Source organism: Furipterus horrens, unplaced genomic scaffold (assembly GCF_987537825.1).
Source record: "Furipterus horrens unplaced genomic scaffold, mFurHor1.1.pri manual_scaffold_4, whole genome shotgun sequence".
NCBI lineage: Eukaryota > Metazoa > Chordata > Mammalia > Chiroptera > Furipteridae > Furipterus > Furipterus horrens.
Genome location: NW_028327174.1, coordinates 23277321 through 23338508, shown reverse-complemented (window position 1 = coordinate 23338508; position 61188 = coordinate 23277321). Strand labels below are relative to the sequence as shown.

General features: G+C 39.7%; 2 protein-coding genes across 4 annotated transcripts; both read left to right on the top strand.

Moving 5' to 3' along the window:
• Positions 1 to 3427: 3427 nt before the first annotated feature.
• On the top strand, positions 3428 to 16572 carry MFAP5 (microfibril associated protein 5). 3 transcript variants are annotated; one of them, XM_090272823.1, is made up of 10 exons: positions 3429 to 3649; positions 4176 to 4235; positions 5245 to 5277; positions 8062 to 8106; positions 10461 to 10493; positions 10929 to 10964; positions 13077 to 13106; positions 13834 to 13921; positions 14440 to 14513; positions 16002 to 16572. In XM_090272823.1, exons 2-10 carry the CDS (start codon positions 4178 to 4180, stop codon positions 16112 to 16114), a joined length of 510 nt encoding a protein of 169 aa, XP_090128949.1. In that variant the 5' UTR covers positions 3429 to 3649; positions 4176 to 4177; the 3' UTR covers positions 16115 to 16572. The 3 variants fall into 3 exon arrangements, with proteins under 3 accessions (XP_090128951.1, XP_090128949.1, XP_090128950.1); XM_090272824.1 differs by having other exon boundaries at positions 3430 to 3649; positions 8065 to 8106; XM_090272825.1 differs by lacking the exon at positions 10929 to 10964 and having other exon boundaries at positions 3428 to 3649.
• Positions 16573 to 29903: 13331 nt separating this feature from the next.
• AICDA (activation induced cytidine deaminase) lies at positions 29904 to 38164 on the top strand. The gene is made up of 5 exons (XM_090275400.1): positions 29904 to 29996; positions 34408 to 34555; positions 36910 to 37180; positions 37528 to 37643; positions 38057 to 38164. The coding sequence occupies exons 1-5, from the start codon at positions 29989 to 29991 to the stop codon at positions 38108 to 38110; spliced, it is 597 nt and encodes a 198-aa protein (XP_090131526.1). The 5' UTR covers positions 29904 to 29988; the 3' UTR covers positions 38111 to 38164.
• The last annotated feature ends 23024 nt before the right edge of the window (positions 38165 to 61188 follow it).

Below are 61188 nucleotides of genomic sequence, written 5' to 3'. Positions count from 1 at the left end.
CTCAATTCAAATGACAAAATTTTGAGTTGTTATATGCTAATCATTATGTCAGCTAGAGGTAAGTAAAATTTATCTGCTCTCAAAGAACTACCAGTGTAATCCAAAATACATATATGCAAAATAATAGAATAAAGCTGATGACATAATTATTAAAAACAAAGAGGTCACTCAACAGAGGGGATGGGTAATTCTTTAAAAGCAAAGGGGACCAGGAAGCAAAGGAAAGAGGCAGCATCTAACTGGGATTTCATGTACATATAAGCATTTAGTTACTAGGGTTGGGGAAAGGATATCACAGAAAGAAAGGAACAGAAAGTATAGTGTACCGAGGCATGAATTACAGTTTGTTATTGCAGGCACGGGGTACTAAAAGCGGGAAGTTCTCCCAGCCACTTTTCTGAGGACATATGTTGGTTGCCTCCTAAATCCTGCGCTGAGTCCATCTTTTAGGTTTGGCTGTCTCTACTTTATTGCTTCATTCCTCTACACACACTGCTCTCTCTTCCCGCCCTTGCCCTCCCTCTCCCCACTTCATATAACCCTCCTCCCTTCCTTTCCTTCCTTTTATGGAAATTTGTGTGTGTGTGTTTAGGCCCTGGGTTTAATTTAGTTGGATTGGACTGTAGTAATAATGTTTCTGTACATCTGCCCAGAGGCCTTCAGCTAATGGATCTATTCTTCACAGGCCAATAAACAGATGAATAAATCCAGTGTGCTGTCTTGCATCTCTGTCTCCCTTCTCTTCCTCTGCACTTTGCCCATCTTCCATTGCTTGGAGCCATTTTTTGAAAACTAAAATTTTCCTGGGTAAGTCAAACATTTGGTTGCCTTCATTAAATCAGTTCTGCACCTGCCAGTCATTTCGATGACGGACTTTTCTGTTGCTGGAGAACGTGTTCTTTACCCATGAGAGATCCAGTCTGAGTGTAATGGGAGTTCTGCCACCCAATGTCAGCAAGTACCTCAGAAAATTATAGGCTCACATCTGTGGGTGACAGTTGCTCATTTTTGACGGCTCATTTTGTTGCTGATTTTGACTTCATGTAATTCAATTCTAAACTGATAATATATGAACAGAGGCTGACCAAATCACCTTGGGCAAAGTAAATCTGAGGTTCTCTAAACATGGAATCCAAGCCTGGGCTCTAAAACAAATGGGAAGCTGCCATAGCTGCCATGAAAGAGAAAAAAATTAACCAAAGTACTTTGAAACAAGCTGCATTCCTGCATGTTGATTAAGCCCAGGAATAGATGGTGGTTTCTGCTCTCCCACCAGTTCTTGCTTTGCTTCCTCTCCTTCCCTTTGCTCCCTGCCTACCTTCGCCCTCTGCCTGGCTGTAAACATTCTATTCCATTTTCACTGCCCCAACTACAGACTTCCTTCCAGCACCCCAGAAGAGCACCCCCTCCCACTGCCTAGGGAGGCTTTCCTGCACCCCAGTCTCTAACCAGGCCAGCACATTGAGGTCATTGCTGTCCCTGCCAAATGATTGGCCTGAGTTCAGTTTCTCCATCTGTCTGAGCCTCATGGAAAACATGATTGTTGCTCTAGGCTCTTTATTATATGTCCTGCTTAGGTCTGCTTTGCATCTGCTTTTTTGTTTTTCCCCCCACCCCCACTCTTTCTTTCCCCGACTCTCCCCAGACTAGAATCACATCTGTTTTCCAGCCTCTGTACTCTCACTGCAGAGCAGATGGAAGAAGAGCAAGTTCTGGGCCAAGCAGATCAGTAAAGAGCTGGGTTTGTACTCAGAGTTGTTCTAGGGATTCCGCAGAATACATGTATCTCAAAAATGGAACACTTCCATCTCCCTCAAAGGAACCAGAGGTGCTATTCCCTTATTTCTCATTATGTAACTTGCTCTCTCCTTTCCTTCCACTGAACAGCTAGTTAGCTTTTGTCTTTCCTCCCTCCCTCCCTTCCTTCCTTCATCACTTACCTTCCTTTCTTCTAGTCTTTAATTTACTAATACTGTTTGCTCTCTGTGTCCATCTGTACTCTCCTCTAAGTGAGCTCATCAGGAAGGTACACTACGTAGACTACAGGGGTTAGCAGATGCCCTGACACACACTTCAAGGGTTCATAAAGTTAATCACTCTAATATTTGAGTTTTTCTTTCTTTTTTTAAATTTTATTTATTGATTGTAGAGAGACAAAGAGGAAGGGCGGGGAGAGAAATGTCAATTTGTTGTTCCACTTATTTGTGTATTCATTGTTGGTTCTTGTATGTGCCCTGACCGGAGAATGAACCCGCAATCTTGGCATACCAGGACGATGCTTTAACCAACTGAGCTACTTGGCCAGGGCCTCATATTTGAGTTTCTATAATTCAAGTTGATTCTCTCCACAGTGGAGATATTTTATGCTATTTTTCAAAAGAGTGTATTTATTTTTAGAGAGAGGGGAAGGAAAAAAGAAAGAGAGAGAGAAACATCGATGTGTTGCCTCACGTAGGTTCCCCAGGGGACCAAATCCACAACCCAGGCATATACCCTGACTGGGAATTGAACTGGCGACCTTTCACTTTACAGAATGATGCTCAATCAACTGAGCCACACCAGTCAGTGCAAAGTAGATGTATTTTAATGGTCTAACCACTGGGGTTTCTATGAGTAAGAGCAAATACCATGTCTTCAAAATTCCTGGATCTGAGAAAGGGTCGTCTACATATTACATGATATGAGAAAAAGTATTGGTGGAAAGTAAGTCAAGCAAAATAAACATAAACTTGGCTCTCAGTTTTCTTTGGGCTTCCAATGGCATTTTGTCCTTAAGATTCCAGAAACCAACATTTTTAGCATAAACTTAAAGCCAAAAGACAGAATACAGCTGGCACCTCCTCTCGCATTCCAAAATGATATAGAAGGTACTGTGTTCCTCAACTTTTTCCAACCCTAAGACAGCCGGCCCTCCTCTTGGACAACACTCATGCAGTGTCTGTTTTTTCTTGGATGTGGGAATAAATGGGATTTCTAGGGGGGAAAAAAAAACAAGAGTCTGAATGTGTGGGTCAAGAAAGAGGCAAAGAAAGAATATAAATACAGGGGTACAAAGAAATTTGTTGGTGTTGAATAGAGAAATGTCCAAAAAGAACAAAGTAAAGAAGAAGGATGCAAAAATGATCCAAACATAGAAGATAGGGATAGAACAGATTCTCGTGATGTACAGTAAAACATTCCTAGGATGAGATAGAAGCAATTAGGTAAGAAGAAACCCTGGAGAAGGGGGGCAGGAGGTGGTGGGGCCAGATTGGGAGAGGGAAAATAGGCTCATGGAAGAAAGGCATGCCCGAGCTTGGGCCAACCCTTCTAAGGAGCAGCAGTATCTCTCACCAATGTGGTCATAACCTTTGGAATGAGGGTGTGAGTGACTGCAAAGTTCCATCCCCCTTCTCATTTCAGCCTCATTGCACTCCTCTAGGCTGGCGCTTGCTCTCTCTCTCTCTCTCTCTCTCTCTCTCTCTCTCTCTCTCTCTCTCTCTCTCTCGCTCTCCCTCATCTCATTGTTTCAGGAGGCCAAATTTGAAGTCCTTCCCAGGGAGTGGCCCTGTTCATCTTATTCTCCAGCCAAAGCAGGAATAGCGTGAGAAGGAGAGAGACACAGTCAGCAGCCAAAGGACTCGGTGGAAAGAGCAGAGGACCATAGACAGTGAGTTGTTCAATTGTATAAAACCCTGAATAAACAGAGAGCGTGTGTATTTGTGTGTGCCCATATGCGTGTGTATGTGTGTATGCACTGAAGGGCTGGAGGGGGGAGCAATGGGGAATGTCATTGAACTTAAATTTGAGCAGGTGACCCAATTATTCGTGAAATTCAAATGAAACAAGATGCCATGATGGGCAGATGATTTATACAAGTGACAGATCTCAAAAGAGAAGATCAGACCCCAGTTGCGAAAGAGACCACAGGGTAGGGGTGAACTTGGACCATTTAGAATAAAAAATTTCTTCTGACTTGGTAGAAAAGAATAATGAGAGAGAGAATAATAAGAGATCAAAGAATAGGATTTAAATTGAGAAATAAATGTTGGGTGAAAGATAAGAGAGAAATGGTTTGAATCATATGGGGGACCAGGAAGACAGAGAGACAGGGGCCACAGAGATCCTTCCCTAGAACTAAAATGCTAATGTGTCCCTGAGCATCACAATCTCTACTCTCCCCACCACCCCCATAGATATGCTGCTCTTGGGACCCAAGGTGCTGCTGTTTCTCACCGCACTCATCATTCCCTCAGGTGAGTCCCTGCCTTTTTTCTTTTCTCCCTAAAATGCTAACTCCTCAGCTATACATGTGTCTGGAGATGTGTGTTACAGAGTGGACTAGAAAGAGGTTGAGGGGAATTGGGAGAGAGATGCTTGCTCTTGAGTTCTAGAATTGCTGTGAAAGAAAGGAATAGATTTTGTGTTAAAGAAAAAAAGGCAGAAATATGGAAAGAAATGACCTCAGGTTTGGGAAAGGGTATCCTGAGAATTACAATAGTAAGGTGAAATGAAGATACAAACAAATACATATCAACCAACAGGGTCATATACATAAATACCCAAATAAACAAATATCAAAGAAAAAAGAAGTTAATAACACAAAAGCATGCATGAACATATAGAGACCATCTGATAATAGACCAAATTTAAATCCTGTAAAAAAACAGTAACATGTAACAAACACTAACACCAGCATACACACATGTATGTCCACATGCACACCAAAAATATGTGCCAAATCTCTACACAAAAGAAAAATGACCTTCACAGATTTCATGAAGCTAGTTAGAAAATTAGTCACAGAAAATGAACCTTGGATTTAAATATAATTCAACTCCATTTGTTTTTCTTATTCTGCCAGACAGAGACTGTGAGCAAGTAATCTTTTTTGCTTTGTCCAGTAGTGTAGCTAGTGGGATGGCTATGGGAATAGAAGGACAGGCCACGTTGGAAAACCTGCTGGCCCTCTCTGTAGAACAGGGCCCCATCCTTCTGGTTGGGAATGAGGGCACGAAAACACGCTGAATCAGGGCATAACAGAGCAGGGGTTTGTTCTCAGGGATTTGTTGTCTTTCTTGAGCTTTTCCACGTTTGTGTGCAGTGCTAATTATCTGAGTAATTTTGTATTGAACCATATAAAAATAAAATACAAAAAGATAAAGTACAACAATTTCCCCATCATCTTCTGGCTTATCTCATAAAAGCTTTTTGGGGTATAGAGCAGAAGTCACTCACATCCCTTTTCTCCTTCCTTTGGTACAGATTGGACACCTCTAGGGGTCAGTGGTCAAGAAGGTAGGTGAACCCTTGGATCTGGGCTTACCAGGGTAGTGTAAATGAATGGTCAGTAATACAACAGAGATACTTGCCAAGGTGTGGACAAGAAGATCGAATTCACTAGTTTTCTCAGTCCTATTATCCTATTCATAAAACCTTCTTATCTTTTTTTTAATCTACTGAAATACATTTCCCAAGACCTCCTCTGTGCCCACCTCTTGCTTCCACTCTCCTCTATACATCTCTAATCTCACTCAAAAACGTGCCCACTAGTCCTAACAGAAAGCATTTGCCTACCCATGTAACAATGGAGAAACTAAAATGCAAAGACAGGATGAGAAGTAATCTTAAAACTGCAGTAAAATTGTGGCACAACTGTACAGAAACCACAAGTTCTTGCTTCCAAAAGACCACTTCCTTCACTTAATCAAGGGAACTCCAATCAACATCTCCACTCTGCCCAGACATTCAACATAATTACAATTTATCTTTTACTTTTCCCGATTCTTCTGAGCACAGTAGTATGTAACCCATTAATGGGTCATAAAATCAAATTAGTGCATCATAACTGGTATTTTTTTTAAAGAATTAGAATAGACTGAAATAAAAATAGAGTACATGTAAGTTTATTGCAAGAGTCAAGTATGATCTTTAAACTTGTTTCAGTTTTATGTATGCACTGGGGCGTGATATAATTTCTTATATCATGTGAGTTCTGTAACAGAAGATTAAAAAAATAGAAATAGAAACTTTTTCTTTGTTGTGAGTGAGTAAGTCTGAATCCCTAAAGTTCTGAACCTTGGCCATCAGATTTCAGTGCCAGCAAAACCCAAAAATCTGAATTCATTTCTCTGAGCTGGGTAAGGTCCAGTCCTATTTTATGATGTCATGATGTTTTTCTCTCAGAAATATTATAAGATGACAGTGTCTCCTTAAGTTTCCTTTTCAGAGAACATAAATTCTAAATAAGTATTTATATAGTGGTAACTCATGGAAAAGATGGGTACACGAGGAATATGGGGAAGGTGGGGAAGCTGAAAGATAGGCAGAAAAGCAGTACTCTGTCCTGAAATCCTGAGACAGCTGGACCCACGTTCAACCCCTTTGCTCTCTCTCCCCTGCTGTTTCTGTGAGTGGCTGGACTGGAATGTGGCTAGAGAGAAAGGGAACCGGGGCCAGACTGGGCTACATCCCGAGAGGCTCCACTCCCCTCTTAGTCTCTGGAATGATTCAGGTCAGTGGTTTTTTAAATATCCTGTGGGATTTAAAGAGACCTGGATTCCTTTTATCAAGAGTTGTTCTGCAAGAAGAAAGTTTATACTGAGCATTAAAGATAAAAATGCTCTACTGTCAAATCTAATAATTTCTCTGCCTGGAATTTCTTTTAAAAAGGATGAGGTAAGCAGTTAGCAAGAGCAATTTCTTCATTATGTTTTATTTTATTTGTGTTTTGCCCCACTACAAAGATCAATAACTCTGACGTGCTTTATTACAATGCTATTCTCACCTAATTTAAATCTGACATTTAGACTTAAGTTAAAAAACTTTTTTTAAAAAAAGTCAAACAAAACTGTGAATTTGCTGACCTCTAGTGGGTAAAATAGATTTTGACTGTAAGCTTTCTTCAATGAAGGATCATTATAGATCGGATATTTGCTATTTAGATGTTAACACTGCTTTGTTATTTTGCTTTTTTTAATTCAGAACAAGTTGTCCCAGGCAGTGCTATTATTTGTAGTTTTAGATACAGTTTTCTTAGTTTAGCCCAAAAGATTCCACCTTAAGCCCTGGACCACTTTTTATTCCTTCTCTTCCTGCCTTTACTTTCCAAGATCAGTTCATTGCAAGGCATTGTCCAGTAACACAGGCATTTCTCCTGCCCTCTCTGTACCTTGCTTCTCACTGGGCATCACAAAATTACCAACGCCACCTTTTATGAAGACTCTTGTATGTAAGCGTATCATCAGACTGATATCCAATTATATCAAAATTATAAATACCAAAATCAGTGTCTTTGGTAAAGAAAATTTTAATTTTGAGTAAGCATTGCAAAAGGTCATCAATCCATTGTACTTATTAATAAGCTCTATGACCTTGGGTAAATTACTTATTCTTCTGGTGCTCAGTTTTATCATCTGTAAAAACAGGGATTTAGTCCTGGCTGGTGTGGCTCAGTAGATTGAGCACTGGCCTGGGAACCAAAAAGTATCCAGTTGGATTCCCAGTCAGGGCACATGCCTGGGTTGTGGGCCAGGTCCTCAGTTGGGGACATATGAGAAGCAACCGGTCAATGTTTTTCTCCCTCTCTTTCTCCCTTCCCTCCCCTCTCTCTAAACACAAATAAAATCTTTAAAACAAACAAACAAACAGGGATTTAAACAGTACCTGGCACATAGTTAACTCAGATTAGCCAAATGTATTATCATCTGTTAGGGCAAGAAAATAATATAAGTTATTCCTGAAGCCTAATGCTTAATCAAAGTCTAACTGAGAAAGGGGTGCCTGTGAAGGATTATCTGATGGGCATGTAGTTTAGTTTATTCAGTCCTCTAGATAACATGGACAAAGGAAAAAAAGATATTCTAGGCCAGGGACTGCATGGGTATATTCATGGAAGTAGGAAAGTACAACGTTTGTTTGAGTTATAGGGGAAAGGGCTTGGTTTGGGAAGCAAACAAAGAAAAACAATTGTGGGATACTTTGTGTTGGCCACTGCACTAGAGAATTTCACTTACTGGGAGTGCAAGAGTGGGAGGGCTGAAGAGAAGGCTCAGAAAATGTTTTCTAATTTTTTTAATTTAGCAGATGTGACTCAAGTGACTCAAGAAACATTCACAGAAGATCCTAGTAAGCTACCCCTTTTTTAAAAGTATATGTTATTGATTATGCTGTTACAGTTGTCCCAGTTTTTTTCCCTTTGTTCCCCTCCGTCCAGTAACCCTCTTCACTTCAGCAATCCCACCCCCCTTAGTTCATGTGCATGGGTCATGCATGTAAGTTCTTTGGATTCACCCTTGCCTACATTATTCTTAACTTCCCCCTGTCTATTTTGTACCTACTAATTATGCTTCTTAGTCCCTGCACCATTTCCCCAGTCTCCCTCTTCCTCCTCCCAGCAGATAACCCTCCAAATGATCCCCACACCTATGATTCTGTTCCTATTCTGGTTGTTTGCTTAGTTTATGTTTTTATTTTTCTTTAGGTTCTGATATTGATACTTGTGAGTCTGTTGTCATTTTAATGTCCATAGTTTTGATCTTCTCTTTTTTCTTAAATAAGTCCCTATAACATGTCGTATAAGAAGGGCTTGGTGATGATAAACTCCTTTAGCTTAACCTTGTCTAGGAAGCACTTTATCTGCTCTTTCATTCTAAATGATAGCTTTGCTGGATAGAGTAATCTTGGTTGTAGGTTCTCACTTTTCATCACTTTGAATACTTCTTGCCAGTTCTGTCTTGCCTGCAAAGTTTCTTTTGAGAAATTGGCTGAGAGTCTTATAGGCACCCCTTTGTGGGTAATTCTCTGCTTTTCTCCTGCTGCTTTTAAGATTCTCTCTTTATCTTTTACCTCTGGCATTTTAATTATGATGTGTCTTGGTGTGGTCCTCTTTGGGTCTAGCTTCTTTGGGACTCTGTGCTTCCTGGACTTGTACATCTATTTCCTCCTCCGAATTTGGGAAGTTTTTCTTCATTATTTTTTCACACAAGTTTTCAATTTCTTGCTCTTTTTCTTCTCCTTCTGGCACCCCTATGATTCAGATGTTGGCACATTTAAAGTTGTCCCAGAGGTTTCTAAGCCTCTACTCATTTTTTTTCAATTCTTGTTTCCTCATTCTCTACTGGTTGACTGTTTATTTCTTCCTTATGTTCCAACTAATTGATTTCAACCCATTTTCTTCTCTTCACCATTGGTTTTGTGTGGATTTTTCTTTGTTTCACTTAGCTTTACTTCTTCCCTTCTGTGTTTGCTATACTCAAGCATATCTGTCAGGGTGTGAGCATCTTTATCACCAGTGATTTGAAGTCTGTGTCTGTTAGGTTGACTATGTCTGTTAGGTTGGCCATCCCCTTATCGCTTAGTTCTCCCACTGGAAACTTGATCTGTTCCTTCTTTTGGGCCACACTTCTCAAGTCTACTCAACTTGATAGGCTCCTGTGTTTACCTCTGTGTCTTAGGTAGAGCTGTTGCACTTGTTATGTTGTAAGAGGTGGAGCCTTAGGTATTTGTCAGTATGGGGCAACCTGTGTCACCATGTTGTGGTACTGTATGTGGGGAAAGGAACTGAGAGGGAACAATGCTGCTTGCTCAGCACTCACTCCTTTTCCAGGCACTTCTCCCTCTGTATGTATGGGACTGGCATCTCTCTAGCTGTTGCCCTGTTTGTGGTTTCTAGAGTGGGTGGGTTTGTGGATGTTCTAGAACTCTGGGGGCTCTCTAAACAAATGGACTCTGCGAGAGACCAGCAGTTTCTTCCACCCCGCTCCCCAACTCCCAGTGGTTTCCAAAGTCAGAAGCAACATGGCTTTATTTTTCCCAGCATTGGAACTGTGAGCTGTGCAGTCTGGGCTGGTGCTGGGAGTGGTCCCCAGGTGTCCCTCCTGACTTTTATAATGTGTGACTGCACTTTCCACTAGCCAGCCACAGCCACTGTCACCACTACCAACACCACCACACCACATCCTCTCCACCCTAGCTCTGCCCCTTCTACCTAGCTGAATGAGTATTTCTTCTTTATATTCTTGTTGGACTTCCATACTGCTTGATTTTCTGGAACTTCTGGTTGTCTCCAGTTTTGAGGTAGTTGCATTCCTTCTTAGTTGTAAAGGGAAACACAGAGTGTCTATCTATGCTTCCATCTTGGCCATAAGTCTAAGCTACCCTTTTAATTTGTTTTCATACTGGGGATAGAAGGATTGATGACGATGTCTGTACAAAGAATAATGAAGACTAGAGAAGCAGTTGGTGGGCACTCTGAACTCATGCAGAGCTCTGTTGTCTATCTTAGATGCCACTGGTGCTATAAATATGTCCAATCTTTTTCTCTCCTCCATTTCCTTCTGTGACAGTCCCTTACATTTACCTCCTCAATTCACATTGTTTCATCTCAAGCTTTCTTGCCTCCTTTCAGGTCATCATCGCTTATCCTGCTTCCCTTTCTTTTTCTACCTGCATTTTTTATTCTCTGTGTTTTGTCCTTGCAGATCTGGTAAATGATCCCTCTACAGATGAAACAGGTAAATTTTACTACAGTTCTTTTTTAAAAATGGCATGATTCTCATTCATATTCACAATATTTATTCCGTACTTGAATTAATCCTATATTTTTATCTCTGAGAAAGGCATAGTGGGATTGTGGGCATATTGCTGAATGACAGCAGGGTAAAAGGAAAGAGGGACCCCTAGCCCTTCGAAAGGAGGAAACAAAGTGAATTAATAGCTAAAATAAGGCATGAATGATAAAAGCTCCCAAAACTTAGTATAATGTCAATAAGACAAATATTCTTCAAAAAATATTCACAATTACTTCATTTCCCTCATTGGACATAATACACAAACCCAGTCATAGCCTTGACCTTGCCCCAATATCTCCATTCTTCCTTTGTTTATTCTGCCTTTCCCCGTTGACAATTTAAAGCCTTCCTCACACCTGCTGTTTTGTACCTTTTCAGTTCTGGCTGATATCGTGCCTTCCACAGATGACCTGGGTGAGTTCAGATCTGGGATCCCAGGGCCACCAGGGCCCATGGGCTTTCCTCAGAGCCCATTATGGAAGGCAGTACAGCTGGTAAAAGGTCCTAAATAGACAGGGTTACAGTTTATGTAGCACTTCCTTCCAACAGTTCAATTTAAATTAATTAAATTTTTTGATGCCCTAACAAGCAAGAACTGTGCTAAGTATTTGATATACAAACCACCAACATGTGATCTTTCAAAGTTTCTAAGAGTGTGTGAGTAAAGGCAAGACAGATAAACAAAGAAATATATGGGGAGATAAAGAAAAACTTTCTATAAGAAGCAATGGTCAAACTGAATTTTGAAAGAAGAACTGGAGCAAGCCAGGCCATCAAGGAGCGGATGTGCATTCAACCAAAGGTAATAGTTGTTCAAACCTCTGAAAGCAGCACGGAGCCTGGCCTATTGGGGAAGCCGAGTTTTTTTAATGCTTTGGGTCAAAACCACAAGGAACAAGTAGCAGGACATGATAAAAGGTGATAGAAACTAGGTTATTTTTAACAAATATTTATTGAAAACCTGCTACTTAGGTGCCAGGGACACAAAGTGAACAAAACTAATTTTCTTCTACTAGATTTTTTTTTTTTTTTTAGTGTAATAGACAAGATAGACAAGTGAACAGATAAAAAAAAATTCCTTGACTATAGTCAGTGTTGGGGGTTAGGAAAGATGTTTCTAGAGGGTAGTTTGACTAAATTGCTCTTAAAAGACAGTTAGAAGTGAATCAAGTGAATAGAAGGGGGAAGAGCAAAGCTTTTCGGTAAAGAAAATAATGTGGGCAAAGACGTGGGTTGGAAATGAAAACCAATCAGAGCAGTTTATGCAAAGAGAGGTTCAAATCAGATTTGTGAATTAGAAAACCAATGAGGATGACGTTGCACTTGTCTCAATAAAAGATGGTGGCCTGAACTATGGTACAGGTAGTGAGAATTGACTGTGAGCCGTAAGAAAGAAGAGACTGTTGAGGTAATGTTCAGTTTTTCATTAAGTAAATGGTGGCTATTGGGTGGATAGTAGTACCATTCACTAAAGAATAATTTGGATTGGTGAAGGGAAAAATAACGAAGTCAGTTTGGGATATGTTGCAATTGAAGGATCCTCGAAAAATCCATGACTTCTTTTATAAGATGGAAGCTGGGTTTATAAGTTTGGAGCTTAGAAGAGAGATCTGGGCTAGAAGTATAAATCTGAGAGTTCTCAGCATATAAACTTGCAACTAAACCATGGGATGGATGAGATCACCTAGCACACTTCCTATAGTATCTTATCAGCAATTCTTCCAATCACATTTTTACAGGTAACTCTCATAGTTAGTCTATTCTCTCAAGATTCATCTTGCTCCTTGATTTGTTCATTCTAAAAACTATGCCTATATTTAACCTTCCCCTGGGTTAGGTTTGGCTATGGCTATGACCCTTGCAATTCTTTACTGAATAAATTTTATCAAAGAACACATGATGGTGTTTCTGATTTACGGAGAATAGAGTTTCTTTTTGAAAAGGAGTTTCTGCAGGACAAAAATCTTTTGTCTTTTAAGCTCCAGGATGAAGCTCTTCTGAGCACATGGCTCTTTGCCTGTGCCCCTACTGAATTTTATTGTCAACAACACAAAGATACTCGCAATACAATAAATTTTTCAACTGTTTAGGAGAGAAAGTCAAAATTATATTTCCCATCCTAACTTCTAAATCTCTTCAATTGTGTGAGTCAAAACAAACCATTATGCCCTGGCTGGTGTGGCTCAGTGGACTGAGCACTGGCCTGTGAACCAAAAGGTCGCTGGTTCAATTCCCAGTCAGGGCACCTGCCTGGGCTGCAGGCCAGGTCCCCAGTTGGAGGGTGCATGAGAGGCAGCCACACACTGATGTTTCTCTCCTTCTCTTTCTCCCTCCCTTCCCCTGTCTCTAAATAAATAAATAAATAAATAAATAAAATCTTTTTAAAAAAATGGGTTTTCTTTTAGAAGTTGCTAAAGGGTTATTAATTCATTTGTCCCACATGGGTCTGAAGTGAGGTAACATGACAGTTACAGAAGTAGTGACTTCTAGAACTAATAATAACCATATAAAATTTCTTCCTTCTAGCCTCACCCAATGATAAAACTAACGCCACAGGTATGATTGTCTTTTACATGTCTTTTTTCTAAGTTTTTCTTTTTCTCCCCAAGCATTCCTTACCTTCTTGTTTTTTGGAGGGTACATCATCTAGTTTACTTACAATTCTTTCTCAAAGAATATTTTTAGTATCTTTTATTCTTCCTTCTCTAACCCCACCCCTGCCTTTTTATATGAGTTCCTGTCCTAAAAGTCACAGTGATAAGATTGGACCACTGTTTCATGATCCTAAAACAGTCCTTTGAACTTTATTAGGTTAGGGCATTAGGAACTGGCTGCAAAGACTCAATATTACTATAGACATCATGGCTAAAATTGCTTTCTCTAATGTACTGCTAATTCTGATGTGCAGTTAGGTTTGAAAACTACTGTAACAGATAAACAGTTACCTATCTTAGAACTCTCGTTCTTCAGAATGGGATTACCAGCATTTTGGTTTGATATTTCACCTGGATAACCCTAGAAGGACTTTTTCCTAGAAGAGCTCTCAGGGATTATTTTAGTCATTTTTACTTACAGGTAGGGAAGCACCTAAATTTCAGTTCAGTAAATTTCCTGTTACTCTGCTTTGGTGAGCAGGAAGGAGGGGCCCCAATTTATGATCCTCTGTAGAGACTCCTTTGCATATATTTCCCACTTTGTCTCTTCTCCTCCATCCCTTTAATCCTTTGTTTGTATTTTTCCTGTGTTATGCCTCTCCCTGTTACTTTGTGCTGGGCTCCTTCAGAGTGCCGGGATGAGAAATTTGCTTGCACAAGACTCTATTCTGTGCATCGGCCAGTCAAGCAATGTGTTCATCAGTTATGCTTTACCAGGTAAGGGACCACAGAATACCCAGAGAGCATCTTCCATGATACTGTTTTCATGTCGGCAACTATTTAATGAGAACCTGCTATGGAATTTCAGTCTTTGGAAGGGCAAAAGATTTTCACATAACCCTCCTGGCTATTCCTCAAGGCACCAGATTGAGGTATACAGAGAACAGGCTGACTAACAAGTCCAGGTGCAAAGGTAAGGGCTGGAGGAAGGATAGTAATGAAGGAAGCACAGGTGTGTTGAACATGTAACCTCATAGAAAAGGGCTGAAATTAAAGATCCAACTCTGAAGGTAGAAAATAGTGGGAAGGAGAAAGTATTCAGCTTGACTCTAGGTGGCATGTGCCAAGTGTTACTAAGAAAGTAATTAATACTATTTTCTGAAATACTTAGGAAATTCAGATAAAGAAGTGTGAGGAATACAGGAATTGAAGAGGCATCCTAGGCCTAGGCTATTTCTCCCTCTCAGTGCTTTTTTCTGTCTCCTTTCTTAACCATGACATTGGGACTATGACAGTTTACGACGCATGTACATCATCAACAATGAGATCTGTTCCCGTCTTGTCTGTAAAGAACATGAAGCTATGAAAGGTAAGACTATGTCATGTCTGTGTTTTTAGTGGAGGAAGGGACAGCTATGAGAGAGGTAAATAAAGCTAATGGATCCAATGCCCATGGCTTTGGAGGAGTTTTAGGCTACCCGCTTAACTTCCACCAGTCCCTGCTCCACCAAGTTACCCCAAATAAGTAATCTAAGTAAAGCAGCATGCTTATACATAAACATAATCCTACAAAAAGTACCCCCAGATCTTTTTCCAATTAGATTCTAACTCCCAATCTCTCCTGGACATAGGTAGAGCTTTCTGAAGCTCTGGCTGCTTTGAAGATCATTTACTGGGGTCCTAGGTAAAAAGGCAAAGTCAGCCATTGCAAGTAATAGACTCTACTTGTCTGCAGCCATGTTTGTAACTCTAAAGAACAAACAAACAAATAAGAAACACATAATTAAATTAGAAATAGACTACACATCTAGAAACTGGCTACATTATAAACAGTCCACTACTTCGAAGCACCTTTTACATTACTCATTGTGAAATTTTCAAGGTAGAAGGTAGAGAGACTTTATAAAAACAAAAGGGTTGAAAGTGTGTGACCATGTATTGTGGGAACAAACATACTTCTCACCTTCCCCATCACCAGCCGCCAAAAGTGGCTGTGGTTGGAGAGAGCACCACAGACAAGCCATTTCTGACTCAGCAGCCCGCCTTGCACTGAGTTGCTGAGTAAGAGCTGTACTTAACTTCGCAGAAGGAAATTTGCTGCTTGTCCCCAATGTCTCTGTGCAAGACACCTGCAAGGGAAGCACCTTGAGATTAAGGATGAGTATTTGGAACTCTAGGCACTTTTAAGTGTCTCCAGGGACTTAGTCAAGGTAGCTATTTGCACATAGTAAACACTTAAATATATATTGAATGATTGGACCTCATTTTTTGGCTATTCAATAAGTCAATGACTAGAAAAAAACGTGAGCTAGATCTATAGAGAAAAGTAACATTGACTGACCACCTGCGCTAGGTACTTTGCATATATATTATTTCATTTTACTACAATCAAACTGTTGAGGCAGGTATTTTAATACTTATTTTACAGAAAAGAATAGTGAAATTCAGAAAAGTTAGGAAACTAGAATTTCTAGTAAGTGGTAAATAAGTATTAAGTGGCAGAGCTGGATTTTTAACTCAGATCTCCAACCTTTTCACTCCACCACACTGCAGTCTTCTCTTCCCTTTAAAATATGAGCCCTGGCTGGTGTGGATCAGTGAATTGAGTGCCAACCTATGAACCAAAAGGTTGCTGGGTCGATTCCTAGTCAGGGTACATGCCTGAGTTGTGGGCCAGGTCCCCAGCTGGGGGCATGCAAGACACAACCAGTAAATGTACCTTTCTCACACCGATGTTCCTCTCCCTCTTTTTCTCCCTCCCTTCCCCTCTCTAAAAATAAATAAATAAAATATTTAAAATCTGAGCCCTTGGTATCTTCCTGCATTCTCATCCCAACACCCTCTGCTTGTCTTCTAGATGAGCTTTGCCGGCAGATGGCTGGTCTGCCCCCAAGGCGACTCCGGCGCTCCAACTACTTCCGACTTCCTCCCTGTGAAAATGTGGATTTGCAGAGACCCAGTGGTCTGTGATCATCAAGGAAGTGGAAAAAAGAAAAAAAAGTGTGGGTGGGAAGAGAATGCTTTAGGAAGAGGGAACTCCTTGTCTAACCATTGTCAGCTAGCCCAATGTTTAGCTTTTGCCCCTACTCCCTGATTTTTCGCCAAGCCTGAAACATTTATCTCATTTCCAGTACTGTACTCACAATGCAAAGTCTCTATTATCACATGGTTTTATTGCTTCCCAATGTCATAGACAAAGTAGATAAATGATGACCACATAGCGTATATACAAACATTCTACATACAATTTCAAGGAAAAATAAGCTTAAGGTTAGTAATATTTACTATTGAATCTGCCTGAGCTAGAACTTAAGGTGGAAGGAATGGTTGCTGTCTATCTTGGCTAGCCTTAGAACTTCATTTACTTTCCGTTTAAGAGTTTCCTAGATTAACTCCCAATTTTTCTATAAAATTATAGTTGTTTTTAACTATTTTGCTGATTGTCATAACATTTGCTTGGCAAGTCCTCTTTATAAAAAAGATCATGGTAATTTTTTGTAGCCCTAGAAAATTCTCCAGAGCCCAGAGTTATATAATCCTACTAACAATATATAAAGTTCCAAAACGTTGTCTTCTGCTAAGCTCAGCGGCTAAGGCTAAAGAAAGAGTAGTATCCCAGGTATAGAACGTGGACTCATGATTCCGTATTCAATTTTTTACGAAGTTGTCTAATCAGCAAGTTGGGCTGGGAAGTAAGTCCTGTTTTCTTACTCATTTATGATAGTATTGGGGTTAGTCCACCTCCACACGTTAATTAGACAACCAATGTCAAACCATATCACTGGTCTGAGTATCTGTGAGTTGTTGCTACTTCTTTCATTCTCACCACTTCCAAAATCCTTAATTATTATGCAAATAAATTCTGGAATAGCCTGATTTGGGGCCTAAGAAGGGCATTCAGACCTGAACTTTAAGAGACAGGCATAAAGTTTACCTAATGGTTTATAAAAACAGTAAAAGAAGCACAGTGTTTACAGTCCACGTTCTTATTCTGGGTCTAGCTGTAACCAGGTAGCCTCAGTAAGTCATGTTTCCTCATTAGGCCCTGGTTTAATTTCCCCATCTTTAACATGAGAAGGTTTAATTTACATTAGTTCTAAGGTTTCTTTTAATTCTATGATTCTCAAGATTGAAATGCATTGTTCTTATTTCTTGAAGCCTAGAGATGTAGTCTAATTCACAATAAGCATGTCTTCTTTACAAGGGGGGAAATATCCTATATTAAATGGACAGCGGTCCACAATATAGAACAAAATCCCACTATAAATGACAAACTATATAATAGGGACCTTTTATCTGAATAACTCCATAACCTTCTTAAAAAGCCAGTGCAACTCGAGTAGGAACTAGGGGACTTTGAGACAACCAGTTACATGTGACAGCATGCCACTTGGTAGGGAGTGAATTTCTTTCATATTGCTGAGAAAACTACCTGAGGATTGGAGTCTTGCTGTTAAGAAGCAATTTAGTTTAATGGGATTTGCACAACTGATTTAAAAATGTTAGAAAAAGCCCCAACGTATGTAATCTCTGCTCCACAGCCTCTAGAAGTAAATGTACTCGTATGTAGACAGGTATAATAAATGCATATTGTAGCCACTGTTGAGAAATCTCCTAGGCGTAGAGTTTCCAAGGATCGTGTCAGAATGTCTTCATGAAGACCCTTCTATTGCATATTGAACGAGAGGTAGCATTCCCAACTAGAAAGCACCTCAATCTCAGTATTGTATACTGCAAATTAAACATTTTAAAATAACTTCTTTTTTCCAAATTCCTTCTCAGAAGAGAAGTGTCGTGTCTGAATATCTCTTTTTTCTGTTCTATGTTTAGAAAGAACACCTGAATTCATGTTTTTATCCCACTTTGAAAACTAAATACCAGTAATTGCTCTAATTTCTCTATTCCATTATTCTCTATTGTATCCTTCTTCACTCCAACATTCAAAATTCATTCACTCTCCTCCAAATGCGGCCCTTCCTCAATTCACCAGAAAATCTTTTTCTTTTCTGCTGCCTTCAGAAGTAATTGTCTTGCAAGGTAAAGTTTCATGCTTTATTTTCACTTCACTTTTGCATGATCAAATTCTTGTGTTTGGCATTTCTCATTGTTCTTACATTCTCTACCTGTTCTACTCTTCTTCAGATGTAAACCAACATTTCTAACTCACTTCCCAGCCTTTCTTTCCTCATCCTTATAAAGTCTTATTTTCTCTTACAGCTTTCCCCCGAGAACGGTCCCAGGTCAAAGTTTCTAAGGGGCTGTATTTGGTCCTCGTTCTTTCCCTCTGTGCTCTCTTCCCCAGCAACAGAATTCCATTCACCTCCTTTTCATTGTTGTTGGGTTTTGTTTTTTTTTAATTCTTGACCCATTTCAGGTCCCTGCTGTTCTAGTATTCTTTCCTTGTTCCTCCCATGAAACACGAAAAGATTTGAAAACCTTTTACTCTTTAAGGTATTGATATTATCTCCTTTTTCTGGTGAATGCAAATGACAGCCTTCTCAAGCAAGGAACTTATATTTTAATGAGAAAGAATTACTTGAATCAAAACAATGGATCTTTAATGTTGGAATTAAAGGATCTGGTTAAAAGTTAGGCCATTTGGGGGATCAAATGCCTTCCTGGCACCTTGATGAGATAGCAGGCCCCTGCCTACCCATAAAGTTTATTAACCTTTTTCTTCCAAAATTGAGTTGATCCTGTTCTAAGCCAAACTTTTTCCATATTTCACACTTATGATTGAACAAAGTTCTTCTCCTTGAGTGAACAAGTTCTAGAAATTCAAGTGTGCACTGTGCTCTCTAAATACAGTTCCATGCACACTTTCTCTGAGTATTGTTTTGACTTGCAGGCAGATGGTGCAAACCCCAGCTGGTCTCCCCACTCTGGGCCTTACTTTTGATGACATCAAGCAGTATATATTGCTAGCCACAAGATCTGTCCTCTTCTGCTTCAGGGTGCTGTGGTGAAAGTTAAGTGTTTAATCAAATACTTGACACCTGGTCAGAGGTACAAGCAACTTGTAACCTCTAAGCTTCCCCCTTCCTTTTGTACTGAAGCAGCTGTAATACAGTGAAGGAAGAAATCTTAGAAGAAACAGAAAAGCTACAAGGGCACCAGACAAGAGGGATAAGAAGATAGGAAAGTGTGACAGGTTGATATCAGAGGGTATAAGCTTGGAATTCACAAACCTGTATGGAAGAAGGGAATTAAGAAACTGTGGTGAGGAAATCCCGAGAAATCTGGAACCTTGCAGGGTAGGAGGGGAGGGTATCAGGAGCACAGCCGAAGAGAGGCAGGACTGTCCTTAGAGTTCTGTCAACTCAGGGAGGCGAAGATTTGGTTACAACTACAACATTCCAATAAAAATTGAAATCCTTACCCTGACTGCTATGGCCCAGTGGGTTGGGCATCGTCCCACAAACTGAAAGGTTGCTGGTTTGATTCCCAGTCAGGGCACATGCCTGGGTTGTGGTGTCCCATTTTGTAGACGTGCAAGAGGCAACGGATTGATGTTTCTCTCCTTCTCTTTCCCATCCCTTCCCCTTTCTCTAAAAATAAATAAAAAATCTTTTTAAAAAATTGAAATCCTTGTATCTTTTAGTATTTTCACCAATTAAACATCAGCGAAAGTGACTTGCTGAGTTTCTCTGTGGTGGAGACACAGGTGGCCACAGTTTTTTGGTTTTGTTTTTTTTTCTAGAAGCCAGTCAACCAAAGTCAGAAGCACCAGTCAAACGACAACTTCTGGGTAGAACCTAAGTTGGAAAAAGCAAACGTTTATATAAATAGAGGTGCAAAGCCCATATCTTCCTGTTGACAAAATTGAGCTTCACTTCACTTCAAACCCTCAAATTAAAAAAAAAAAAAAAAAAAAAAAAAGCTGATAATGGCTTTTTTTCAATTTGTCCAATCGCTTACAATAAGGTTCTAGTATTTTCCTCACCGAGGGGTCCTGCAGTTTTTTTTCTCGATCTCTAGCATTTTTCTCTTTTCTTTTCCTTTGTTTTGTATGTTTACTTAGCCATACATCTATACTGTGTAACTCTATGGAGTACTTTATTAAATGTATGAAACAATCCATAAAGATTGAATTCAGAAGGATCTCATAAATTTGTGTGAGATTCACCTCCTCCCCTAAATCCCTAATGAAAGATAATAGATGAGCTTTGAGCAAGTATATGGAAGTGTTATAAAGGAAAAACAACCTGAATTCTATTTCAGGGATTGATGGCCATTGAGGTATCAGCTGCATCATTATATACTCTTTCCTAACATGTTGTTCTGTCCCAAATGGTCAAACCCAGGAGTCACTGTGAAGGTAAATTAGAACTGCACAGGAAAACACTGCTTCCATTTGTATAAAATTACACTCATATATGTATCCATCCACATCCATTCTTGAAAATGGCTGAGACTTTGGGGAGTAGGGAGATTAAGTAATAATACAAATAAGCTTATGAAATGTATAATACATCAAAACCAATAGTTGCTGAAAGCAAAAATTACTACAAAAATGTTGAGATAAAATCATGAATGACAGCTGCTTAACTGGTTAAGAGAAACCAATTTCTTTGTTGCAAAAAAATCTCTAACTTCATAGATTGATCATTAAGGTACAATAATTCATAAATTAAATTATGAACTTAATTTATAATTAAAGTACAATTCATAGGAATCACTATATGTTCTAATGACATAGAGCAGGAATAATTTCTCTCTTGACACATAGAAACTTAAAAATATATCATGTATGCACATAACACCTAGACCTCAAATCAACATAGTTCTAGGTATGATAAAATATATGTTTATATGATCCTGTTCACCTTAATATAAAAGAATTGGTGTTTGTTTCAGGGCCATTCCTGTCATGGCCCTGAATAACTTCATAACTGTAGATTGCTGTCAATGTATCTGTGGTTCTGAGAATTAACAAGATCATGTTTTCAAAGGTTTTGCAACCTGTAATATTATATATATAATAAACTATAGGACATTTTTTCTATTTAAGCTTATTGGTTTCTCCCTGTGTTTTTTTTTTTGTTGTTTGTTTGTTTGTTTTTTAATCCTTACCCAAGGATATGTTTTTATTGATTTTTTTTTTTTTTTGAGAGTAGGGGGCATGAATTGGTTGCTTTCCATATACAACCCAAAATCTAGCTATGTGACCTGACCAGGAATCGAACCTGCAACCTTTTTGGTGTATGGGATGATGCTCCAACCCACGGAGTCACCTGGCCAGGGCTTTCCCTAACTCTTTGACTTGCTGGTTCATGGTGAGTAGGCAGTACTCTGCAATGGGTAGACAAAACCACAAATACTAGTTTCATTACAGTGCAAGTTTTCTAATTTAAATTTAATTTTTTCAGCATCAAAAATCTCTTTAACAGAGCAAGATCCAGGTTTAGTTTTTGTAGGTGAGGCTGGCCTGTGATCTCTGGTGTGCTTGAACTTGCAAGCCTTGGATAGCAGATAGGGTTTTAGTCTCTTGAAGTCTCTGAATTAATCAGGAATTTTTTTTTTTTATTGAGGAAACTCACATAATATAAGTTAACTATTTTAAAGTATACAATTCAGTGACCTTTAGAACATACATTGTTGGATAACAACCAGCTCTATTTATTTCCAAAACTTTTATCACCCCAGAAGAAAACCCCTATCTATTAAACTGTCGCTCCTTATTACCTCCTCCCCCCAGTTACTGAACAACCACTAATCTGCTTTTTGCCTTTCGGGATTTACTATTCTGGATTTTTCATATAAATGGAATCATATACTATGTGGCCTTTTGTCTGCCATAATCAAGATTTTGTTTGTTTGTTTTTTGTTGTTGTTGTCTTAAAAGATTTTATTTATTTATTTTTAGAGAGGGGAAGGGAGAGAAAAAGAGGGAGAGAAAAATCAATGTGTGGTTGTCTCTTGCATGCCCCCAACTGGGGACCTGGCCCACAACCCAGTAATGTGCCCTGACTGGAAATTGAACTGGTGACCCTTTGGTTCACAGTCTGGCACTCAATCCACTGAACCATACCAGCCAGAGCCATAATCAAGATTTTTAAGATTATCTGTATGGGGCATAAATTACTAATTACAAAGCATATCCAGGATAATTGTGTCAATAGAGAGAACTTTGATTTTACATCTTTTATGCTGTAGCCATACCTCCTTTACGAAACCTGGGGATGAAGGTCTAAAGTAACCAGGATGTATGGAAGGGAGGTCATGCTGAATAAATTACCCAAAGTGCTGAGTGTACTGAATGGGTTAGTGGTGTTTTTGTCTAATTGTGCTGGGGTAGTTGACTCTTCCTGTCCACCTCTCGTAACAAAGTGAAAAGATCCCCCGTTGGTACTTTTAGCCAATGTGTGGGATGATGGGGGGAGGGGGAAAGATGTGGACATCGAGGAAGAGGAAACCCGATTTAATTATGTACTACAGAATTTGATGCTGCTGATATAGTCAGGCTCTTCTTAACAATGGGGATTCCTTCTGAGAAATGGGTTGTTAGGTGATTTTGTAGCCTACACAGCATGTTACTATATAAAACAATGAGAAATTAAATCAAGCACAAGAGAAACATTTTGCAATCAAGAAACTCGGTAAACACGAGATTGTATGAGGATGTTGCTGGCGTAATACGGCCTACTATTTACCGCAACTTTTTTTGTAAGTCGAAAAAATACACTCTATTATAATGATTAAAAGCATAGTATAGTAAATACATAAACCAGTAACATAGTTGTTTATCATTATGAAAAGAACCAAGGAGGAAGAATTTTCCAATATGAGGCCAGGACTTCCTACAGCAGGGGTGATCTAACAGGAACTGTTTAGACAAAAGTATAGTGTGGGATCCGCAAAACTACTCACATTTTATTAATCAGAAAACTTCGAACCATGGGAACAGATATAACTTGTTGTTGGTCACAATTTATGCTTTTGAAATGTCTGGTTTTCTAAATATATAAACTATTGTAAAATAATACATATATATTTTAATCCTTACCAGAGGATATGTTTATTGATTTTAGAGAGAGACATAGGGAGTGAGGGAAAGCGGGAGGGAGAGGGAGAAAGAGAGAGAGAGACATTGATGTGAGAGAAACATCTATGTGAGAGGGAGAAAAATGATTGGTTGCCTCCCATACACCTCAAATGGGAATTTAACCAGGAACCTAGGGATGTGCAACCTTTTGGTGTATTGGACGGCGCTCCAACAAACTGAACCGCCCTGCCAGGGCTACAAGGTAATATTTTATAAAAACAGTCATTCTTTAAAGACTAGCTTCCATGCACTAAGCCATGTGTTGAGTGAGTTGTTTGCATTGCTTTTAACAATCCTGAGAGACAGTTGTTTCAATTCTGAGCCTCAGTGCCTGAAAATTAGAGCAATAATCCTTACTTGTTGGACTTAAATGAGATAATATATGCAACATGCTTAGCACAAAATCTGGCATAAAGTAAGTGCACAATAAAGGTTAGCAGTTATTATCACCATTGTTTGTTCACATTTTACATGTGGGAAAAATAAAACATAGGGTATTTAGCAACACACTCAAAGACACTTTGGTGGAGATAGAATTCAAGTCTTTAAGTGCTTGATTACAAAACCGAACTTTTCCCACCACCCTCCACTGTATCTCGTATGTGCATGATCAATGAAGCTTCTTTATTTTCTAATCAAAAATAACTCTTTTTTCACCCTTTTCTCAGCCTTAGGCTTTTGATGAACTCTTGCTTAGCGGCTCTCTCAACCTCAGCAAGTCCTAGGCTGCCACACAGCAGAAGTGAGTAATTCCTGTATACGTTTAAAAGCCTGTCCCTCAACTTCTTCATACCCCCAGAGAAATAAAGTGATATGCCTGGCAGTAAACTGAGAAAAACAAAAACAAGGAAAAGCAGAAGTTGAAGCATTCCAAAAATCACACTTTCACCCACGCAGACCCCCTTTTTTGGGCTCTTTGAAAAACAACAAAGTATCAAATTGAACAATCTACCTGGTGTCTTAAAATAGTGGTCTGGGGAGCCGATGTCTGAGCATCTTGGCTTTCAGACACGGGAATGTAAGCCATGGAGGAGTCCCAGGGGGCCTTCTGGCCATAATGAAACCTCACCTTGGGCTTCAGGTGGTGAAGATGAACAGCAGTGAAGTCCAGATGTCCAAGATTTAACTCAGCCACCAGAGGCACAATTTCCAAGTCATGTTATTTTTGTTAAAAATAAACTAATCAGGTTGTCCTGGGGTTTTTCAAGAGAAGTTGGTAAGAGGAGAGGGCAGTTAGTGAGAAAAATAACTTAAAAATAGCTGAATAAAACCCCACAAAGCTGTTTTTTTTTTAAACCTCACTAACTCTAGGAATGAAAAATGCTATTGTAATTATAAAAAATGTAATTTTCCTTCCTTTAAAAGAAGAAAGGTGAACAGGGAATAGATTTTAGAGAAATAAAGGTATTTTATTATGTTGGACAATAAAACTTCTTTAATGATTTTTTTTACAGCCATTACGCTAGCTATTTTAACTCTCGATTTTGTTAGAAAGTTTTCCTTAAGAAGCTTATATGAAATACGTAAAACACCTCAATTTTATGTCATCATTGTTTTACTATCAGTCATCACTCAAACCAGACTATGCTACTCATGGTTGCCAAAACATAAAAAGCACATCCCGACAGTCCTGCCCTCGCTCCCTTTGTTTCTGTCACCTGGAGAAAAGATGAAAAGTTGTACCAATCACATTCCACATATCCCAGATCCCACACTTTCACATTCACACACAGTAGCTAAGCAGCTCCTCAGAATAACTTTACGAGGAAAGAATTCTTTCCCAATGTTATGCATTTCATAAGTCAAAGGGCCCAAGTCTCTGTCTTCAAAGACTGTCCTCCAGGAATTCTCTGCTCTATACTCCTCGCTTATTAAAGTTGTGTCCATTTATGCAGATCTCGATCAAGCAGTGATTCTCTTCTTCCTCTGAACTCATGACACTAAGTGGTGACACATGTCCTGTTACTGGGCTGAGAGCAGAGGGCAGGAGATAGCTGTTTGGGATGCTTTAGCAAGGACTCATGCTTTCTATAGAGAATTACAGAATCATTGTTTCCCATTTTTTTCCCATGTTAAATTGTAAAGTAAGAAATGCTTGAGACTTCCAGCCAAGATGGAGGCCTAGACTGACATACTCCGTCTCCCTCCAAAACTAAGAAGGAATACAACTTCCGCAAAACCATAAATAACCAGAAGTTCAAAAAAATAAAAGGAAGTCCAATGTATGAAGTTATAAATAAGTGGTACTCGTCCAGATGGGTAGAAGGGGCGAAGCTGGGTCAGAGAGATCAAGCTGTGCTGGTGGCGGTGGCAGCAATGATGGTGGCGGGACAGCAGTAAGCACAGACACCCTTATTTAAGGGGAGGCGAGAAGCGCCTGGGGAGCACCCTAAGCTGCAGACAAGACCTGTCAGCTTGCCATTCCAATGCTGGAGAAGGCAGACCTTCATTGCCTTGGATTGTGAGGCCCGGAGTGAGTGGGGATGAAGGAGGAGGCTCCTGGTCTCTCAGCAGAAAGTGAACATCAGGAATCCATCTTGGACTCCCACTTCCAAAGAAAATGCCACAGCGTGGTGAGAAGGGTCGCCCAGTTGTGACGGTGCACAGTGCTCCACCCCCTGTAGTATAGGAGATGTGATAGCCCCACCCAGGAATCAAAGGTAAACACAAAACGGTCAGGATGGCACAGGTCATGATAGGGATCCCAGTGACACAGCTGACCAGACAGCAAACATCTAATCTAACAGCTCAGCAGATAGGAAATCTTTCTGAGGCAGAGTTCAGAGCTTTGGTTATAAAAATGCTTAGAGACCTAACAGCAGATCTTGAACAAGACGGGGAAGGAATGAAGGCTAGTCCTGCAAACTGAACCAAAACACATATGAAACTAGTGGTGAGGGAAAGAAAGCCAGGGATCAAATCACAAAATTGGAACATAAGGAAGGAACAAACAGTCAACCAATGCAGAAAGAGGAAACGAAAAGTGAGGAAAATGAGGAGAGGCTCAAAAACCTATGGGACAGCTATAAGCAGGCCAACATCTGAATCATAGGGTCACCAGAAGGTGAAGAAGAATAACTAAAAATTGAAAAATTATGTGAAAACATAATGAAGCAGAACTTCCCAAACTTGGGGAAGGAAATAGACTTACAGGTCCAGGAAGCACAGAGAGTTCCAAAAACAACTGGACCTGGGGAGAACCACACCAAGACACATTATAATCAAAATGTCAAAAATCAAAGATAAAGAGAGAATCTTAAAAGCAGCAAGAGAGAAGAGAATTATGTACAAAGGGGTCCCAATAATTCTATCAGCTGATTTCTCAAAAGAAACTCTGCAAGCAAGAAGGGACTGGCAAGAAATATTCAAAGTAATGAAAAGCAAAAACCTACAACCACAATTATTCTATCCAGCAAAGCTGTCCTTCAGAATAGAAGGACAGAGAAGGTGCTTCCAAGACAAAGTAAAACTGAAGGAGTTCATCAGATCCAAACCACTGTTATATGAAATGTTAAAGGGACTTGTTTAGGAGAAAGAGGATCAAAACTATGAACATTAAAATAAAAACTGTATCACAACAACCAACAACAGAAGCTAGGGAACTGAAACAAAGGCAAACTAAGTAGGCAACGAGAGTGGAAAAAGAATTATAGGTATGGGGAACATTATGGGGGGAGGTCAGCAGGGAGGGGGAAGGGGAAAAGGGAGGGAGATGATGCAGGAATTAAGAAGCTTAGAAGGAGGGAGTGGAGTAGACAGGAAGATGTTGAGAAGAACTATATGCACCACCAATGGGCATGGACTTAGGGGGGAACACTGGAGGAGGGGGGCCACTGGATAGAGGGGAACAGAAGGAAGGGAAATTGGGAAAACTGCAACAGCATAATCAATAAAGCATATTTAAAAAATAAAATAAAATGCTTGAGTATCTGAGGCTATAACCCCAAACAACCCATGTTAGACTGAAGTTACTCTGGAATCCATGTTTTATCTTCAACATTTACATGTGCTACATTAGCAACCACACTTGTGGGCCTGCCAGGTAGGACTTGCTCTACATACAGGGGAGAATTAAAATTGTTGAGGTGTTCCATGTTGTGAGGGCTTTTACTTTTTACATGAACGTGGGAGAGCATAATGAGGAAAGAGATATTTTATCCTACTCTAAATATTTTATGTTTGAAATTTTTAAATTCATTTTAGAGAGAGAGGAAGGGAAAGAGAGAGAAACATCAATCTGTTTTTCCACTTATCTATTCATTGATTGGTTGATTCTTCTATGTGACCTGACTAAGGATCAAACCTGCAACCTTGGCGTGTTGGGACAATACTCTAACCAACTGAGCTACCTGTCCAGGGATACTCTATAAATATTTTTAAATAAAAAATACTGCTTTTTTTAAAGCTTTGCATAATTTTTATGTTCTAAGGTAGCATACATGTACCCTGGCTCTGATCTACTCCCTGATCTATTGCCATGTATTCTGATTTAGGCCTATCTCCAGAGATGCATATTCTATTTAGAGAAGAATAGGGCTAGATGAACACTAAGGTTCCTTCTACTTTGAGATGCTAGGCTTCTGTAATTTTCACGTGTCTTTTATCAACATTTAATTCTTTCTTACGTTATTAAAGTATTGTTTATTTATAAGGCTTTTAACAAAGTTATAAGGTCCTTGAAGAACTATAATGTACATCATTGTTCCCCTTCAAAGCTTAGCCTTATGCTTTCTCATAGTAGGCCTTCAATAAACAGTAAATGAATAAATTTTAGTTTTCAAAGATGGTGCTAATAAATTACTTAAAAAAGCACTTTTTGAATTGCCCCCAAAGGAGCAGGACATCAAAACAAACACAACATTTTTTTTTATTTTCCAGAATCTTCATTTTCAAATACTGCATTAGAGAGAATCTTCTTTATGTTGTCTATACACTAAAAGGTAAGTTTTTTTTTTTTAAGGAGATATTATACAAGAATGTACATTAAGGACTTTGTGTTTTGTTTATTAGCTTTCCCCAAGACCTTATCAAACCTACTTCACAAAATGGCATAAATAAATATCCACAGTTAATTCTCTTTCAGAAACTAGTTTGGAGAAATTGACTCAATAGCTACCTTTCTGTGTTCTCTCCCATACTGCCTGGCTCATGAAGCTCATCATTGAACTGAGAGATGAGGAAAATATTCCAGCTAAAAAGGGAGCCAACAGGTACTCTTCTGACAAAATGAAGATCTCAGAGTCCATGTTTCAATTAGATTTAGATTTAATTAACTTGCTAGACCAACTGTCTAAATTTTTTATATGGGAGAAAAGTTATATCTTGCACAAGCCATTTATTCAGTTTGCCTGACATATGCTGTGTGGTGAACAGACTGTAACTGAAGAGGGATGGAAGCGGGACGACCAACTGGGAGGCTAAATGCAATAATTCAGGTTTCTTTGACCTGGAGGTGGTGAAAAGTGGACCAGTTCCTGAATTTACGTTGTAAGCAGAGTTAACAGGATTTGCTAATGGATTGGGCATGGAATTTAAAAGAAAGGGCACAATCAAGGAAGACTACCAGGTTGGCCTGAGTAATGGGAAGAATGACATTGCCATTGAGGGAGGGAAGATGGCAGGAGAAGCAGGTTATGTGTTGGGAGAGAACAGGTGCTCAGTTTTAGGCCTGTTTGAAATGCCCAGCACACAGATGGAGACACAGAGGTGGGAGCTGGATACACTTGCCTTGCATTCAAAGAAGCAATCCAAGCTAGAACAATAGATTTGGGAATCATCAATGCATAGATGGTATTGAATGCCGTTAGTTAGACAGAGAGCAGAGACCCTATCTGCTTTGCTTACCATTGTAACCCCGGCACCTGAGAGTTTCTATCATGTAGTATTGAGTTATTGAATGAGTAAATAAAATTCATATGGACTGAAGTAGGAGGGCAAAGCAAAATCTGTAAGAGACCACTTTGAATGAGGGCAAGAGCTTAAAGCCTCTTATTCGAAAAGCCCAACCCACTTTCCAAGTTCAGTGTAATCATTTAGATCCTGATTCTGCCTGATGATATAAACATTTTTTTTTATTGTTTGGGATGCTGCTGCTTCTGACTTCAAGTTAACATGTGACTTTTGTGGAATGATGGCTTATGCAAAAGTTGCTCTTTGGGGTAGTCATCTAATCCTCTGGCAATTCTTATAATACAATCAGAAAAAAACAGTGATTTGAGAAGCAAAATTTCTATGTCTTAGTCCTACGTGGCTGATGGAGTTTACTTGTTGTTCAGTCACAAAACAGGAAGTTAGTGGTGGTCTCTACTGAGATCCAGAGATATTGTATATTTAAATGAGGAAATAGATGCTTTCAGCTCACAGACACAAGATGCTATTTAAATGAGCATCATTATTATCATCCTTTTAAAATTAAAGATATTATTTGTTACCATAATTACAATTTCCAAATTGTCTGCTGCTACTGTCTCCTGATCTGTTACCTGTGGAGCATGGATTGAAGTTTTAGAAAGGCAGCCCAGAAGGAACCTATACATTAAACAGAGTGGCCTTCAATCATTTTACCCATTTGACTATGCCTATGACAACCCCGCCCATCTTCACGGGACCCAAATAGGTGAGGAGGCCTTTGGGGTACTGGGTGGTGATGATGCTGTGGGAGGAGGAGCCCAAAAGGGTTAGCTTAAATTTGAATGTGCAGGGCCAATGCATTGTCAGTCAGTGAAGCAGCTGTGCTCAAGGCAAGCTTTCCTTGGCCTAAGACTTTGGGGGAGCCAAGAAAGACACTCTGGAATCCACTATGGACAGGTAAAAAGACAGTCTCCTCACAAGGGCTGCATGGGCTTTGCTCTCAGAGCAAATCTGTGTAATGAGATTGGTACCTATCCCTTTCTCTCCTGTCACTGTCTGATTCACAAGATCTGCTTGGTCAATATGCAGATTTGTTTCTCTGGATCTGTCTCATCTTCTCTTCAGATCTTATACATCGTCTGCCTAATTTTCTCTCTTTCATATTCAAAAGGACTTTTATGACCATGTATTTGCTTGTCCTGAGATTTGTACTGCAGTTAGAACTAGTTTGTGTAATAATATCAATACAGCAAATGTTTAGAGACTCAAATCATGAAAAAGAAAGCAATACTGTACTAAAAACAGTAGTGGTAATTGTCATAATAATTTTGTAAATATTCAAATATAAAAACCACTTGAAGATAAACTTTCCTAGGGAGACTCTACTGAATAATTTAGTTACATAGTGAGGAAATTATTTTTTTAGGTGCCAATGTTCACACTTTGCAGCTTTAAAATCACTATGGCTGTGTCTATTATAAGGAGAAAAATTCAGTCAAGCAAATTATTTAATGCTATAGGTCCAGTTGTTAGGCAGTTAATGGCATTCTTACTATTTACCTAGTCTTTCAATTTCTTTAGACATGGCTGAACTTCTTAAATGTGTATTCTGTAAGATTTTTTACAATGCCTTCAGATGCAGTTTATGTCAGTTAAGCTACTGTCACAGAATTTATTCTATTCCTACTTTTATGATTACTACAAATGTATGAGAATGATATCTCAATTTACTTCTTTTACAAAGAATTTATAATAGAGTTAAGATTTCTAATGGCAGAGTAAGCGTTCTTCAGAAAATTTTCTGGAGGGCAGCATTGTCAAATTCAGCTCAGTTTCAATGAAATTTTGAAAATCTGCGGTATAAGTCAGAGGTAAAGGGTTCAGTGGATATGTTAGTGTGTAATGAAATGCAAAACAGTGGTAAAATCAGTTACCAAAATTCAGAGAAAGACAAACAAAAAAGGAGAGATGCAATTCAACAGGAGGAAAAGGGAAACTCATAATTATCATTAAGGAAAATAGTATCTGCAGAGCATATTAGTGATGGCACAGGGCAGGAGAGAATGACTTGGTCGTGATTATTTTTAACCCAGTCATCTCTGGTTTGCATTGCTGGGGATGCAGCCAGTGTTCTGCCTCAGGGAGCACAGCTGTTCAAACAGCTGTCAACCTATAGGCCTAAAAAACTGCCTCTGCAAAGTCCTTTGTGCCCAGAAGAGAAACCAAGAGAAGAATTTGGTGCTGGAAACAGGCTCCTACCTACAGCTGAAGGGAAGTGATGGATCAAGAAAGTTAAATTAACAGGTCACCGTCATGCAATTCACTTCATTATGACAGGCAACTTCTAACAGAAACAGCAAAGAACGACTACATTTTCATGTGGAGTGGGAAGTAAAAGTTCATCTGAATTCTTTTACCTACATCAATGTCATTTTCTATAACTGTCACAACACTTTGTCCTAGTCATGGGAACAGGGCACTGCCACACTGCCTTCAGTGCATGATATAGTTACCTTTCCCTACCCCCCGACCCCGGCCTTCTCACTCATACAGCCCAGAAGGGTAGGTTAAATGGAAAAGGAACTTATTGGTATGACATGATGCTTAAACTATTTTAAACTGATTAGACCCCAAAGAGAACTTTTTCTTTCTCTTCAGTATTTATTAAGTACTTATTATGTATTCAACTTATATATGCTATGGGTTATTATATGTGAAGTATATAACAATAATAATAGTAATGATGGTAGTTCCATGGTGATTACTATAATAAATTACTTTTATTTTAAATAATGGCCAATTAATATGAGATTTTTGTTAGCATCTATTTTAGATCTCTGCCATATGTGCATTTTTAATTCTAAAACAATATAATTGACTAATTTTTCTATTGTTTGACATACATAATGTGTACATTGGTGACAAATTTAGTTCTCTGCCTCAAGATTTAAAATGTATTCCAATAAGTTCCATGTATGTGAATGGAGACATTGAAATTGCACTAGCTATAAAAATGCTCTTGTTCTTGTTTATCTACTTAACAAGGTTGACATTTGGGTACTTAACTTTTAAGTACCCAACATAGGTCTATCCCATGTATCACATTATTAAAATAATAATATGTCTACACAAAGACTGGTAAATTAAAGTTTGTAGAAGCTTTATTCACAATAGCCCCAAAGTGGACAGAGTCCAAAAGTCCATCAACAAGTGAATGAATCAACAAAACGTGCTACACCCATGCAATGGAATGCTACTTTGCAGTGAAAGGGAACAAACTACTAATACATTTGGCTTCATGAATAAATCTCAAAGTCATTGTGCTAAGTGAAAGAAGACACAAACAAAGGAAGAGATCATGTATGATTTATATGAGGTTCTGGAAAATATAAAGTAGTTTAATTATAGAAAGCAGATTAGTGGTTGCCTCGGGGAAAAGGGAGGAACTGACTGGAAAGGTAGATGAAGAAAATGGGAAAGGAGTACCCTGGCAATGTTCTGTATCTTAATTGTGGTAGCAGTGTGGAGTATTTACATCTGCCAGTATTCATAGAATTGTACATTTTAAATGGTGAAGTATGTAAATTATACTTCAATGTAAAAAAAAAAAAAAGTGAATAGAAGTTTCAATTCTCTTGCCAGCAAACGGTATTCAAATCCTTGACATGGTGTTTATTTTTACAAATGCTTTGCACTTCTGCCCAATGCCATTAGGTGGCAGCATTATTTCTACAAATTGGATAAATATATTTCTGGAAAAGACTAGGGACAAAAACCAGAGACACTATTAGTGTTTTGGGATCTACCACACTGTATAGTTTGTGTTATGTTCACAACTGCAAAGGAATTTCAGTTACTGGAGAATATTTCCACAAATTCAATTCAATTTAGTGCTAATGATATACAAGACACTGTGCTAGAAGCTAGGAAACAGCAAAAGGACCAGTCCCCGTTTATGAACATATTACAATATCTAGATTACATTACCAAGTTAAAAGAGCAGCAGAATACAAAGTTACACATGAAATCAGCATAATCTAAATCATATAAATATATGCTTGTAAAAGACTAGAAGGAAAAACATAATCTTAACAGTAATCGTCATTAGATACTATGTCTAATTATCATTATACACTGACTGATATTCCAAATTTTAAAATTCCTTAATATTTTAAATTTTATAACTCTACTTTTTTGTAGGAGTCAAGTTGACAAGAGTCAAGCATTGCTCTTATACTTTTAACTATATGTATTACTCATAAAGTGACACTTCCAAAACACAAAGCCTAATTGGGGAGACAGATATCAGCAGTCAATTGATAACAAAGGAGGAATGCTTGGATAGCGACAAGCTGGAAAACAATGAAAAACTACAAAAGGCTTTTTTGTTATTTGATTTTTGCCTAGTAATTCTGGGATAGTGGTGGTGAGAAAGGTCTTAACAAAAACAGTTGAAACTGTGACTGTGATCAGGCATTGAATTTCATCAGCAAGACATCCAGACAGAAAGAGGAAAGGAGATTAGTACCAGGGGGCCATCTGCAAGAGGGGCCTGAAGTGGTGGGGAAGGGAGAAAAGTACCAGGAAAGGAGGCGAGAACTGTAGATTGATGTCCAATGTAAAACCTGGCCTAAGTAACACATTAGAGAGTTTGGAGTTTGTCCTGTGAGCCAAGCAGACTCCTTAGGGTTTTTCAGCATCGAATGACATGGCCACACCTGAGTTTTGGTGAGATCACTCTGGTACATCATGGAAAATATTATTTTGGAGGGACTTGGAGACAGAGAGATCAGTTAAGAGGCCAGAACAACAGATAAAGGGAAAGAAGATGAGAGCTTGGCCTGATCAGAGAACAAAGAGAATAGAGTAAGTACAAATTCAAGAAATCAAAGAGGATCCCAAGCTTTTGCCCTGGTTAGCTGAGATGGAAAACTCAGGAGAAGAAGCAGAACAGTCAGGGCAGAGTGGTTTAGGAACACTGTTTTGACCATCGAGTTTGAAGTACAGACTGGGCATTTAGGTCAAGATTGCAAGGGCAACCTGAAAATACAATCATGGGACTGAAGAGCAAGTTTGTCACTCCAAGTTACTGTCATCTAGAAGAGAGCTGTGGGAGGGGACTGTCCTGAGAGCTCTAATGGCTTTGGGGCTCTTGCTATCTCTCAATTGATTTTCCATATAAGCATGAAAAGGGGTTTAAGATGGATTCCAAGCACAGGAGGTCTCAGGCTTCTGGCAAAAGAAGCAAGAGCATCTTCTCTGGTTTGGCCCAAGTAGTATTTTAGCTTTAAAAACAGCCAAGGGAAAGCCAGGGGTGACCAGAGAATGGACTGTAGCCCTGCACTTTCCCTCCTCCTTTCGCCCACAGCCTCCTGATGAAGCAGAGGAAGTTTCTTTATCATTTCAAAAACGTCCGTTGGGCTAAGGGTCGCCACGAGACCTACTTGTGCTATGTGGTGAAGCGGCGAGATAGTGCCACCTCCTTTTCATTGGACTTCGGTCATCTTCGAAACAAGGTATCAATATATGCTTCCTAGGTGATTAAAAGCTAAACTGTGGGCACTTTTAGAACCACCTACCTGCTGATGGTACTATTTTCAGTCTGCTTTGCATCTGTCCCCACTAGATTTCTCAATTTTTTTTCCTTTTTACAAGTCCATGCAACCATGATAGATATGATATGCCCCAAAGGAGGCCATTTAATGTCTTCCTCATTGATGCTGGGCACATTAATGCCAGATCTTGCTTCACTGCCAAGAATAACTGCCCCAAACTTTCCTCCCTTTTCCCCATCATCCAAATTGCCTTTGAAATTAAGGGAAAAATCAAAGGTAAGGGCCTTTTGATTTGGGGGAATATTATCAGCTCAGTCAAGCTAAACTTTATATGTGAAAAACAGCTCTGACTGGTGTGGCTCAGTAGGTGGGCATTGTCTTGCAAACCTAAAGGTCTCTGGTTCAATTCCCAGTCAGGGCACATGCCTGGGTTGTGGGTTGGGGTATGCAGGGGTGTGCAGGAGCATGCAAGAGGCAACTGATAAGTGTTTTAGGTGTTTCTCTCTCTCTTGCTTTCTCTCTCCCTCCCCCTCTCTAAAAATAAATACATTTAAAAAAAATTTTTTTAAGATTTTATTATTTTAGAGAGGAGAAGGGAGGGAGAAAGAGAGGGAAAGAAACATCAATGTGTGGTTGCCTCTCATGCGCCCCCAACTGGTGACCTAGCCCACAACCCAGGCATGTGTCCTGACTGGGATTTGAACCCGCAACACTGTGGTTCACAAGCTGGCCCTCAATCCACTGAGCCACACTAGCCAGCGCTAAATTTTCTTTTTTTTTTAATGTGAAAAACAAATTGTGTCTTCAGAATTTTTGAAAATTAAGGAAGAAAAACTTAGGAAATATGAATGATGACCAGTTCTGTTTCCCAAATGATTTCTATTCCCTCCTGCTCACATAGAGCATAAGCCAGTGAATACATTCAGCATGGCAAGCCCCAGAAAACTCAGGGAATCCTCAATTGGTTGATTAATTAAATCAATCACAGTGGTTCTCAACCTTCCTAATGCCGTGACCCTTTAATACAGTTCCTCATGTTGTGGTGACCCCCAACCATAGAATTATTTTTGTTGCTACTTCATAACTATAATTTTGCTACTGTTATGAATCGTAATGTAAATATCTGATATGCAGGATGTATTTTCATTGTTACAAATTGAACATAGTTAAAGCATAGTGATTAATCACAAAAACAATATGTAATTATATATGTGTTTTCCGATGGTTTTAGGCGACCCTGTGAAAGGGTTGTTCGACCCCCAAAGGGGTCACGACCCACAGGTCGAGAACCGCTGATCTAGAAGATCAGAAAATTACACTTCCAAAAAAACCTTTACACCAAAATCCAGAAGGATTTACATAATCTGCCAATGAATATTCCCTTTCCTCTCTCACAACATGTGGTGACATTGGACCTTGGTGGAATTCTGGGGGAAGAACCCAGGAGTGGAATGACATTGGTGGGCTCAGTTGTTTCGGACTTATTTCACTATCCAGCTCTCTTTGCCTTCTTTGTACCTTGTAAATTATTTCACTGCAATTGTTTTACATTCTAATCTCTTTCCTATTTGTTGATATGACACATTCTAACTAGAGAAGGCTTTGTCACTGACCCTTTACTTCCCTCTCATATAATCTTCATAACACCATTCGAGCCTATCTTCTGATAAGATTAGAAGATCCAAGATTTGGGTAACCTGTTTAAGTCACATGAGGGGTGATGGAACCAAGGTCTTCAGATTCTGGGGTTTTTCTGCAACCCTAAGTGGGATTGCTCTATCTCACTACTATGGTTATTATTACAATCACAGGGATCATACAATGAGCGAACACATTTAATTGCTTTTACAACTCTCATCTGCCTGCCTCACCATAATCTATTTTATCTCTTCCAGCCCTCTCAACCATAAATCTTCCTCCTAGTGGTCCTGTGTACTCCCACAATGTTACATCACTAGGCACTTCCAAGCCATTTTCCTCCTCCTCAAAGGCACAAAAACTAACTTCGCCAACACATATTAAATCTCTACTGAGAAAGTGTCACGCTGCTCCATCCAAACTCAACTCATTTGGTTCCCCTCACGCCACAGAAAGCCCCGGCCCTTTCTCCACTCTGCACGGCCAAGGGTGCAAAGGGTTTTGGCTCACCGCTGGGCTTTTTGGGGCCGTTGTTTTAACCTTTCAGTAACCTAAGGACAGAACTGTAGCTGCCCCCAAAAGATCACTGTGGGAGGGAGATGAATTAATGGCTGCGAAGCTACGGGCCCCGCAGTACAGGTCAGCAAACGTGAGCCAGTCCTCTGCTCTCTCCCCAGTCGGGGTGCCACGTAGAATTGCTCTTCCTGCGCTACATCTCCGACTGGGACCTGGACCCCGGCCGGTGCTACCGAGTCACCTGGTTCACCTCCTGGAGTCCCTGCTACGACTGTGCCCGGCACGTAGCTGACTTCCTGAAAGGAAACCCCAACCTCAGTCTGAGAATCTTCACCGCGCGCCTCTACTTCTGCGAGGACCGCAAGGCTGAGCCCGAGGGGCTGCGGCGGCTGCACCGCGCTGGGGTCCAAATCGCCATCATGACCTTCAAAGGTAGGAGGGGAGCCTTGCTGCTTCAGCTCAGACAGCAGCTGTCGCTCAGGATTGCAATGCAGACTGAGACGAGTCAGAGGGGAAATTCAGGGGGCAAACTTGTACCAAGACTCTAGTTCACCTTTGGAGCCAATTATCAGGTAGAGGAGCATTTGAGAGCCTGCTTCCCAGCAATTGTCAGTTATGGCTCAAATAAACTCATAAAAAAAATTTTTTTTATCAACTTGAATTGGAGGAAAAGGACACAAGACTTCGGGGGAAATGAGAATTAAAAAGGGGCTGGGGATTTTTCTTTCCTCTTGATTTGGGATTTGAGCTATATATACTGCCCCGCTCTCTTTTTAAAGATTATTTTTATTGCTGGAATACTTTTGTGGAAAATCGTGAAAGAACTTTCAGAGCCTGGGAGGGGCTGCATGAAAACTCAGTTCGTCTATCCAGACAGCTTCGACGCATCCTTTTGGTAAGGGGCTTCTTTGCTTCTCGTTTTCTTTCTCTCAGCCACCTTTTTCCTGGGGCTACTTATATTTCTTACGTTTTCATATGTGTGTGTGTACATTTCACGTGTGTGTTTGTACATTTATCACTCTCTTCTTACTTTTCCTCTGATGAAAATTTCTCTGTCATTTATGCTGTCATTTCTCCTACAACTGAGTCTGCTCTTCTGCCGTTTCACAATTCAGAGCCACTGCTAATATCCCTTCTCTTTCCTCACTCACCTGTCTTTGATCTGTTAGACTCCCCTCAGGATTTATTTCCTTCCTGGTAAAATTCCTTCCTCTCCTCTTCCTATCTCCTCTTCCTCCTCCCTCCCAACTTACTTTCTTCCCAAATGTTACGAAGTCACCCACTCAGTGTATTTCTCTTTCTCTACAGCCCTTATATGAAGTTGATGATTTACGAGATGCATTTCGTACTTTGGGACTTTGATACCAACATCCAAGAATGTCACATACAATGAAATATCTCTGAAGATAGTGGGTAAAAGAACAATCCTTCAAGAATTCTGTTTTTCTTCAACTCTCAAGTTATTAGAGTTTAGAGAAATAATATTCATAGATATGACTTTTAAAAATGTATCTTGAAAATAGAGAAGGAATACAGGCCCAGTAGAGTGATGCTGCAGCTGGTGCAGTTTTTAATGCAACAGCGTCCCCTACTGGGGCATAACAGAACTGCAGAGCCTGGGAGCACCCAAAGTGTCAATGTGCTATGACTTTTTAGGACGGAAGCAGAAGATAAATCCTTAAAAGCACGGTGAGAGGATAACATGTTTTCATAATCGATACCCTTTTTAATTTGATTCATTCTGAGTTTACAGTAGCAGTGATAGGTTTTTCCATTCTTTTCCTTTAAGGTTTACTTTTAAGTAAACAAACTACCATTAGGTCATATATAGAACCTCTTAATGAGAAATTTTGGGTGATTGTAACTCCAAGTCATCTCTTCAAAGCATTAATATCCAAGCATGTGCTGTATGTTTTAATTATTTGAGGAATGTTTTTATGTTTGTACATAAGAGGATTTGGGGGGGTACTGAATATGCATGGTCACCTTCAGACTACTTTATAATAAAGGAACTTAAAATGAATATGAGGACTGAGAAAATGATACACAAAATGAGTTGATGCTTCCAGTAACAGAACTTGGAAACATGTCCTTTTAGAGTCGTCCATAGTTTAGAAACCACAACCAAAACTTCACACATGATAATTAATGAATGCTTGGAAGGGAGTGGCTTGAATATTGAAAAGAGAAAATATTCTTTTTTGCTATGAGTATTTTAACCTCAGTAATGTCAACCAAATCATGGTTTTCTACTTTTTGTACATATATGATGCTTCTCTCTCTAAGAGAATGTAACAGAACAGGATAATATTTGGGAGGGCAGGGAATATTAAATGTACAATTGTATTGTTTTATTCTTATTGTACATAATTTGTGAAAGAGTTAAATATTAAAATCCTTATTTCATGTATCCATTCATATTTTATATTATGCTATATAGTGTCTAATATTTTTATTAAATTTTCTTTTCAGATATATTGATATGAATTCCTTAATGTCTCATAAATTTATACCTTTAGAAATAATTCTAATAACAAAGTACATAATTTAACATAGTCTAACATGTCATAATACTGCTATAAAACCATCCTTTTGATTTAGTAAATTTTTCCTACAGCACTTTGATTCTGGCTCATTTCAATTAACAAAATAAATGATAAATAATTTTAGAAGTTTTTGAGATAAAATGCTGAATAACATAATTCTAAAAATGATTTCTTTATCAAATTAAATTAACAAGTCAGTATGATGAAATAGACTTGAGAGTACAGAAAGTATCCCATTCATCTATGTTCAGCTGACTTCTGACAAGGGTGCCAGGAATGGGAGTAAAGACTAGTCTTCTCAATGAACGGTGCTGGGACAACTGGATAGCTATATGCAGAATGACAACTTTGGGCCTCTACCACATACCACATACAAAAATTAACTCAAAATGTATCAAATATCGAAATGTCAGAACTGAAACTATAAGAGCCTTAGAAGGAAATATAGGTTGAAGTTTTCATGAATTTGGAGTCACAACAGTCTTTTTTTTAAATAGAAATTTAATTTAAAGTAAAAAGGACTTGATTGCAAGGTTTAGTAGAGTAGAAACAAGGTGTGTAAGAGTGTATTAAGCCCTGGCTGCTGTGGCTCAGTGAATTGAGCATCAGCCTGCGAGCCAAGTGTCACTGGTTCGATTCCCAGTCAGGGCACATTACTAGGTTGCAAGTCAGGTCCCCAGTTGGGGGCCCAAGTGAGAGGCAACCACACAGTGATGTTTCTCTCCCTCTCTTTCTCCTTTCCCCTCTCTCTAAAAAGAAAAACAAACAAATTATTTTTTCAAAAAAAGAGTATATTAAATAACACTTTTTTAAAAGATTTTATTTATTTGTTTTTAGAGAGAAGAAGGGAGGGAGTGAGAGAGGGAGAGAAACATTAATGTGCGGTTGCCTCTCACATGCCCGCAACTGGGGACCTGGCCTGCAACCCAAGCATGTGCCCTGACTGAGAATCAAACCTGCAACCCTGTGATTTGCAGACCAGCACTTGATCCATTGAGCCACACCAGCCAGGGCTGGGGTGAAAGCAGTATTAAATGGCCCCAAAAGCACAAGCAACAAGAGAAATCAAACTTCATCAAAAACTTTTGTACATCCAAGGACAGTAGTAAGAAAGTGAAAAGACAACTCACTGAATGAGATACAATGTTTACAACTAATATATCTGATAAGTCTACTATCCAGAATATATAAAGAACTCTTATATCTCATAACAAAAGCAACCTAATTTAAGAATGACCAAAAGACTTGAATAGACATTTCTCCAAGGAAGATTTACAGATGGCTAATAAGCACATAAAAAGATGTTCAACATGTTTAGTCACTAGGGAAATGCAAATCAATATGATAACTCTCAGCCCTGGCTGGTATGGCTCAGTGGATTGAGTGTTGGCCTGTGAATCAAAAGGTCGCCGGTTTGATTCCTAGTCAGGGCACATGCCTGGGTTGCAGGTTCAGTACCTGGTCGAGGGTGTAATGAGAGGAAACCAACCAATGTTTCTTCCCCTCCCTTCTCCCTCCCTTCCCCTCTCTCTAAAAATAAATAAATAAAATCTTTTAAGAAAAGATATCTCTCAAACCTACTAGGATGGCTATAAGAAAACAAAAAGTCAATAATAACAATGGGTAAGAATGTGGAGAAATTGGAACTTTCATATATTGGCCAGTAGAAAATATGAAATTATGTAATCACTATGAAAAACAATTTGGTTATTCCTCAAAAGTTAAACATAGAAATACTGTATGACCCAGCAATTCTACTCCTAGGTGTATATCCAAGAGAATTAAAAGCATAGGTTCCAACAAAAAGTTGTATGTAAAGAGTCATAGCAGTATCATTTGTAACAGCCAAAAAAGTGGAAACAACCCAAATGTCCATCAATTGGTGAATAGATAAACAAACACAGTACATCCATACAGTGGTATTTTGTTCAGTCATTGAAAGAAATGAAGTACTGATACATGCTACAACATGAATAAAACTTGAAATCATTGTGCTAAGAGACAGAAGTCAGAAAACAATGACACATATTATGTGATTCTGCTTATATAAAACGTCGAAATAGGTAAACCGATAGAGACAGATTAGTGGTTACCAGGGCTAGAGGGAGAAGGGAATGAAGTATACCTACTTAATGGGTATAGGATTTATTTTCTTTTTTTAAATAATTTTTAAAGATTTTAATTACTTATTTTTAGAGAGAGGAGAAGGGAGGAAGAAAGAAAAAGAGAGAAACATAAGTTGGTTGCCTCTCACACCCCCCAGCTGGGGACCTGGCCCACAACCCAGGCATGTGTCCTGACTGGGAATCAACCGGTGACCTTTTAGTTCACAGGCTGGTTCTTAATCCACTGAGCCACACCAGCCAGGGCTGGCTATGGATTCTTTCCATAGTCTTAACTACAATACAAAGTAGTCATTCTAAAGTCTGGAAGTTGAACAGCAATGTAATCACAATGCAGTTTGAGAAGTTGCTATATGACTTAATGTCAAATAAGTGTTAACTGTAATGCTTTGGATTTCTAGAGGGAATAAATTATTGTGAGTTGAAATCAAGAACATATTGATAGAGGAGGTTGAAATTTACCTGGATCTGGGACAAAATGTTTTAAAAAATACATTAATATGTTCCCAAATATTCCTGTGGATAGAGTGGTAAATGACTCAATCGTGACCTTTATGAATCAGTAAAAGTATTTTCAAGACTGATGATACCACTGTGATTAAACAGTAACCCCATATACTTTTGGTGGGAGTTAACTATTATAATATTTTAAATATAGATACTCTTTAACCCAACAATTAGGAAACTAATCTGAAGAAATATCTCCTATGTACATACCCGAGGTTACATACAAGGATATCATCCCAACATTATAGTAGGAAGACACTGAAATTCAATAGTGGAATGGTTAATATATTACAGAACAGTATGCAGCAACTTAAAAAGGAATGATGTCAAGTTATATATATGAATATACCGAGAAACAGAGAAAAATATCCAAAACATATTGTTAAGAGAATAAAATTGTTTTAAAACTTTGCATAGCTTGATCTCATTTATGCTTTAATGTATATGTATGTGTGTGTGTAGATAGACTTTTTTAAAACATAAACATTCATGTACATATATGCTTAGCGAAAGGGCTAAAGAAATAAAATCTAAATTACTAGCAGTTGTTATATCCAGAGGAAAATTGGTTAAGGAGGAAGGTGAAGAAAAATGAACTTTCATTTTTACTTCATATATTTCTTTTATAAGGTATAACATAAATTTTTAATAATTAAAGAAAATATAATTTAAAACTTAGACCTTAACAGGAATTCATTATTTTACACTCTCCACAGTTTACTTACTAACATATAGAAAATTCCACAGCTCTAAGGAGTTAAGAAAATTTCAGTAAAATGTCTAGCATGGGGATGGCATGGGTCATTCTCTGAGTGCCTAAAGTCTTCATACTACCATCGATTTACTAAACGCTATACGGGTTGGGCAATCTGCAAGGAAGAGAGTCTATCAGTCAGGGTTCCACCAGAGAAAGAAAAACCAGGAAGAGAAATACTTTAAGGAAGTGGCTTACTTGGTTGCAGGAGCTAACAAAGCAAGTCCAAAATCCGTAGAGCAAGCTGGATCTCCAGGGCAGGGGTCCTCAGGTGAAACTTCTTTGTGCAGAACAGCCTCAGTCTGTCCTTAAATCCTTTAAACTAATTGAATCAGGCCCACCCACATTATGTAGAATACTTCCAGTTAATTGGACTTTAGACAGAACTACAAAATACCAGAGAAACACCTAGATTAACCATGTGATTAAATACCTGAGGCCTAGCCAAGGTGACACAGAAAATACCAGTCAAAGAAAGTTAACATTTTTGAGGGCAGGTGGTATGCTTGTCACATGCTAGTTGCTTTACATACTTTACCTCACCCAGTCTTTACAATGTAACCCCGAGGTGGATTTAAACTTCTATACCTCTGACTCTGAAATCGGCAATTGTCTTAGTGTAACTCATTGAATTGCAGATAACAGACCAAGTCAACTTACTCATAAAGAGAGGATTTATTTTATAGCCATAGGAAGACAATAAGTGGAAAAGTGAGATGCTTTTACTAAGTGATCAAGATGTTTCTCATGACTGGCTACTTTTCCTGTTTTCCTCTTAGGGGACCGCATGGCCTCTGTCTCTATCTTAGAGTCTCCTTTTCTCGCTAAGGGATCCCTCTACTCACCTCCTTTATTAGCTCACTCCCTCTGTTTACCCAAATTTCTGTTCCATGATGCGTTAACTTGCATACAATAGTCCACCACATCCCTAGCTTACTCGGCTGGTGTGGCTCAGTGGATTGAGAGCTGGCCTGAAAATTGAAAGGTCACTGGTTTGGTTCCCTGTCAGGGCACATGCCTGGGTTGCAGGCCAGGTCCCAGTTAGAGGTGTGCCAGAGGCAGCCGATCAATGCCCTCTCTCCCTCCCTTCCCCTCTTTCTAAAAATAAATAAATATAATCCTTAAAAAATAATCCCTCACGGATGATCCTATTGGCTCTATTTTTATTCTTTTATTTAAATTTTTTTTATTCTATTGATTTGAGAGAGAGGGGAAGAAGGGAGAGAGAGAGAGAAACATCAATTTGTTGTTCCACTTACTCGTATTTATGCATTCAAGTGGTTGATTCCTGTATGTTCCCTGACCAGGGATCAAACTTGCAACTTTGGCATATCGGGACAAGGCTCTAACCAACTGAGCTACCTAGCCAGGGCTCTTTTTTTTTAATCCGTATGGATAATTGCAATTTTATCAAATTGCCCAAAGAAGAATACTTTAATTGACCCAACTAACATATGACACTACTAAATATGTTACTACTGAATATATTACTACTAAGGTGGTATTGACAGAAATTAGTGGAGATGATAGGCATGGAACAGGGACTTAAATCTGACCTGGTGAATGACTGGGTGTGAAGGTTGCAAAGGGAGAGTGAGTGGAAAACAAACTGCTGGTTTCTCCACTGACTAGAACTTAACTCTTTGATAATAGTTGTACCTGAGAGAAATACATTGCATCTGAGGCCTGTAGGTCTTACCCAGTAGCTTCAGTCCCTTTCCCACTGGCTGTCTCTCCTCTTCTTGGTCCCATAGCCGGTGTGACTTGTACACACATACCTAACAGCATTTAAACTCTAAACTCAAAGCCCAAACATGAGCTTGCGTTTCTCATTTCTCGCCATCACCCCAAGACTACTTCGGCTTATTTCTGTCCTTTCTGTCCTCTAAATGCTAATCTCATTGAATTACCTCATCTAGCTCTCAGTCTGTATGTTTATCCCTGAAATTTGCTTCTTGGTTTTCCTCTACTCAAGCTGAGCTAAGCCCTCAGTTTCTGGTAAAAGTTGTTTATTTTAGTAAGAATAGAACTCTGTGTCAAAACTCTGTGGATTCTAATTCTTTTTTTTTTTTTTCTTTTCATGACCATGATGAGTCAGGCTGCCCATATCTCCCTCAAGCAGAGAGAGCAAGAAGTCATTTGTGTCTGTATCACATAACTTTGGAGCACTTACTATTTTGTGGAATAGTGTGGTAGGTTCTGGTCCTGAAAAGTTCATGAGAAACACTCTTTCCCCTCACAAAGCTCCTAGAGGAGGGAGAGACCAATAATCCACAATGACACAAAATCTGACACTAGTGTGCAGGCATACACATGGAACAGGTCATTTGAATTAGCTTGAAGGTTCCAGCCTGGATTCCCTGACTGGGAATCAAACCGGTGACCTTTTGCTTCACAGGTCAGTGTTCCATCCACTAAGCCACACCAGCCAGGTTTTAAATAACTTTCTAATGAAACTACCATGACATAGAGAAAAGTGCATGAGTCAGACGTTATGGTTTGAGAATTTTTATAAATGCATGACAAACACTAAGGTCAAAAAATTACTAGCATTCCAGAAGCTCCTCTCTTGCCTCCTCCCGGTCCTCTTGCTTAAATTAAAAGAAGTTAGTAGTGAAAAAGTGGTAAGGATACACTTGGCAGAGAGAACAGCATGTCTGAAGATCAAGAGATTTAAAGTCGTCGGCAGCCGTCCGTCTCGAGAGACGATGGTGTAGCTTCTTAAAAGTCTATCTGCACCGCCGGGAATGGTTGTGCAGTCCGACTCGGGAGTGACATGGTATCTGTCTCCTCCCGTGTTGAATCGACATCTTGCGATGACGCTGGAGTGTCCTCTCCAGTGAAGCTGAAGCTACAGAGCCTGGGCAGGGTGATATGGAGGGTCTGCTGTTGCCCATGCAACAGACACCCCCTCTCTTCGCAGCTGAAGGGTCCAAGGGAAAGACGGAGTCAATACAGCTTGGCTTCAGGTGCGCCGCAGGAGTTGCCGGTGTTGACTACAACGTCAAACCGCCTTAGGGACTCCGGCTCCGGATTTTCTGTCGGGGTTTACTCCCTTAGCCTTTCCCCTGAAGAGGCATGCCGCAAGGCAGCGGAGGTTTTTTGGAGTCAGAGTTTTCCTTCTCTGATGTGCCCTGACTGGAAGATCGAACCAGCGACACTTAGCTCGCAGGCCGACGCTCAATCCACTGAGCCAAACCAGTCAGGGTATAAGAGATTTAAAGTACTGCAGAAGATTTCAGGAGGTATATAGCTCACTGGGGTGGGAGAAGAGGGCGTTTGGATATCGAGCTGACCTCCTGCACCAGCCGGTGCCTGATCATGAAGAACCCTGTATTAAGTGGAGTTTAATGTTTCGTCGTCGTCGGCAGCCGTCCGTCTCGAGAGACGATGGTGTAGCTTCCTAAGAGTCTATCTGCACCGCCGAGAATGGCTGTGCAGTCCGACTCGGGAGTGACACGGTATCTGTCTCCTCCCGTGTTGAAGCTACAGAGCCTGGGCAGGGTGATATGGAGGGTCTGCTGTTGCCCATGCAGCAGACCCCCCCTCTCTTCGCAGCTGAAGGATCCAAGGGAAAGACGGAGTCAATACAGCTTGGCTTCAGGTGCGCCGCAGGAGTTGCCGGTGTTGACTACAACGTCAAACCGCCTTAGGGACTCCGGCTCCGGATTTTCTGTCGGGGTTTACTCCCTTAGCCTTTCCCCTGAAGAGGTATGCCGCAAGGCAGCGGAGGTTTTTTGGAGTCAGAGTTTTCCTTCTCTGATGTGCCCTGACTGGAAGATCGAACCAGCGACACTTAGCTCGCAGGCCGACGCTCAATCCACTGAGCTAAACCAGCCAGGGCCAGCCAGTTTAATGTTTAAACTGAAGGCAATGGAGAATATCTGAAAGGAATTTTTTAAGGGTGATAACTTCATCCAATTTGCCATTTAGAAACATTCTGGTCACAGTGTGGAGGGTGAATTAGAGTCAACTGGAGACTGGGATGTTTCTCACATGGAACAGTTAGCCCAGGGTAAAAGGGGTAGATGCTTTAAGGCAGGACTGGGGTCACGGATAAGGGCAGGAGCTTAGTGAATACTAGGGAGTACCATCTGCCTTTGGCTAATAAATTGTGGAAGAGATTGTAGCTGAGGATAACTCCTAGGTTTCCACTTTGAAGAATGACTTGATGGTAATCCTATTAACAAGAGAGAAAATCGTCGTCGTCGGCGGCGGCGGCGGCAGCCATCCGTCTCGAGAGACGATGGTGTAGCTTCTTAAGAGTCTATCTGCACCGCCGAGAATGGCTGTGCAGTCCGACTTGGGAGTGACACGGTATCTGTCTCCTCCCGTGTTGAATCAACATCTTGCGATGACGCTGGAGTGTCCTCTCCAGTGAAGCTGAAGCTACAGAGCCTGGGCAGGGTGATATGGAGGGTCTGCTGTTGCCCATGCAGCAGACCCCCCCTCTCTTCGCAGCTGAAGGGTCCAAGGGAAAGACGGAGTCAATACAGCTTGGCTTCAGGTGCGCCGCAGGAGTTGCCGGTGTTGACTACAACGTCAAACCGCCTTAGGGACTCCGGCTCCGGATTTTCTGTCGGGGTTTACTCCCTTAGCCTTTCCCCTGAAGAGGTATGAAGAGGTATGCCGCAAGGCAGCGGAGGTTTTTTGGAGTCAGAGTTTTCCTTCTCTGATGTGCCCTGACTGGAAGATCGAACCAGCGACACTTAGCTCGCAGGCCGATGCTCAATCCACTGAGCCAAACCAGCCAAGGGCGTAACAAGAGAGAAAATAGAGGAGGAAAAAAAGACAATGAGTTAATCCTCGGATATGTTAAAACTGGTAAATGGTTGTATAGGGAGTGGTCAAAAGTTAGTTTACAATTATAATACAAATTAACAATACAATAATTGATGGGTAATTCAAGAATATTTGTGTATTCACAACTGTAAACCTACTTTTGCCAACCCCTGTATATAGAGGTCTGGGTTGAAAAAAATAGATTTGGCAGTCATCAGCTCTACTTATTAAAAGAATCCACGCATGTATATGAAGTCCCAAAGGGGGAAAGTGTATTTAATGAGAATGATAGAGAACTGAGAAACACAGACACGTAAAACGCAGTCAGGGAAAGAACAGTCTATCAAACGAGTCTCAAAAGAGACACCCAGAGGAAAAAGAGAAATCAAAGTAGCGATATAAATGAAGACAAAGAAGTAGGGAGTTTTCAGAAAGAGGGAGTGATTAGAGGAAGATAAGATAACAAGGGCTTCGGTGGAATGGTGGATGCACTGGGTTGTAGAACAAATGGGCAGTAAAAAATTGGAAAAAGGTAGAAACAATCAGAAATTATTCTTTCATGAAGTTTGGCTGTGTCTGAGAGAGAATTATAGGATTTGTATTGTTTTCATTTGCCCATTATTGTCTTAGACGATTATCTGAATGCAATGAGCTCTTGATACCTATGCTGTTCTGATTGATTAAGCATCTTAAACTGGGTCAAGCTCATCAACAGATCCTTACTTCTACTGAGAGTGCTTGCAACCAGACTAATTTCTCTTGCCTGGGAGGCCACAGATAGTAAATATCTGCTGCGTTCATGGAGGGCAGAACAACTGCATCTGTTCTGCAGGAGATTGGGTCACTTAATGCCAAGGAACTAACCAGTCCATTCATCAAGGGCCAATTTGCTTGGGTGTTTTTTTGTTGTTGTTGTTTGTTTGTTTGTTTGTTTTTTAAGATCTTATTTATTTATTTTTAGAGAGAGGGGAAGGGAGGAAGAGAAAGAGAGGGAGAGAAACATGAATATGTGATTGCCTCTTGCATGCCCCAACTGGGGACCTGGTCTGCAACCCAGACGTGTGCCCTGATTGAGAATCAAACCAGAAACCCTTTGGTTCACAGGCTGGCATTCAATCCACTGAGCCACACCAGTCAGGGCTGCTTGGTCTTACTGAGTGTAGGGGTGGTAAGATACTCATCAAAAGTTAAGGGTTACCACAACTCATCACTTCTGAAAAATGTGAAGATGGATTAAGGACATCAAGCAATTTAATAGACTAGATTATAGCCTGGCGTCTGAGCTAATCTTAGAAGATGAAATTTCTATAATACACAATACTTGTTAAATTTTGTTTGTGCATAAGTTTTAGGCTGGTGTAGAGGAAGCTGACAGACCAGAGTCTGCATTTTAGTATGACTTTATTGTTCTTTACTTATCATATAGGAGGTAACTTCTATTTCTTTATGGAGAAAAAATGTCTTGAAATAATATATAAAACTTTACTGAAGGTTGAAACGTGTATCACCTTGTGACATTGATGGGGGACTCAAAGGTTGGAAAGTTTTAGTTTCAGGTAACAGCTAATAAGCTCAGTAATCAATATATATAGGAAGGTATTGTTTCAGGAACTGGAGGTATGACCCACTTTGACTCCAGGAGACCATAAGCAGTTCCACCTTTATGCCTCAGGAGGACTGCAAGCAATCAGGATGGTATCTGAGCCCTTGTGCTCCAGGGTGAGATGACCACCGCCCAGGACACAAAGACCACCGCCCAGGACACAGATGAAAGAATGCTGCAGCTTTTATCCAATTAACTTTTCCTCTGAATTCCAACCCCCTTACCTACACTTTTCTTCTCCTTATAAAAAGGGTCCATTTATAATGGAATTTAAGATGGTCTGTTAGTGTACTAAACCTGCCATCTCCTCAGATTGCCAACCATCTGAATAAAGTGCCCATAAAGATGTAATCCCTGTCTCTGTTTATTGGATCTGGTAGGTGACAGGCAGCAGAGACACTGGCTTTTCCAGTTTCAGCATGAGGATATTCACAGTAAATTTGACTCTCCACAGAAATGTGAGTAGGGACACAGCGAAGAAATTGTACATTTTCATATTCAGGGACTTGGGCACTCAAGAAGATACAGGGTATTTTTTTTTTTTAAGACTTATATTATTTTACCTCTTCCACTTACGTCCATATATAATCTCTCACACAGCTCTCATTTTATACCAACATTCTAGAAAGCACTGTTCGGATCTGCTACCTGATGACCAGTCAGGACCTGGGAAAATATTTCTGACATATACCTGTCAGTGAACATGGCTGACCCACCAACCTTGCCTTCACAGGAACCCCGTAGAATGATTTACTCCTCTTCCAAGAGAATACCATACTGCAGCCCCTATGGTTTTATCGCAGCTATTTGCTCATGTGTGCTATCGCAAGCCCAGGAAGAGCTGCAGACAATCTGCCAGCTTTTCTAAGACGTGATAAGCTTTGGAATAAAGTGAATGCATCTCATACCAAGAGACAACTCAAGCTAGAGATATTGATATGTCTCTCCTACCTCCAACTCAAACTGGAACACTGCCTCTTTTCTTTTTTTCTTTTTTAAGCTACTTAAGGTGACAGAGTTAATAAACCCTTTAGATACTCATTGTCAACAATCCCTCTCTATTCAGATAAACCCTCACTGGATCTTTTAGATCACAGACCAATATTTAGCCCCAATAAAAAGAAAAGAAAAGTCAATGCTTGAGGAAGTACTGGCCTTCTCTGACCCCTTGGCCACATCTAATACGGAAGGGCATGTGACCCAAAGACAGGTTCTGGATACTTGCACTTCATAGGTGGGTACACAAGAATTGTACCTAGGCTCCATTCCATACAGCTATCCAAGCTGAAGGCTGTCTGCTTTATTCCTGGATCTGTAGGCCGTAATAGTTCACTCATACAAGTATCCACATGCTGGTACACACATATGATCACCAAATATTGCCAATGCCTCCAAAATATGGGAAGACCAAGAATATATTTCCTATTGATCTCATAAAAACATTCAGAATCCTGGCCAAAACAGATGGCACAATTTATTCATAAGAGTTTAAGGAACCAAAGAGAGATGGTTACATGTCCTAGGGCTAGTAACAGCTCAGAAGCTGTCCCATATCCTGGGCCAAGAAGCCAGGGGCAGGTGTGATTCCCAGGATCTGGGACAGGTTGGGATAGAACTTGTCTGAAGTCACACATCATCAGAGAGGTGGGCACAAAGGCTGGTTAGCTTGATGCATAGCAAGCTGTTCTAATCTTTGAACCATGAAGCCTGCACAGCACAAACAACCCCCTCTGAGTGTTAATCAAATAAAATCTGCCCTTAGTGTTTTAAAGCTGCCATGGTCCATAAAATGTGGATTTTTTTCCTTCTAATTTACATCCTACGAGGGCTTCGTGTACTCTTTATCATAGATAAGATCCAAATTCAGAATTGAACAAAGAGAGATAAAGCATGTTAAAATTAGTGAGCCGCAGAAGTTTGCAAAAGCCTTCATAAACTCTGGTAAAGTTGAACTAGAGTCTTAACAACACAAAATCAGTTCATGATAAAATGATAAAATTAGAAGGAACCTGTGGGTGATCATCTACTTGGAGTTCAAACTTACACATTCTTCTGTCCTAAGATGTTTTCAATGGCTATGTATTTTTTTTAAGTGTATTTTATTGATTATGTTGTTACAGTAGTCCCATTGTTTCCCCCTTTGCTCCCCTCTGCCCAGTACCCCCCTTCCCTCCGGTAATCCCACCCCCACTTAGTTCATGTCCATGGGTCATGCATATAAGTTCTTTGGCTTCACCCTTTTCTATATTATTCTTAACATCCCCCTGTCTATTTTATACCAACCGGTTATGCTTCTTAGTCCCTGCACCATTTCCCCATTTCTCCCCCTCCTGCCTCCTGGCTGATAACCCTCCAAATGATCCCCATACCTATGATTCTGTTCCTATTCTGGTTTGCTTAGTTGGATTTTGTTCTTATTTTTTAGATTCAGTTGTTGATAGTTGTGAGTTTGTTGTCATTTTAGTGTTCATAGTCTTGATCTTCTTTTTCTTAAGTAAGTCTCTTTGACATTTCATATAATAATGGCTTGGTGATGAACTCTTTTAGCTTCACCTTGTCTGTGAAGCACTTCATCTGCCCTTCCATTCTAAATGATAGCTTTGCTGGATAGAGTAATTCTGGTTGCAGGTTGCCTTTCATCACACTGAATACTGCTTGCCAGTCCCTTCCTGCCTGCAAAGTGTCCTCTGGGAAATCAGCTGGTAGTCCCATAGGCACCCCCCTGTAGGCAACTCTCCGCCTCTCTCTTGTTGCCCCCAGGACTCTGTCTTTATCTTTCACCTTTGGCATCTCCATCATGATGCGTCCTGGTGTAGTCCCCTCTGGGTCCAGCTCGCCCAGGACCGTCCGTGCTTCCTGGACCTGTATGTCCATCTCCTTTGCAAAAGTTGGGAAGTTTTCCTCATTTTATTCAATTCTTGCTTCCTCATTCTGTACTGGTTGACTGTTTTTTTCTTCCTTATGTTCCAAATCATTGACTTGAACTCCGGTTTCCTTCCCTTCACCATTGGTTTTGTGTGGATTTTTTTTTTTTGTTTCACTTAGCATAGCCTTTCCTTCTTCTCTTATGCATTTGCCGTACTCAGGTATATCTGTCAAGCCTGTGAGGATCTTTATCACCAGTGTTTTGAATTCTGCATCTGTTAGTTTGTCTATCTCCTCATCTGTTAGGTTGGCTATCTCCTCATCCGCTTAGTCCTCCCACTGGAAATTTGATCCGTTTCCCCTTTTGGGCCATCCTTCTCTGTCTCCTCATTCTGACAGGCTCCTGTGCTTGTTTGCCTCTGTGTCCCAGGCAGAGCTGTCTCTCCTGTTACGTTGTAAGGGGCGGAACCTTAGGGATTCATCAGTGCAGGGCGACCTGTTTCACCACGTTGTGGCGCTGTATGTGGGGGAGGGCTCCAAGAGCTAACAATGCCACCTGCCCAGCACGCACCCTCTTCTCAGGCACTTCTCCCACTTCCACACCAGATTGGCGCCCCTCTAGCTGCTGCCCTGGCTGTCGTTCCCAGAGTGGGTGGGCCTGTGGATGTTCTAGGACCATGGGGGCCCTTTAAACAAGCAGACTCTGCTGAGAGACTGGCATTTTCTGCCTCCACTCCAACCCCCACTGGTCTGCACAGTCAAAAGCAGTGAGGATTGATTTTCCCTGGGGTTGGGACCGTGGGCTTTGAGGTCTGGTGAGGAGCTGGGAACCCTCCCCAGGTGTCCCTCCTGACTTTTTAAAATGTGTGACTGTGCTTTCTGCCAGCCTGCCACTGCTGCTGCTGCTGCTGCCACCACACCATGTTCTCTGCCCCAGCTTTGCTCCTCCTACCTGTCTGGATAAGTATTTATTCTTTACATCTTTGTTTGCTGGACTTCCATGTGATTTGATATTCTGGAACTTCTGGTTGTTTCTAGTTTTGAGGTAGTTATATTCCTTCTTAGTTGTGGAGGGAGATGCAGCCTGTCTGTCTACGCCTCCATCTTGGCCGGAAGTCATCTATGTATTTCTAATGAAATGTGTTTGGGGGTTTGTTTTGTTTGCTTTTTTAATGTTTATTGATTGACTTTAGATAGAGAAAGGAAGGGGAGAGAGAGAGGCAGAAAACATTGATTTGTTGTTCCAGGTATTTATGCATTCAACTAATGAATGCATAAATACATGAAACACACTTACATATATGGCTCTACTCATTATGTACTAGGATCTGTTAGAAGTGGTTCATACATGTGAATTCATTTAATCTTACCTGCCCCCCCCAAGTATTTACTGTTATATCCCCACTCTGTAAATGAGAGAAGACTGAGGCACAGAAGGTTAAATGATTGAACAAAGTCACATAGCTACAAGTTTTAAAGCACTCTGCTTCCAGTTTAAGCTCTTTGCACACTACTATACTGCTCACCAAGAAGGAAGCATTTGTTTGTGAAAAAAAGAAAATGTCTTATAATTTTCTTTACATAACAGATCTATTTGCTTCCAGATTTTATAATATGGGAATATCCCCTGGAGGAAGTTGTATTTAATATATCAAGTATCTTTTCATTATACTTGGAACCAGCACCCTATGGTGACTTGTTTCCTGCTCTTTTTTTTTTTTTTTTTTTTTTACTGATTATTATTTAGCTGAGGTAACAAAAGTGTAACTTACATGTTTGTTTTCTGTTCTAATATTTATAAACACCTGATCTTTCATCATGAAAGATATGTTTTTCACCTTAAATTAAAATCAGTTTTCTGAGAACACTTTTTGTGTGACTGGACAGTCCTGCTTCATTGCCTAATGAAATTTTTACTAAACTTTAAACAAGCTCCATAGGAATCAGAGATAAAGCTGGAGACAGAGGAACAAACTTAAGTCAACAAACTCCTTGTCCCAGAACTCAGAGCAAGTGAACACACAGATGTATCCACCTGTATACAGACCTGGAGGATGAATTTTGACCTGCCCAAATGTAATAAGAGGGATGCTATTTGTGTTTCTAGTGCTAATGATAGTCACTTTGCTTCACTGAAATCCTGTATTTACTGCAAATTGACATCCTCTGAAACTGGTCAAGACAGTGTTTATCAAATAGAGGTTCTTAAATTATCAGAGATAATCACAATCTTTCATGTAAGAATACATAGGATCATCTTGACTAGCTGTTTATAACTGAGAATAGTCACTGTCAAGAGAAGGTTGAATGAAAACACCAGGCACTGTGCCAAAGAAAAATTCACAATAACTTGATTAAATTAAAACTAGGGGACAGCTGAGCCATCCTGGGACACAGGGCGGAATTCTGAGCTCAAGTTTCCATTGCTATATAAATTATTGCCATATTTATTTTGTAGTATATACTTGTAACATCTCCTTTTTCTGAAAACCAATGTGAAAACATTTCATTATACCCTGGCCAGGTAGCTCAGTTGGTTAGAACATTGTCCTGATACACCAAGGTTGTGGATTCGATCCCTGGTCAGGGCACATATGAACCATGTAAGACATTTTCTTTTTTTCACAAACAAATGCTTCCTTCTTGGTGAGCAGTATAGTAGTGTGCAAAGAGCTTAAACTCTGGAGGCAGAGTGCTTTAAAACTTGTAGCTATGTGACTTTGTTAAATCATTTAACCTTCTGTGCCTCAGTCTTCCCATTTACAGAGTGGGAATATAACAGCACTTACTTGAGGGGGCAAGTAAGATTAAATGAGTTCACATGTATGAACCACTTCTAACAGATCCTAGTACAAAATGAGTAGTACCATATATATATGTTTCCTGTTTTTATTATGTCTTTCCATTCAACCCAGTACATATGATCAGGTACATATAAAACTTAATTGTCCTGCCCTGGCTGGTGTGGCTCAGTGGATTGAGTGCTGGCCTGTGAACCAAGGGGTTGCTGGTTTGATTTCCAGTCAGGTCACATGTCTGGGTTGCGGGCCAGGTCCCCAGTTGGGGCCATGCAAGAGGCAACCACACATTGATGTTTCTCTTCCTCTCTTTCTCCCTCCATTCCTTTCTCTCTAAAAATAAATAAATAAAATCTAAAAACAAAAGCAAAAAATAAAATTTAATTGTTCCTATTTGTTTACAAGGCTGATCCTATTAATTATACTAAACCTTGTAGGTTTCTCAAGCTCCCATGGTATATTTGGAGGAAAAAACACTTAATTTATAACTCTAGAGCTCTAAAAACAGAACATCAGGATTAGAGACAAAGTTGTAGAATAATGAATAATAATAATAGCTATCATTTATTGAATGCTTAGTATATTCTATCCAAGCTGTTTTAAATACTTGACATGTATTATCTCACTTGATTCTCATAACAACCCTGTGCTAAAGGTACTTTATTATCCCAGTTTTATAAAGGAGGAAACTGAAACACAAACAGATGAAGTAACTTACCCCAGGTCACACAGCCAAAAGTAACAGAACTAGAATTTGAACAATCTGGAGGTATCAACCTGTTCTCTTAGCTACCAGAAATCATATTATCATAGAATATTTATATAGTTTAAGTTAGGTTGATATTCAGCCAACACAATAGAGTGCAGCCAGCCTGGTTGTCTGATTGGTTGATGCCCTGTTCTGATTTCGTTGGTGCTTTGGTGATACAAGTTGTTGCTATGACTATCACTCCTGATTATAAGTGGTAGTTGAAGCCATGGAAATGGATGAAATCTCCTGGGAAGCGTGTTTATACAGTATGTGAAAACTGGTATTTGAGCACCATGAAAGCAAAAATGGAGTCTGTTTTATTCACTGCTATATCCCCAGATTGGTTTTACTCAATCTATTGAATGAATGAGAGGTTATAGTCTTGTAAAACACTAATATTTTAGGGTGGACAGAAGCCTAAGAAGAAAACTGAAAAGAAGGGATCCAGGAGATAATATGTCCTTGATGTCTAAGAATTCCAAGAATAATGTGGTCAAACACTTGACTACTGCAAGTAGATAAAGGAAAATAAAGATCAAAGAGAGCTCATCAGTGTCCTTGGCAATAATTTTCCTTTCTCTGGCCAGGTAGCTCAGTTGGTTAGAGCATCATCCCAATATGTCAAGGTTGTGGATTCAATCCTTGGTCAGAGCACAAGCAAGAAACAACTAATGAATGCATAAATAAGTGGAACAAATCAATGTTTCTCTCCCTCTCCCTGTTCCTCTCTCTTTCTAAAATCAATACATTTTTTTAAATGGTTTTCCAAAAAATTGAGGAGCAGAAGATAAGGAAATAGAATAATGAGTATACATTATTATTTCAAGAAAGTTAGCTGGGAAGAAAAGAACACATGAGAGAAACAGAATTGGAAAGTAAAGGAAGGGTTACCTTTTTCATCTGGCGTATAGAGTTCCATTAATGATATTTTGAAAGCTCTGATAGGTTTTTAGGAACTCCACAAAATTATTCTAAAGTTCATCCAATAGAAGAAACACTCAAGAACACCAAGAGAATTCTGAAAAAGAAGACCAGTGATGGGGCATACCTCTTAGTTCCTTGACGTCCTCCTCTCTACTTCTCTGCTCTAACTCAGCCGCCGCCTCCCTTGGTCACACCATCGGTGATGTCAACAATTATAGCTATTTCGCTTTCAAAATAGTTAATCCATTCTGTTTCTGACCATAACACACTGTTCTTCAAGCTTGGTTGTTTAAATGTACCCACTATACCTATTTAATGATCTTATCAAGGTTTCCAGTTCATTGCCTTTCTGACTTTTTCTAACCCACCAGCCCTCTCCTTTTTTCCTTTTCTTTTTTATCCAGCTCAGAGACATACTAATGTGAAGTTTTTTTTTGTTTGTTTGTTTGTTTTTGCCTCTCTTTCTTTATATTGCTCCAATCTGCCAAAATCCTAAACCTGGCTAACCCCAACCATCAGCATTCTCCATCCCCGCACCTTATCATCTCAGTGCACCTGAAGAATGCCACACACAAGGGCAAATTAAAGACTTTGAGTTTATGACCACGATAAATTTACAATCAAACCATCATTGCAAATAGGTCCTTACAGCCATACACTGTAAGGAGTCTATTCAGCTCCTCTTGTTTGTTCTCCCCACTTTAGTGTGAAAAGATGGAGATGAGAGGATATATTTATACTCTGATAGAGAGAAAAGTCTTTCTAAGCATTGTCAGATGACAAAAATAGGACAATTTAGTAACAGCTTTGATGTCCTTTAGTCAAGGGGAAACAATGTATAGGTTGGGGAATGCAATGCCTTACAATCAGTGGAGCGCTTTTTCTGAGGGATGCTTTATAGAACATTAGAAGCAGCAACATGGAAATGGGGCATGACTGGCTAGGCTAGCAGGTCCTATTTTCAATGTAGCTAAAGCTGAGTGGGAGGATTCTGATTGGTGTATGTTACATTCTTTTGACAGTGAGACATTTCCCATAAGTACAGGATGACTTAGATCTTACCGGCCTCCATTTTGTGGGTCCCTGAATTAGTATTTGGACCCAATTCCATTCGAGGGGGTGGAGGAAAGGGAAGGTTTCTCCCCCACACCACCAAGCAATGCTCAGGACACCAGCTGGATATCCCACAATACAATGCAATGCAATTCTGACACTATCTACCTGAAGACAGCAGAAGATTCCACACGTTAACGGTTCAGTCCTACAAGACTGTCCTCCTGCCCCACCCTCAGCCACCAATTGCAAGGACAGATCATTACCTATGCTTCCGACTGACCAGCTACAAATGGAGGTCCCAGCAACTCCCTCCAACTTAAAATGCCAAATGCAAGTTTGTGTTGTTACCTGCACTTCTGGCCAACTAGCTATAAATCGGAGGTCCCATGGCTACCTCTTAGGAATCAAATAATTTGCTAGAGTATCTCAGAGAACTCAGAGAAACATTTCACTTACTAGATCACTGGTTTATTATAAAAAGATATAACTCAGGTAGAAACCGATGAAAGAGATGCACAGGGCAAGGTATGGAGAAAAGTCATGAAGCCTTTATTCTCTCTCCAGGTGCACAGCTCTCTCCACATCTCCATGTGTTCACCAACCCAGAAACTCTCTCAACCCTGTCATTTTGTTTTTTTTTATGGAGACTCATTACCTAGGTATAAGTGGTTAAATCATTGGCCATTGCCAATTGATTCAATCTCCAGGCCATCTCTTCCCACAGGAGGTTGCAAGGTGAGACTCAAAGTTCCGATTCTCCAATCACAGGGTTGGTTTCCCTCACAACCAGCCCCTATTCTTAGACGACCTAGAGACATTCCAGAAACTGCAGGCAGATCAAGAGAGGGCTCACCTCTTTCCTCCAATGTACCAAAATTACAACTAAATATAAAGAAGTGCTCTCTGAGAATGACCTGAAGACTAGCAGAACAGATTCTTTACAACTAAAGATATAAAGAAAAAGCCATATTGAGACAGGTGAGAGGAGCAGAGGTGTGGCATCCTGTAAATGGGAGCGATATCACAACTGCAGGGAGACGCCCTAGAGACCAAGCTCTTGGAGACCCAACTCAGGCTCCCCTGCCTGAGAGACCTGCATTAGGAAGAGGAGTCCCCATAACATCTGGTTGTGAAAACCAGTAAGGCTTATGTCCCAAAGAGCAGATGGGGCTACTGAAAATGGAGAATCCTCCCTTAAAGGGCCCATGTGCAAACTTGTTCACTCTAAGTCCCAGCACAGAGCACCAGGTTGAAAAGTGCCTGGGTCATACAGGAGAAAGATATATTGACTTTTTGAAAATTTTAATAATATAGGTGAAATTAATTTTATTTTTAAGTATATTTTATTGGTTACGCTGTTACAGTGTTGCAATTTTTTTCCTTTTGCTCCCCTCCACCTAGTACTCCCCTTCCCTCCAGCAGTTCCACCCCCCTTAGTTCATGTCCATGGGTCATACATGTAAGTTCTTCAGCTTCTCCCTTTCCTATTAGACTTTTCAGTTTGCAAGATGACACCCAACCAACTGAGAAACACTGGCCAGGGCCTATTTTTATTTTTTTCAAGGAACCTCCATACTGTGTTCCACATTGACTATACTGATTTACATTCCCACCCACCATGTACAAGGGTTCCCTTTCTCCATAGTCTTGCCAACACATCTCTCTTGTCTTTTTGATTATAGAAATTCCAACAGGTGCAAGGTACTATCTCATTGGAGTTCTGATTTTTGTTTTTCTGATGATTAGTAATGTTTACCAAATTTTCATTAGTAGTTGTTGGCCATTGAGAATACCTTCTTTGGGAAAAAGGTCCATGCAGGTCTTTTGCCCATTTTAAAATCAGATTTTTTGAGGTTTTTTTTCCTTTTTTGTTTTTGTTTCTTTCTGTTTGTTTTTCATTTTTAAGCTATTGAGTTGTATGAGTTCATTACGTATTTTGGATATTTTCCCCTTTATTAGATATGTTATTTACAAATATTTTCTCCCATTTCATAGGTTGCCTTTTCATTTTGTTGATTGTTTCTTTTGTTGTGGAGAAGAAACTTTTTAATTTGCAGTAGTCTCACTTGTTTATTTTTGTTTTTGTTGCTTGTACTTTTGGTGTAATATCCATAAAATTATTGCCAAAACTAAAGTCAAGGAGCTTTTCCCCATGTTTTTGTCTAGGAGTTTTATGGTTTCAAGTCTTACATTTAAGTCTTTAAACCATTTTGAAATAATTTCTGTGTGTGGTGCATATAAATATCAGTTTTTCCAGCATGATTTGTTGAAGGGACTACCTTTTCCCCATTGAGTATTCCTGCTTTCCTTGCCAAATATTAGTTGACCACATATGTATGGGTTTATTTCTGGACTCTGTTCTGTTCCACTGGTCTATGTTTTTATGCTAGTACCATACTCTTTTGATTACTACAGCTTTGTAACAGTTTCAAATCAGGAATTGTAATTCCTCCAGCTTTGTTCTTCTTTCTCAGGATTGCTTTGGTTATGTGGTTCCATATTAATTTTAGAATGGTATTTTCTTCTGTGAAAAAATTCCTTTGGAATCTTCATAGAGATTGCATTGAATACATAGATGGCTTTAGGAAGCATGGGCATTTTAATAATAATTTTTCTAATCTAAGACATGGGATACCCTTCCATTTATTTCTGTCTTCTTCAATTTCTTTCATCAGTATCTTTTTTTATTTTTGTTTATTATTCTATTACAGTTGTCCCAATTTTTCCCCCATTGCTCTCCACTGCTCTGTCCAACCCCCTGATCCTACAGTCAATCCCCACCCTATTATCCATGTCCATAAGTCATTTATACATATTTCTTTCATCAATATCTTATAGTTTTAAGTTTTCATCTCCTTAGTCAAATTTATTCCTCTGTATTTTTTTAAGTCAGTACAGAAGTCTTTTATTTCTTTTACACTTGTCATGCCATGAATTTATAGGGAATTAGTTCCAGCAGCTCAGGCTCCTTTCCATTGATTCTCATAAAATGTGCTTCTCTGGGTGGAGCAGGCTGGTGCTTCAGTTGAGCCCAGGCACCTTTCTCTTTGGCTTCCTTCTTTTTCTGCTCATTTTCCTTCACATGTTTTAGGAAGCTACCTCAGCTCTTAGAGTGCTTAATACACTCAGTACATATATTAATTCTCTTGGCAAGAATCTTGCCCTTGTTTGTTCACAATGCCAACCGCACTCTGGATAACATTGTAGGCTCTTCCAGTTTTGCCATGGTAACATTTATGGGGCATTTTCTTCTTTTTTCTTTTTTTTTAAATTTAATTTATTTTTAGAGAGAGGAAGAGAGGAAGAAAGAGAGAGAGAGAAACAATGATGTGAAAGAGAAACATCAATTGGTTACCTCTCATACCTGCCTCAACCAGGGACTGACCCTGCAACCCAGGCATGTGCCCTTATCAGGAATTGAACTGATGACCTTTCACTTTGTGGGATGATGACCAAACAACTGAGCCACACCAGTCAGGTTTTTTTATTTTATTTTATTTTTTAATAGCAGGAGGAGTAATTCTATTTTCTACTATTAGTATTTTTTAAAATCCTCACATGAAAATGTGTTTATTGATTTTAGAGAAGGAGGAAGAGAGAGAAAGACAGAGAAACAATTGATGTGAAAAAAACTTTGAAGGATTACCTCCTGTACACACCCCCACCAGGATCGAACCCATAACTTAGGTATGTGCCCTGACTAGCAATCTAACCTGCAACTTTTTTTTTTA

What these genes read in the sequence shown, in the direction of transcription:
- MFAP5 (XM_090272823.1), top strand. Translation starts at nt 4,178, where the DNA reads ATGCTGCTCTTGGGACCCAAGGTGCTGCTGTTTCTCACCGCACTCATC. An exon ending in AACATTCACAGAAGATCCTA is followed by an intron (nt 8,107 to 10,460) that starts GTAAGCTACCCC and finishes TTGTCCTTGCAG; the next exon opens with ATCTGGTAAATGATCCCTCT. An exon ending in TCCCTCTACAGATGAAACAG is followed by an intron (nt 10,494 to 10,928) that starts GTAAATTTTACT and finishes GTACCTTTTCAG; the next exon opens with TTCTGGCTGATATCGTGCCT.
- AICDA (XM_090275400.1), top strand. An exon ending in TCGGTCATCTTCGAAACAAG is followed by an intron (nt 34,556 to 36,909) that starts GTATCAATATAT and finishes CTCTCTCCCCAG; the next exon opens with TCGGGGTGCCACGTAGAATT. An exon ending in AGCTTCGACGCATCCTTTTG is followed by an intron (nt 37,644 to 38,056) that starts GTAAGGGGCTTC and finishes CTTTCTCTACAG; the next exon opens with CCCTTATATGAAGTTGATGA.